The 62,431-nt window shown below is 30.5% G+C and overlaps 5 protein-coding genes across 5 annotated transcripts; 2 read left to right on the forward strand and 3 right to left on the reverse strand.

Moving 5' to 3' along the window:
• The first annotated feature begins 3,881 nt into the window (after nt 1-3,881).
• LOC107434085 (protein CROWDED NUCLEI 2) lies at nt 3,882-10,165 on the forward strand. The gene is made up of 16 exons (XM_060813273.1): nt 3,882-4,152; nt 4,240-4,284; nt 4,435-4,533; nt 4,657-4,767; nt 5,109-5,283; nt 5,412-5,468; nt 5,805-5,941; nt 6,058-6,117; nt 6,202-6,279; nt 6,643-6,716; nt 7,281-7,357; nt 7,827-7,922; nt 8,011-8,069; nt 8,234-8,309; nt 8,586-9,087; nt 9,964-10,165. The coding sequence occupies exons 1-15, from the start codon at nt 4,054-4,056 to the stop codon at nt 8,621-8,623; spliced, it is 1,281 nt and encodes a 426-aa protein (XP_060669256.1). The 5' UTR covers nt 3,882-4,053; the 3' UTR covers nt 8,624-9,087; nt 9,964-10,165.
• A 3,937-nt stretch (nt 10,166-14,102) lies between these two features.
• On the forward strand, nt 14,103-20,901 carry LOC107434086 (uncharacterized). The gene is made up of 9 exons (XM_048462996.2): nt 14,103-14,519; nt 16,788-16,871; nt 16,983-17,480; nt 18,380-18,515; nt 18,834-18,996; nt 19,186-19,314; nt 19,681-19,875; nt 20,455-20,577; nt 20,710-20,901. Exons 1-9 carry the CDS (start codon nt 14,315-14,317, stop codon nt 20,815-20,817), a joined length of 1,641 nt encoding a protein of 546 aa, XP_048318953.2. The 5' UTR covers nt 14,103-14,314; the 3' UTR covers nt 20,818-20,901.
• A 150-nt stretch (nt 20,902-21,051) lies between these two features.
• On the reverse strand, nt 21,052-23,549 carry LOC107434087 (LRR receptor-like serine/threonine-protein kinase FLS2). The gene has a single exon (XM_016045505.4). It carries the CDS (start codon nt 23,268-23,270, stop codon nt 21,339-21,341), a length of 1,932 nt encoding a protein of 643 aa, XP_015900991.3. The 5' UTR covers nt 23,271-23,549; the 3' UTR covers nt 21,052-21,338.
• A 1,644-nt stretch (nt 23,550-25,193) lies between these two features.
• LOC107434088 (exocyst complex component EXO84A) lies at nt 25,194-29,208 on the reverse strand. The gene is made up of 7 exons (XM_048463005.2): nt 28,790-29,208; nt 28,477-28,574; nt 27,363-28,392; nt 26,408-26,914; nt 25,891-26,079; nt 25,648-25,784; nt 25,194-25,433 (listed from the first exon to the last, which is right to left on the reverse strand). The coding sequence occupies exons 1-7, from the start codon at nt 28,958-28,960 to the stop codon at nt 25,304-25,306; spliced, it is 2,262 nt and encodes a 753-aa protein (XP_048318962.2). The 5' UTR covers nt 28,961-29,208; the 3' UTR covers nt 25,194-25,303.
• A 1,962-nt stretch (nt 29,209-31,170) lies between these two features.
• On the reverse strand, nt 31,171-33,643 carry LOC125418414 (glycerol-3-phosphate acyltransferase RAM2). The gene is made up of 2 exons (XM_048461927.2): nt 33,029-33,643; nt 31,171-32,073 (listed from the first exon to the last, which is right to left on the reverse strand). The coding sequence occupies exons 1-2, from the start codon at nt 33,641-33,643 to the stop codon at nt 31,171-31,173; spliced, it is 1,518 nt and encodes a 505-aa protein (XP_048317884.1).
• Nucleotides 33,644-62,431: the final 28,788 nt, after the last annotated feature.

Consider the following 62,431-nt stretch of genomic DNA (forward strand, 5'->3'; position numbering starts at 1 on the left):
AAATATTATTTTAGTGAACATGTTAATGCTTTTAAATTGTAAGAGAATTGATTTTAGTACTCCCAAAAGCAATCCCAAACTATTTCAGAGAGTGACTTTCTTAAGAGATACTTATGAAAAAGCTAAAAAGTAGCAGAAACAAAAGTATAAAATATGTCAAACAAGGCTTTAATATTGGCAAATACTAATTAAAATTATATAAAATTAATTTTCATACAATTAAAAACAAGAAGAAGAGGTTATATTTGAATGGTTAAAGTTTCTCTTACACTTTTTTTATTTTTTATTTTTAACATAATTGGTTCAAGCTCAATGTGGGCAGAAAATATAACTCAAACTATATATATCTATATATATATATATATATATATATATGCCCTTTTCCTTGAGTGGGATAGTTATGGTAAACGAAATGGATATGATTTTTGTTTTGCTAAAAATGTCCGTTAATAGTGGTTATGTTGTAACAGATTTATGACATTTCTTCTTTTTGTTCTTAAGGCAAAATTTCAAACAAAGATTCCAAATTTAGATCCCATCTTCAATATCAAAAAGAAAAAATTATAGTGGACTAGTCTATATTAATTAACTCATTGATATGGCATAAGGTAAGTGGAAATTTAGCACTCACTCTTCAATCTTTAAGTCTAACAAATGTAGTGATAAATTTATGAGCACTTACTACATTTGCAAAGTAGGACAAATTTCATATAATACACGAAATTCATCAAAGGAAAAAAAAAAAAAATATATATATATATATATATATATATATATATATATATAACTAACCACAAGGTTCAAAACATCAAGCATGGTAAGGCATTAAGATAAAGCCTTTTAAGTCTTATGAATTAGTCATGCTTAAGCAAAGCCTAGGCATAATAAAGTTTTCACTATATTTTTATAATTATAAGACCATTAAATGCATAAAATAATTCTTATATTTTGAAAGTCCAAATATATATATGACTATATCACTACAATAAATTTGCAAACATCTATTTATAATAAATTCATAGAAACTTAAACTTAGTTTGGTATTACTTGGATTTTAAAAGAATTTGCTATAATTGTGTAGTTGTACTGAAGAAATAATTAGTTAAGTATTTGGTAGCTTATATTAATAAAGATGCTGTAATATGTAAAAGTTACCTATAAATGTTTGATAACTTATTAAATTGAATTGTTGCCAAAATTACAATTACTGAAATGGACATAATATATAAATTATTGTTTTAATTAATAATTTATATGTAGTTATGTTATGATGTTTTTGTACTAAAATTGAATCGAAAAATATTGTTAAGAATATATAATAAATTATCAATAATTATATTAAAGTTTTTATTTGAGTTTATATTTATAAGAGAGTTATAATTAAATATAATTGTTTGATAAAATAATAAATAAATATAATGTGGTATTGTATTGATTAAGGTTTTTTTAGAAATTTAAATTTATTTGTTTTAATTATAAAAGAATCAGATTTCCAAAATCATCCTTTCATCTGATTCTATAAGCAGTTGTGCAACTATCAAATATTAAAAAATAATTACGAAAATATTATTTTACTATGCATGTTAATGCTTCTAAATTCTAGGAGAATTGATTTTAGCTCTGTAAGAAGCAAATCGTGACCCAAGCCTTAATACTTTCCAAGCGATAAAAAAATTAACAAATATCTATTCATAATAAATTTATGGACATGGCATGCTTTCTAAATTATCAATAAAAACATTAGTTTTAAATCATTTATACTGCAAAGTCTACAATTACTTAATTCATACAACATAAAAGTTAGATATAGTTATAATCTAACTCACTTTTGTCTTACTCTTTATAGGACATGAATTCAATCTTTTCTTCTTCATCCCATTCAAACTTAAGGTGCCTAAGGATTTTGACAATTATTTTTGTTTTCCCTTTCGTAAGACTATTTTTTGTTATTTATTTATTTATTTATTTTGTTACTTATAAATTATTTTTTAACTCATTTTTTCTTTAAAAAAAGAAAAAAACTCAATCTTAAAAAAAAAAAAAATTGTGATGTGATGAAAAAGATTCGCATTTTATTAGTGTCGTAGGATTCATTTAGTATAGCTGATAAAAGTAGAGCTTTAGTCTGTAAAGCTTTGTATAATAGATTTTTTTGAAAAAAAAATTTTTATTAAAAAACTAATAAATATTTGGTTGTAAATAAAAAAAATTGTATTAAATGCTCATTAAATTGTATTAAATGCTTATTAAATTTTTATATAAGATAAAAAAAAGAGTTTTTTTAGAAAAATTTAAAATTTGGATTTTTCTAAAACAATTTAAAAAAGTTCATTTTTTAATCAATAACTACTTATTAACTTTTATCAAATATTTTTATTTTTTGATAAAAAAAATTTTGACATTCCAATAGAATTTTTAAATAAAAAAAAAAAAATCCTGTCAAACATAGCTTTATGTTGTTGACGACCTTTTTTAAAGCCTTATCCATAAATAAGGCATCAACTCCATGTCTTAAGACTCTTGGCTTACCAGAAATATATATAACCTTCGGCGTGTTCGGCAGAGCTAAAAATAATGTGTATTCTGTATTTGACAAGAACTACGAACAAGATTAACAAATTCAAAACTGCAAAAAGTCCATTTGCTATCAGAATATATAATCTCACATGATGCTAGTGAATTATTTGGTCCTGCCAACATGATATGCTCAACGTACTTTGAAAAGTGGAAAACGATATTTATTTTTTTTACTTGTTTAATTTCTTCTTTTATTATTTATCATTTTTTTTAATTTGACTTGTTATTGTAATTTTTTTAGTTCCATTTATTTATTTTTTTAATTTAATTTTTTTCTTTTCTTTTTTCATTTCATTCTTTATTTTTTTTTTAAAATTTCATTCCTATTTTCCTTTTTTTTTCTTTTATTGTTATTTTTTATTTTTATTTGGCTTTAACAGCTTAAAATACACTGTATTTGTGGTTTTTATTTTATTTTATTATTATCTTATAAATGAAGAGTTTATATAAAAAATTGTAAAGAAAATAAATTAATTAGATAACCTTTTAAAAAATTATTAAATAATTTATATATAAACTTATATTTATTTTAATAATTATTATATATAAAAAATAATTCTGTTATATTGATATTAAATAGAAGATTAGATTATTTACTATCTCATCTAATTTTCAATTTCAATTCAACTAGATCCGGCATATCAAAAGAACATCTTAATGCTTTGCCTTGTCATGGATAAAAAGGAAAGAAAGGACTGTGGCAAAACCCTACAAGAAATGGATTTGAAATAAATTCAATGGTCTTTAAACCACTTACTTTTATATTATCTTTTTATAAATTTTTTGACATGTGATAAAAATATAATAAAAAAATTAAAATTTTAAATCATATCCATCATTTTCAAATTATATTAATCATTTTTTACCACATGTCAACAATTTATAAGAAAGACCTTATAGAATAAGGTAGATTAAGGACCATCGGAATTTTTATTTTTTTAATGAATTAGGAACGTGAAGTGATTTTCTATTTTAATTTTAATTTTTTTTAAAAATCAAATATATAGTAAAAAATTATATATAAAAAAATCATAGTTGTATGAGTATTTTAATAATTCAAAATATTATTTATTTATTTTTTACTGGGATTTCGAATTTAGTCGTGTGGTAGTCTGATGGTATTTCTAACCATAGACTACCACACGACTTCTTAAAAATTCAAATATTTATGGAACGTATTATCTTGTCATAATATTTATTAAGCTCCTAAATTACTTTATTTATTAAAAATAAAAATTAATTGCTCACATTTTATTACATCACATTCGAATTAATTTTCATATTTCTCTCAATTCTTATTTATTTTAAAAAATAAACAAAAAGAAAAGACTTTCGCTTTCTGAACATGGCGGGAAAATTAACAAAAAAATTCTACCAAAATTTTGCGGGTGAACGGGGAATAAAAAGGTGGATGTTGAAGAAAGGCCAAAAAGGCTAAATTATCAAAAATTTTTGGGAAGAAGATTAGGAGGAGATATGCAAATGGGGAATTTCGGTGAGAATATGGAGTTGCTTAAGCTTTCCAAATTCAAGCTCCAGCTCCGAACTCTCGTCGCCCAAGTCCGGCAACTCAGAGTAAGATTTCTTCATCCTCATCACCTTCATCGACTCACACAGCAATTGTCTCTCTCTCATCGTTTCTTTTTTGGGAAAACACTTCAGGAACGAGATCTCTCTGCTGCCGAACAACTTCATCATAGTGTTCAGGTTTTCCTTTTTTTTTTTTTTTTTTTTTTAAATCGCTTTGAATTTTCTTTAATTTTCGTTTTTTGATTTTCTAATGTGCATTTACTTTCTCGAATTATTATTATTATTATTATTATCATTGTTATTTTGATTCCTGATGTTTGGATGTAGAAACAGAAGCAAACCGAGGAAGAATACGGTAGAAAGTTACAGGAATTGCAGGAGGAATTGGCTTCGTCACATGAAATGCGGCAAAAACTAGAAAGAAAGGTTCGTGAAACTTAAAAACGTATTATATTGCAGCTTACGTGTTTGTGCAAAGTCTTGTTAGATCTCAAAGTGAAGGCGATATTAGTTATGGTGGTTGTTTGTAATTCAAATTTGGTATTGCAGGTCAGTCACCTCGAGAATGATAATGCTTTGCTCGAAAACAAGCAAAAAGAGTTGAAGGCAACAATACAGAACCTGCTTCAGTCAAGGGAATATTTCGTGAATGCTTATGAGGTTTGTTCATGTGGTTGTTAATAATTTTAATGGATATCCATTTTATTTTATTTTTCATTATTTATTTATTTATTTATTTATCTTCTCCTGGTTCGATTAGTACATTATAAGTGAGCTAGAAAAGAGAGCCCAAATTGAAAATCTGAAAATTTGAAAAGAAATTATTTAGTTGCTCATCGAGTTGTTTCATGATGTGCAATTTTGAGAAGATTGTAAAGACTAAAACGCCAACTTAGAACGAATGCAACAAATATTTTATGAATTTCTTAGCTTGGACTTTGTTGGAAGTCCTATGATCAAACCAATGTATCATCATTCATCAATGCCATTTGCGTGCGCAGGAATCCACTTCTGATATGAAACGCTCAATCGAAACCGGAAATAGAAAGCTAAGTTTTCTATCTGAGAAGATAAAATCTCATTTGTTGTTATTTGATTCAATAGAAAAGGAGGCCCTTTCCATCAAGCAACTTGTGGATAACATACAACACCTTGTGAGTGAAAAAGACGAAGTAGGCGAGTGCTAAGTTGCTTTCAACTCTTACGTATTCTGGTTGTTTATGATAATTTTAACTCCGCAAAAATATGATGTTTATTGAAGTCGTACTAGCTGATTATGTTTTAACTTACTTCGCTGGATGTAGTGGCTGGCTTAAAGGGCAAACTGGACGTTGTCACTGAATTTGAAAAGATTTTTATTGGTAATTCAAGTTCTTAATCACCTGCATATATTTATACTCTCAGACTTCTAGATGTATATCTATTTCTTGTGATTTGTCTCTGTAATTCATCAAATATATATGTATCGCAAAGTGTTAAGTTTATCTTGGGTTGGGATTTAGAGAATCCTTAATTCATTAACTTGTTTTTAATTAATTAATACTACAAGAATGATTATATATATTCTTTTTGTATGCTGCAACAATAATTTGTTTCTTTAACCATTGAATAAAAGGCGTTTGTGCAGCTTTGCTATGAAGTAATTAGCATTTTGTTGTCAGTTCGAGATTAAATAGATCTTCAACAAATTTATGCAGAAAAGATTTGTGACCTGGAGAAAAAGCTGGAATTAGAGGAAGAGGAGACGCAGAGAAAGAATAAAGTCATTTCGGAGCTAGAAGCCCAGCTGGAAGGAGCAAAACTTAGTAGCATCTGCCAGACTCAAATTGATGAGATATCCCTGTCAATACCTAAGATTTATACATTTTTTTTTTAATTAAAATGAAATAAAATTGCATTCTCAGCTGGAGCAATGTTTTCTTTTAGGTGTCTTTCTTTAACCATTCTCACCTTCAGAAAATTCTCTCAGTAAAAGATGAGGTCATACAGAATTTAATATCAGAAAAGGAGGTCTGAGCCACAGATAATTGGCTACTATGCTCTGCATCTTTCCCTCTTGCTTTCTTTTCTTCATTTGACGTACTTCTTGATCAGGCATTGCACAGTGAAGTTGGTAGCATGGGGATCATCTTAGAGAAGATTCAGAGAATTGTTACATGTATGAATGAAGAGGTAAAACTGTTAAGAGAGAGTTTGATTTTTCACTTAAAAAGCATCAGAGATGTCATTAATTTATGTTCTTGTGAAACTTTTTGATGCCAGAATATGTCATTTTCAATAGCATAGAGATAGAATCAACAGTACCTATTTGGACTGTGGACTAAAACCTCAATACATGCTTGCACGTGTTTGAAGGTTATTCCACAATTTATGGTTCCACATAGGCTTCCACTTTAGCCTTTTTGTATAAAGAGTTTTGGCTTTAGAATGAAAATACTTCTAGAAGACTCTTGCATGGGACATTTATTATTGAATCTAGTTTATAGATGTTACATTTAACATTTGGTTTTGCTACTTTGTGTGAAATATTGCCAGGATAAAGGGAGGTTCTCCTTGTTACTGGAACACCAAAAAGGGCGCAATACTGTTGTGACAAAGGGAGACAATAGGCAGGGCAAATTTACTTATCATTTTCATCTGTGTCAAGTTGAATATTTTCCATGTTTGAATTTATTAGCTAGTTAATTTTATGGAAACCACTTTGGTTGAGTAGGAAACTCTCTCTCTCTCTCTCTTTAGAATTGAAAAGATAAGTTTTCTTTATCTAGCTGGATAAAGACATTGCCAGCTGGTTGTCTTATACAAATTTTAGCCATGGATATGCAGTATGAAAATGGCAGCTAATAGGTTCAGAAAGATAACATCTTTGATATCAGATATATGATTTCATAGTCTGCACATGATCATTCATATGGAGCATGCAATTCGGTTCACTATCCTTTCCTAAAGACCTTACGTATACCGTAAGGCAATAAGCCAATATCAATGCTCATAATATAATTTCTCTTGATCGTGACATTGGTTGTCATGCTTGCTCTGGGATGGGGATTAAACTGGAATGAAGTAATATTCTTATCAGTCAGCATAAATTTATGCCATAGTACGTTAATTTTTTCATTAGTTGGACAGATTGCCATATTGATGTTAATATTCATTCTAATTGGCTTGTTCAGGATTAGAGATGCAGCTCAAAATAGCACAGAAAAATTTTCAAGTAAGGCTTATGGGACAGGCAGGACAGAATTTACAGGTTTTGTTGTCTACACTTGTGGTTTTACCTCAGTTGAGGTTGGCTAATAAATTCTAGTTCGTCATATCCTTAATCATAGATTTTTAAAACAAATGATACGTGTATTCTCAAAAAGAAATTGACATGAAGCTTGCCGATACTACAATGAAGAATCATTGATTTTGCTCCCTGATCATCATGGGATATCAGCAATGTGCTCTTCCACTGTGGTATTAGCAAGTCTAGTAGTCATCCTAAATGAAGAAATTTCTAAAAGAAATAGCTTGTGCAAGTGTAACACAACTTAGTACTTGAATTTCCAACTGATTACTGATGGGCTTACATATTCATTTTATTAGCGATCACTGCATTCTAATGCAATTTACGTTGAGAAGTTTGAGAATACATATGCACTCTCGTTTGTATGATTCTCTCTAGCATGTTTACGAGAAGCATAACTCAATCCTGCATTTTTCTTATTCCGTTTCAGTTTCTGAAGGAAATGCATCTTCACCTTTATCTCGAAAATCTGTAGGCAACCACATACTGGAGAACAATAACACAGATTCCTATGTTTCAGAGGCAAGTGGACTTGTTTATTGACATTCTTTAGTTGGTCTTATGTGATGAAAATAAAATGTCCCTTCTGTTGGATATTTTATACCTGCAGTCAGCTTCCTCAGAACCTCAATCAGGAGCTGGTGCTCCAAGTATCTCTATGAAGGATTACAAGGTATGAGATGTCTTCGTCTTTAATCTAGAATCTGTTTCTCCATGCTGGCTATTAGTTTAGTAGCAGAAAATTTGTCTTGCACTGACAAACTGCTCAACAAAAGCCTGCAAAGATAGGTTCTGGGTGCATTTAGACTAATGCCTAATTATAAATTCTACGCAAAGGATAAGAGCTCGACAACAATACACCCTCTAGCTTCCGAGTGTTCAACCACCCAAGTTGAAGCCTCCAAAGATCCAGGTTAGCTTCCAAAATGATCATCACTTTTGTTTCTTAAGGTGACGTTATTCCGGGAGTACTTTTTCGTAAGTGCATATAGTCTCCATGAGTTTTGGGGCCTATTATACGGCTTATTGGTTGGCCCATATGGCAACTTCAGCCCATCCTACTTGATTCTTGGGCTAACGCCTCATTTCTAAATCCGGCTCACAAAGCTTTCTTTGAACTCTGTTTTTACATACAAAGATTTATATCCATCTATCTTTTATTTTTACTACTGTTATTATTTTTATTTAGCATTTGGAGGGAGTAGTTATCAATATGGTCAGCCATAGGAGTTCAAGGAAAGCTGCCGAGGCAGTCAAACCAATCAATCTTGGAGAAATCCAGCGTGTTACATTTGGAGATATATATATATATATATATGTGGAGTTCAAGGAAAGCTGCCGAGGCAGTCAAACCAATAAATCTTAGAGAATCCAGCGTCGTTTACATTTGTGTGTATATATATATATATATATATATATATATTGTGTGCGTGCGTGTGTGTGTGTGTGTGACAAATTCGGGAGAGAATTGAAAAAAAAGTCAAACAGATGGATTGAAATTTATTAGTTAAAAACGGCCTAGGCAGTTAAACTAATAAAATTATCAAGGAATCCAACGTCTGTTTGAAAATGCTTTACACATTGTGTTCCAGTCAAAGACGACGTACAAAGAACTGCCCAGCCAGCTTTGTGGCCTAGTATTTGGATGCCCCTTGGAAAAAGAATCACTCAAAACGAATTTTGGTGCATAGGTAATAACCCTAGGTCCTGAGTTGAAGGCCTAGGGATGAAATTTCCATTATTTATTTAAAAAAAAAAAAAAACTTTTACCTGTGTTTGTGTTTAAGGTGTTTAGTTTTCAGCTTAGGTCTTTGTTATTTATTTATTTTTAAACTAAATGTATGTAATTTGCTTTAAGTATTAGTAGTAATTTAATTTGTTAGGCATATAACTAATTATAAAATTAAATAAGAAAAAATATATATACATAAATGATATATGGTAAGGAGAGAAGTGATTTTAAAGAACAGTATTTATAACTATATTATTTTCTTGATTTGATGATCGTTGATGAATGTTTTTCTATATAAATCTTTGTTATATCAAAATCGTATAATTAAATATTATTTCAAATTGTATTATTATTTTTTTAAAATTTATAATTATTTAAAATGTTTAACAAACTATAATTATTATACATAATTAAATAGAAAAAATTAAATAATAAAAATTCCAAAACAAAAAACTAATCTCGTTATCAAAAACAACTTACTTTTCATTTTAATAATTGAAAATGTAAAAGTTTGAATTTTGGATCATTGTTTCCAAAACAATGACAAAGGTGGCCGAGGGGACCAGATGAGCTTCTGTTTTTTTTTTTTTTTTTTTTAATAGGACCAGATGAGCTCCTTATTGACATTAAAAGTCGTAATTCCATTTTCATACGTCTCCTAAAAAATCACGGCGACTTTCTGTCCGTTGATTTTTTCAATCCTCAATTATGTGCCATGCGTTTTTAGCTCGGACCTTTCAGTATTTTCCTTCATTTTCTCATCCTCAATTATGTGCCATGCGTTGTTAGCTCTGACCTTTCAGTGTTTTCCTTCATTTTCTCTCAACTTTTCCAGGAAAATGTTGAAATCGAAAGATTTCGAAGGATTTAAGACTGGGCCAAGTCTAAGCTAGGTTAGTATGTGGCTTTACCTGGACGGCACTCGAATCTACCGCTTCGCATGCTGACATTTTGATGGTTTTCTAGCTCGGGAAATGCCCGTGACCACAATATAAAACAAAACGGTTTTAGAAACATGGCCAACCATGATTTATTCACCGATGGAAATTTGATTTTCTTATCTGTTTGGGCGCAGAGAAAGAAACACATTAAAGATCAAGTAGGTGGAACCAAACACGAAAAACCTGCTGCTCACGAAACTAATAAAATGGTTGAAAAGCAAAACATCAAAATCTACTACTAGGAGCCCTACTATATCAAAATTCTAATTGTTACTGCCGGTAGGTGATGAAATTGTTGTTTGCTTATGGAAGAAGGTATTAAGGTTAGGTTAGGGTTAATTATATTTTATCATCCTCAACTATTAACCTTTGGCATTATGGCTTCCAAACTAGGAAAAAAAAATAAAATAAAAATCAAATTGACCTTGAACTATGATTTTTTTTTTTTTGTCACACTAATTCAATCATGCAAGTTTGTCTAATGAATTTGACAAAATTAGGCATGCAAAGTGGCCAAAAATAAAATAAAGCAGAATAAGAACAGCTTTTCAATAAAGTTAAAAGAGTTGCATGTTGTTTATGATTAATTTTATTAAATTTATTTGTTGAAAATGCATAATTAAGTTAAAATAATATAAAAAACATAATAGTTCTGGAGGAAATATGGGATTTTTTTTTTTTTTGTTTTGGTAATTTGAAAAGTAAAGTTCAAAACATATAATAGTCAAGTTTATTTAATCTTTTAAAATAAATAAAAAATCTACACTTTACATTAAAATTTATAGTTCATGATAAAACTATTCAAAATACACTATTAAAATTCCCTCTTCTCCAATTGTAATGTTGACAAAAAAAAAAAAAGTACTAAAATTCGATGTGGTTTGGTGAAAAGAAAGAAAAGAAATAGCACCATTTTTCGTAGCCCCCTTATATCTATAATGGTAGACCAACTTTTTTGTTTTGTATTTATTTTATTTTTTAAAGAAAAAAAGAAAGAAATTATTGGTCGACCCACTTAAAGCTATAGAGTAACAGGCACTCCAATAATAAAGTCTTGAAGTAAATAATATAGCTTGATATCCAATCGGCTAATTTTTTTTTGGTAACTTCAAATCAACTTCACATTGGGTGTGGTGCAGGAGAAGTAATTATGATTAGTTGATTAAGGCAAATAAATAAAATCACATAAAAACGAAGGAAATGAAAGAACCTGAAAGTGAAAATATTTTGCAGGACGGAGGAAGCAGAAGGACCCCGGGTGAAGTAATTAAGGATTTCCCGTAGGTAGATATTTCCCCTCCATAACTGGGGGACAGAGCTGTTTCCTCCTCAGGCAGGTACACCGTACACCTAAAATTGTTATTCTGCATTTTTTTTTTTAAATTTTGTTTATTTTAAATTCTTTACATCAATGGGAATTGGCCTTTTTGGTGTTGTTTTCAATTAAATCAATTTAATTGATTGGTTGATGAATTGCAAGAACGATCTATTTGATCTGGACTCTGCCTGTATAATTCATGGAATTGAATTGAATTTGAGGGGTTTATGCAAAAATTCCTTGAAATTATACGATTTTTGCTTTAAATCTGACAGAGAGTTTAAAGCTTAATTTAAGAAAATTTTAGTTTTCAAGTTAAAAATGTAACAATTTATGTTTTCAAGTCTTAATCTGTTATATTTTGATATAATTGAATTTTTTTAGCTAATAGTGGTTAACAATGTTGCCTCACATAATAGATATTAACATACAATTTTTTGGAATTTAGACTCCCTAATTTAAAAAAAAAAAAATTGCATTTAAATATTATCAAACCATTAAACCACCAGTTGACAACTACATCATACTAAAATACAATAAATTAAAACTTAAATACTTAAATTGCAAGCCAAAAAGTGGTACTTTTCTTTAATTAATATCACTTTTTTGTTTTATCTTTATTGTTGCATTGATGTTATTATTATTATTATTATTATTATTATTATTCATTTATGTACTTATTTATTTTTTGCTAAGCCTGTTGTATTGATGTTATTATTTTTTTTAATCATTATTTACTTCCACATGGTCAGCAGCTCAACCAGTTCTAGATCTAGCATGGGAGGACTGAACGAGAAGCATTGATTGAGCAATTAATGAATTGGGATCTAACCAATATATATATTTTTGGGATATGGATAGATAAGAGTAGAATGATATGGTATGTAGAACAAAAATACTAATTAATGACTTAAACAAGGGCATTCTTGGTATTTCACATAAAGAATTAATGGATGATATCAGTCTTAATATGGAAATTCCCAAAAGTGGTCCTAATCTAAACATGAAACCAAAATTAAAAGGTGATATTTATTGAAATAGTTGATATTGCATTTAATGGGTCCAGTTTCCAATTTGGGTCCCATCTCAATAATATATATATATATATATCCTAGACCGTTGGATAATTTTCTGCTAGCTGTTTACTTTCCATACGCCAGATGTCAAATTTTCTTCATGGAAGCTTTCCTTTGTCAATGTTTTAATCCTATCAAAGTGATAGATTTTATTTCTGCCTCATGTGTAAGAGAAGTATCCCAATTTTGTACTCCACATATCTGTAAAATGGGTCCATTCCAATTCACATGCACTGAGTACATTGCTTTTTGTGCCTGTCAACATTTGTAGCTTTTACCTATATTTAAAATTTACGTGTATATAGAAATTAAAATTATACACCATATTTATGAGATTAGACAATTTTCATTTCAACTAAATATCAAGCTTGCCCATGTTTTATCATTTTAATATTTTTTTTAAAATTTTAATTGATACTAGTTCTATAAAGTAAAGGGTCAATTATTAATCATTATTTTCTCTCTAAATTACAATATGTTTTGCGTTTTGTTCAGATTTATAAAAATTTCAATATTGTTCTGAACTATTACATTTTTTTGTTGTTGATCTATTAGGTTAATAATGGAACTTTAATATAAGGAAAAGTGATAATTTAAGAAACAATGGTAAAAAAATTTCTAATATGGAAGACAAAATGGAAAACGTTTTGTGTTTTTTTTTTTTTTTTTTTTTTGAACAACAAATATTTGTTTATTAATTACTATATTGCATAGGTGACATTGTTTTCATTATCGGCACGATTTAGGATACACATCCTTTTGTTTTTGGGTAAATAATTTACGTTGTATGTCCAGTTTAGGTAAAAGTTTGGTAAAAAAAAAAAAAAAAACCTCACGTAAGCCTCATGTACCTCCTCTATATCCACCGTCACCCGAAAAAAAAAAAAAAAAACACTGTTTTCCATTTTTGTTTTATTTTACGCTTTTTTCTTTTTCTTTTTCCTTTTTTCTTCACTTTTGCTTTTCTTTTTTTAAAATATTTTTAATAATATATATATATAACTATATGTATATTTTTTGATGAATTAGTAAAATATCTTGTTTCCTATATCTATACATATATGTATATATATAAAAAGAGTTAGCCGACGTTATTGTAATTAACGAAGCAGCTGCACAAACTTTGTTGTTGTTCAAGGACAAAATCAAAATTTGGTACCTGACTATAAAAATCTGAGACGAATAGGTACAAGAAAAAAAAAAAAAAAAAAAAAAAAAGGAAAAGAAAAAAGAAAAGTGTGAAACAACGTCAGCAAAACGCCAATTCTCAACTACATCGATCACTGGCATTACCGATTTTAACATTTAAAAAAAATAATTAAAAAAAAAAACAAAACTGTACCCGGAAAAAGTGGGTCCACGAAACTCAGTGACAGAAAGAAAAGAAAACTCACCACACGTTCGCTGTACTAGGTTATGCCACGTGGCAAACAGTTGTACATTTATGTGGGTCCCATTTATGGACCCCCCGATCCCAGGGACTAACCCACCTACGGATGCCTTTTTCTCTGCCACAACAACAACACCACCACCAACTGCCGTGCCGTCACTGTTTTTTTCTTTCTTTTACATTTTTGACTGAGAATTTGGAATATATGTGAAAAAATGTCTCTTTTTCTTTTTTTCATAAATGTAACAAACAAACAGAGACACGGACGGTAGTTTAAACGCTATGCCTTATTACTCTCTCTAAAAAGCTTAAAATATTTATTATTTATTATTATTATTATTATTATTATTCTCTTTGTATAATTATCTTCGAAGATGGTGGTGGTTGCAGAAGAATGATCGATTTCTTAGAGAGAGATATAGAGAGAGAGAGAGAGAGAGAGAGGTAAAGAGGGAGAGAAGATGGGGGCGTGTGTATCCACGCCCGAGGGATGCGTAGGGGTAAGATTGAGTTCGTCAAAGAAAGTCCTCCGGAAAAGAAGGAGAGGAGGTCTAAAGAGAAGAGTGTCATCTCGCTTGTCTAAAGCATCATCGGATAAAGCTGTTGCTGCTGCTGATAGACCTTTCTCTGCTGATCGCTCCACCTTCTCCAACCCCACTTTTCAAGGTCTGGTTTTTCTTCTCTCTCTCTCTTTCTTTGCTTTACATGCACGCATACACTCTCTCTGTATCTCACTCTGTTTCTGTCTCGTTTTTCTCTTCTAATGGTGTTTTAAGTTGAGGGTAATGCTGAAGCTTTTGGATTTTAGTTTTGGGTTTCTGGGTATGTGTTTGTTGTTTTTGGTTTATTTATTTATCTATTTTTTCTAATCTTGTTTTTGGAGTGTTTTCTTTTGCTGGTTAAAGTATTTTGTTTGGATTGAAGGAGACAGATAGGTTTTGGAAATTTTGATGATGGGTGTTTTTTAATTTTTTTAGATTGTTTTATCATTTGGGGTTGTAATCATTGGTAATATTGTGCTTTTGTAATTCTCTTTTCAGGTGGTTGGAATTTCTTAGCTTAAAAATGTATTCTTGTTGAATTGGAAAATGATTTGTCTTAGAAATGCCATATATTTTTTTGTGAACTTTGTTTATGCCAATTTGGGTCTGTTACTGCGTTTTTGTGATACAGGTAATAGTGGGGTTTGAACACATGTGTCTTTATTGGTATCTTCTGCTGGGATTTTTATAGAAAAGGGAGGTAATTGGTGTGGGGTCGTTGGTTTGTGCCTTTCAAAAACTATCTTAGTCTATCGGTTATCAATATTTCCTTTATTCCTTCACCTTGTAACTTTTTGCTTTTGTTCCTTTTTTTTTTTTTTTTTTTTTTTAATTTTTTTTTTTAAAGTTTTTTTGTTTTTTTTTTCAAGGAAAGAATGTCGGTAGCCCAATCACATTGAGAATGAGAGTTGCTTAAACTTTCCGTTTTCCTCTTATTTAGTTTTTGTTTGGCTTGACAATTAAAAGAATATTGTCCTTGAGAGAAGTTTTGACCTTATTTTAAAATTTGAAGTGATGCTTACTGAATTTGTTGTTTGACGCTTGGAGGAGTCAATACGTGGATCTGAGCTTGTAAATTGTTTGTTTCTGTACTTATCTCTCATTGATGACTATCAAGCTGAGTACACTCTGTAAGGACTTTTGAAATGTTTTTCAAGGGCTAATTGATTTTCCAGGAAGAAATTTAGGTTATAATTATGATTTCAATGTGCTTCAGAAGTTACAATGGGGGATGGCATTGGAAAATGTAATTTTTTCAAGTTCAATATGATTGAATGTGCAATATGCTAGTAGTATATGAACATTTATGCTTTGTTATAGGATTATCTCCGGGCACAATGGTTATGGTCTCTGATGCTATTGTTGCCATGACTTGCTTCATCCTGCATTGTTTGGTTCAATGGAGATCTGTAGGAGTGAACCTTGTGTACTACATATTATGTATAATTAAGTACTTAGCAGGTAACAAAAGTGTGTAATGTGGTGTTTATCAACAGCTAATGGCACATTTACTCAGTTGTAAGGATGTAACATGGTGTAAGAATTTGGAGCAAAGGGATCTTCGCAAGGACCTGACGAGGGGTGTTCATTGCAGTGTTTAGGATTTCAAGATATGACTGATTCCAAAAGTATATTTATAGTTGCAAGAGCAGAATTTTACAATGTTACATGGATTTTGCTATCTCACTTAGTTCAGCGACTAGAGAAACAAAGACCTTACAAAGTGGATAGAAAAATATGAAACACATGGTTCAGAATCTGGACCTTTGGTTCCACCATAGGTTTTTTGCATAACTGTCAATCTCTTCTCATTAGTTTTCTGTAGGAAGCATGCTCCATTGTTCATCAGAGGCCCATAAACATATATCATACTCTATAGTATGCTTGTCTGATTGTGGTTTGGTTGTAGGGAAATTGTGACAAGCGACTTTTCGTGCTTCCACTGTTTCCTTTTTTTTTTTTTTTTTTTTTTTTTTTTTTTCCCTTCCTTCAGTTGGCGTCATCTCAATGTGCTTCTTTAGAACGTTTATATGCAGCTATAGATTAGTCTATATTCTGAAATACAAGAATGCTCTACTGGACATATGCATTCCTTATGAAACTAAGGGATGTTCGATATGCAGTTCCTCTTCTAATTATATGTTCATGCATTTAAGTTTATTACTTTGTTTATTGTTCTTCTACAATATTTTTCTTGTATGCTTTTATTGGAGTATGATAGGTTGAAATGAAATTCTTGAGAAACTAGTTTGGTTTTGCATCTTTTTTATTTTTATTTTTATTTATTTTTATTTTTTTTATTTTACCAAACATTTGCACCTTCAGAATCTATGTGACTCTAACTTTTCTTATGATCATACCACTGATATTTCTTATAATCTAATTGCATCAGTCGGAAGCAATGATGATGCCTGGTTTGATTCAGTTGCCGTATTTGAATCTGACTGTGATGAAGATTACCAAAGTGTTCAGTCAGGTATCCTTTTTGAGATATCTAATTCAGTCTATACGTATTCATTTATTTCCCATTCTTCTAGTTAATTAGAAGATTTTGCATCTGTGGTATTGATAATTTTGGTATGTACAGATGTGTTATCGCTTAGTGGCTTTGAAGGTGTATCAGCATCAAGTAACATGTCTCACAGAGATGCCAATCATGGAGACTGTAGTGTCAGAAACCAACACAACTCTTTTGTAGATCAGATGCATAAACCAGGGGATTTTTCACCACGATATTCTGCACATGACTCTGTCAATGAGGTATCTCAGAATTCAAGTTGTCAGGTCATGAATTCAGATGACAATGGTTCTAAACCTAAATGTGATGGACATTCAACGGGTGAAGCAAATCAACCTGTGTTCTTAGATGAAATCTCCTCCTCTGTCGATGAAAATAGTGGCAAGGAGGAAGGAATTCTGGATAATTGTGGGATTCTTCCGAGTACCTGTCTGCCTTGTCTTGCTTCTACTGTTCCTTCTGTTGAAAAGAGAAGATCATTAAGTTCTAGTCCACCAAGTGCAAGGAAAAAGGCTGCCTTAAAGCTTCCTTTCAAATGGAAAGAAGGACATGCTATTGCCACCCTACGTAAGTTCTACTTTTTATGTTTTTATGTGATTTCAAAATGAATTTTGATCACAACATTTATGATATTTTTGCTATCATTATTAACATCAGTATTTTTATATTAGACAATTACAGTCTTAATATCACTATTGTAGATATTGTTCTGCTGCACATATTCAAATAACGTGCACAACCACAGTAGGACCTCATAATGTTTCAATTTAGATATCATTGTTTCATTTTTCTTGCTGTAAACATTAAGCTTGAATATGTCAGATACGTTTTAGCCTTGTCAACCTTAGTAGGCAGTTCTAGTGACTGACACACATCATGATTCGATGCAACATCCTAGAAGAATGTTTAGATACTGGAAAATGTTCCTGATTGTTTTTCTGTTCACAAATTAAAGAATGTTCAATTTCTTGGTGCTACTACATATGGAATGTGGCGAATTCGTATATTCAATTTTTGAGCTTGCTTTGTAGTTGTAGTGTTAGTGGCTAGGTGTGGAGATATATTTTGTAATTGTTCTTCTTTTTTCAAAGGAACTGAATTCACAAGGTGATGCCTTGTGCTATCTTAGAGCATCAGGGCTGATGCATCTTAAGTATGCTATACCAATAGGGTACTCTAGAAGGCTAATGTGTTCCATGACAGTTAACAGTCATGTGAAAGATTATCTATTGGATGATGTGTCATGTGATCTATCAATGAGCCTATGTGGATGAATTGCATTCTACTCTATCTAACTCGGACTCCCCATCTTGACTTGTATGAAAATGGCTTTTATTTAGCAGAAAAAGGAAAAAAATGGTAATCCTTACAACTGAGATATGGTGTTGGATTCGCTAACTATAGTTGATAGTTCTTGGTGGCAATATTTGCAAATTTAACTTTAATTTCTTTATGTGTAATTTCAGTTTCCTCGAAGATGCTTCTGCAAAGGCCAATAGCTGGTTCCCAAGTACCTTTTTGCCCTATTGAAAAGAAAATGCTAGATAGTTGGTCACAGATTGAGCCATGTACATTTAAAGTTCGAGGTGTGAATTACCTTAGGTAAGTCTAAGGGGACAGCATTCAATTGGTTTGTATATGCATGGCTGTGCACATATTCATGCAATAGAACATATACATATTTGACAGATGCGTATGTACATATGTATGGGCATATACACCTACATAAGTACATGCATATATCTTCTCTGTTAAGCTAATTTATTCAACACCGATGTCATTTGTAGAATGGCGACCATATGCAATGGCATGCTTTTATGTGAAAAGTTGACAAAGAACATAATCAAAGTTTGCAAGGTTGATCTTTTATTATCATAGTTGTTTTTCCATTAACCATTTCACTTAAAAATTCATCTGCAGGGACAAGAAGAAAGAATTTGCTCCCAATTATGCTGCATATTATCCTATTGGTGTTGATGTATTCTTATCTCCGCAAAAAATAGATCATATAGCTCGCTTTGTGAAGCTCCCTGTTATTAATTCTCATGGGAAACTTCCTTCTATCCTTGTTGTAAATGTACAGGTATCTCTCTCTCTCTCTCTCTCTCTCTCTCTCTCTTTCTACTTATAGTATTGAAAATTTTTCTTATTTGGGTTGATTTATTTATTCTGGATCTCCATTTCCCTTACATGTCCTTGATTTGAGCTTTCTCTCTCTAGTATCTTGATTTGCTTTTCAGACATTTGATATCATCCTTTCCATGGTTTCCAGATTCCATTGTATCCCACCACAATTTTTCAGGGCGAAACTGATGGTGAAGGCATGAATTTTGTTTTGTACTTCAAGCTTTCTGACAGCTATGCCAAGGAACTTCCTCCTCATTTTCAAGAAAGTATCAGGGTAAGATGGAGCCTTTTAAACTGTGTCAGTTTTATTGCTTCCCAATAAGCAGCTTTTCAAATGTTATAATTCCTAACCATGATGCATATAAAGTTATTCCAGTAACAATTCAATAATAAATGGTGTATGATTTTCTAAATCAGGCACTCTTCTCATGAATAAAATATTTCAATGTTCTTATGGATAAAATATTTTCAATCTTCATGTCATAAAATATTTTTCTTAGGAACATTGCAGAATTTTATGGTGTCTTCTATAGTTTTTAGCTGTGAAATTTTTAAGATCCTTCCATGCTTACATTTATTCACTACTTGCTAACAATATATACTTTTATTGTTTCTTTCTTCCTTGCCGTTTTGAAAGCAGAAGTTAATTGATGATGAAGTTGAAAAGGTCAAAGGTTTTCCTGTGGATTCTATTGCCCCCTTTAGGGAAAGACTGAAAATATTGGGACGTGTCGTAAATGTGGAAGAACTTCATTTGAGTGCAGCAGAGCGGAAGCTTATGCAGGCGTACAATGAAAAACCTGTTCTTTCACGTCCTCAACATGAGTTCTACTTGGTAAGTTAGAAATTATATTGGTTAGTATTTTAATTTCTCTTTCATGTTTCTATTTTAGAATAATGGACTCCATCATGTGATAGAAGTCATCTTTAGAATCAGAAATCATAGTTCATGTCTTTAAATTAATGATCTGTCTACAAAATCCTTTACTCTTGATACTTGCCTACTTAATATTTAGTAACTTCACAACTTGAATGTCAAGCATGCCATTTTCAGTGGTGGACTTTTTGGTGGGATATGAGGTGTTTGGTGGTCGTTTTATTGTTTTTCGCAATACTTTCTTCTATCCATGATAACAAATAGAAAGCGTTAGACGTCATGTACATTTAAACAGTTAAATACATATGTCAAACTGACTAGATACATGTTATAGTAGGTATTTCCTTGATTAGCAAAAAACAAGCTTTTCAATCTTGCCTGGATCATTTCTGTGTTTGCATTATTCACCCCATTGTTATTTATGTATTGAAAAGATTCCCCCTGTTAGCAAGTCCAAGAAACATTTTAGATTAATGAATTAATATGCTGTTAAATTTATTTTTTATCATTTTAGCTGACCACAACGGACTCTTGCAGGGGGAAAATTACTTTGAGATTGATCTGGATATGCATAGATTCAGTTACATCTCTAGGAAAGGATTCGAAGCATTCTTAGACAGACTAAAGCACTGCGTCTTGGATGTTGGCCTTACAATTCAGGCAAGTCTTTTTTCTTTTTGATTGCCTGTCAAAATTGAAAATATATATGTACATATATATATATATATATATATATCAAAACAAAAGAAGTTGAAATTATAATCTCAATTACTTTTGTTTCATTTCAAACAGGGGAACAAAGCTGAAGAATTGCCAGAGCAGATCTTATGTTGTATACGGTTAAATGGAATTGACTACATGAATTACCACCAATTAGGGTCGACTCTAGAACCCCTCTGAAATTTATAGCGCTAAAGTAATGTAAGACTTCAAATTCAAAACTAATAAAGGTTAATTTCAAGAAAAAAAAGTTCTTTAACATCATTTGCAGTTGTATAATAGTAGTGATGGTAGCTATGTCTCTAACAAAATATCAAAAAAGAAGTCTTATCATATCATTTCCAAATGATATGGAGATAAGTCTTGAGTTAACTAAGCTTGCATTTCGAAATGGTAAGTTCAACATAATATGAAGGGCTTAACGTTGAAGGCAAAGAAAACACTCATTCATATCCTCGATTTGTTATATTGTCATTTTTTGATTCAATGATAGCAGTGTGTTGAGTAGGAAGTATTCTTCACACACTGAAAATGGAGGTGGAGATCAATTATTATTTTTAATCTACGCTCGAGTTGGTCATGTATGAAAGTACTATTAATTTCCTATAAAAATTTTCAGACTTTGAGGAAACCAGATTCATTTCTGAGAGGCAGCTACATGTTTTTTCTTGTTTAAAATTGAAAAACATCAACCAAAAATCTCAAAGCTTACAAGGTGTGAGAGGCTTCCCACATAATCCTTTGTTACCTGAATAACATCTGACAGGAAAGTCACTCAGAGGTTTACCCACAGGAATTTCCCCAACCAGAAGATTATCTGACAGATCCATTTCCTTCAGTTTTGTCAACTTCAAAAACCCACTTGGAATTTTCCCTGTAAACTGGTTTTTCTGCAGCTTCAGTATCTGTAAGGAGCTTAGATTTGCTAGATTGTCTGGCAAATCAAAACCCAACTTGTTGGAGTTCATATCTAAACTCTGCAATGATTTCAATCTCCCAATGGATGTTGGTATTCTACCTTGAAGAATGTTGTTGGACAAGTTGAGAAACCGAATCCCAGTCTGTGCATCTGCACCTATTTGCTCAATTCCAGTTGAGAAGCTGTTATCAGAAAGGTCGATATATGTTAAAGATCCATCAGGAAACCTGTGTCCTATTTTGAAAACCCGGCTTATAGAACCAGTTAGCTTATTCGTATGGAGATCAAGGACACCCAACTCGTGCAAGTTTGTAATTGAATCAGGAATGCTTGAAGCAAGTGAATTCCTTGACAGGTTCAAAAAGTAGAGCTGAGTGAGACTTCCAAGCCATGTTGGAATACTTCCAGTGAGATAGTTGTCTGATAAATCCAGTTCCTGTATAGGACTTGGAGTTATCTTCAAGAACTGTGGAATTCTTCCTTGGATTCTGCATCCAGCTAAGTATATCCGGGTAAGCGATGGCAATTCTGCTATCCATTTGGGGATGGAAGAGAGGTTGAAACGATTGAATGATAGATCAAGCGTTTGAATATTTCGAAGGGATGACATCTCACGAGGCAACGGTCCTCGAATCAAATTGTTCGAAACATTCAAGAGAATTAGCTGACAGAGTAGACCAACTGATTTTGGTATCCGGCCTGATAATCTGTTTCCATGAAGATATAGTTCTGATAAAGCTGATAAGTTACCAAAGCTTGAAGGAATTGGTCCCTCAAGTTTGTTGTTTGCTAAGGAAACTCTCTTGAGTGAGACCAGATTTCCAAACATGAATGGTATTTTCCCAGTAAGAAGATTACCATGCAGTCTTAGAAAGCTAAGGGATGGCATTTGATCAGAACTTGATGGAAATGGAATTGGTCCCTCAAGAGAATTGGTGTCCAAGTACAAAACAGAAATGGCTTTCAGGTTGGACAATGAGGTTGGAATACTACCAACTAACAGATTGTTTGAAAGATCAAGCTCTTCCAAAACTTGCAACTCTCCTATTCTCTGTGGTATATGACCAGACAGAGAATTGCTATGAAGATCCAACTGTACCAAATTCGTCAAATTCGTAATCGAATCAGGTATCATACCGGAAAATCTATTTGAATAAAGAAGTACCTTGTTAAGATTTTTGAGGCTTCCAAGGCTTGAAGGAAATGACCCGGATAATTGATTCTCATACAAAACAAGTTCTTCAAGATTAGACAACTTACCAATGCTTTCAGGTACAGGACCAGTGAAATTGTTGGTGTAGAGTATGAGCTTTCGGAGTTTTGGAAGACGAAAACCGATGGATGTTGGGATTGTTCCAGCAAGACCAATCAGACCACCAAGATCAATGACTTCAAGGGAAGCTAGAAGTGTTATTGAAGGAGACAACAAGCCATTCATCTGGGACTGGTAGAAGAAATCATCTGTCGAAATGAATCCGGGTAGATGAATTTCTGTCACTCTTCCAGTTGTGTTATCACAGGAAATTCCTTCCCAGCTGCAACAATTGAGACCAACCCACTTTGCTAACCGACCAGAGGAATCAACAAAGATGCCAGACTTGAAACTGGTTAGACCTTTCAGGTCACTGGAATTGCATACTTCACTACCATTTCTCATTCCCTCACCAAATGTTAACATGGTAAAGGCTACAACCCAAAGCAATTCAAATGCCATTTTTTTTTGGGTGAAATTGGTAATGACCCTATTGATATTTCAGCACCAAGTATGTGAAACTAAGTGGAAAATTTTTTCTGAGAAAGACAGTGAATAGTTTTTGTGGGTTTTAATTGAACTAGACTACTCATTGGTTCATAGCTAGCCAATCAGTTGTCAAGAAATAAACAAAGAAGAACAGAAACGGACAGGGTGTGGTCAATAATTATCAAAGTTTGCTTTCTCTTTTTCCTGTTTTTCTTTTTTTTTTTTTATCCTTTACAGTATAAAATGCTGAAAAGAGTATTTGTGTCTGAATCATGATTGCCTTGGTTATAGTTAAAGAAAGGAGTTTAAATTACGGATTTGTACATGACACTAATCTCAAAAAATGGCATAAATTGCGTTCCTCATCAGTGTCTCTGAATGATTAAAATAATCCATGGTTTTCAAAAATCCAAACCACCCCCATTAAGTAGCAACAATAATCCATTGATTACAAACTATTTTTTTTTTCCTTTTTTCTTTTTCTTTTTATTTTTTTACACATGCAGATCAGTTTTTCTGACACATGACAGTTCATGAAATGAACAAAGAAAACTATAAAAATTGGCAAAATATTATATATGTTCCTACTTCCGAAGCAAGTTTAACAAATTCCATGTACTTGAAATACAGCAGGCTTATTATTATTTTTAGTTTTTATTTTACTTTTTCATTTAAAAAACCTCCATTTTCAGGAACACCAGAGGAAGAGAGCTCTGAGAGGTTCTTTCCTCTCTTTCTTTGTGTACTCCGAGGACTGACTGTTAATTTGTTTTCGAATTTCTAGAAGGATCTTAGCATTGTTGAATGGTCATTTTATAGAATACCCATTTCCAATGTTCATCGAGAAAAATACTTTGGATTAAAAATGAAAAAATTAAAGTTGACCTTGCTTGAAAAACGAGGAAAAGAAAGAACCAAATTTGAATCCTACATAAAAAAACATAAAAAAGAGAGAGAGAGAGAGAGAGAGAGAAGAAACAATCTTAAATTTTCATATGAGTGAGTGTTCTTTTGTTCAATTTGTCTGCAAATATCATGTAATAAGTACTAAATTCCAACACCACCTTATTAAGGTCCACTTTTTTAGTTTTTACTCATAAATAGTAAGCAGGTGAGAGACAAAAAACTCAGAATAACTGGATGATTGATGAAATTAGACAAAATGATGAGGAACGTGACTGGTTTTGTTTGAAAAAAAATCCATCATGTCTTTTTAACGCGTAAAAACAGTAATCATAGATACTTATAGATGATTGTATATTAATCAGAGTTTCAAAAAAGAGACCACACTCAATAATAGCTAAAAGAATAAAATAATAGTTTATCTTAAATGAGAAGCAGAGCACTCTAAATTGTAGCTTTTGGGGATTACCGTTATAAATATATATATCATATTATATGGGACTATACACCCACAATTCAAAATGTAAACTTATCATGGTTTAGAATCACGACTTGACCAACCTTACCCGTCCAGCTATTCGAACTTGAACAAAAAGATTTTTAATAGTCATATGAATAATCAAAGGATTGTTTCCAATGATGCCCTCTAGATTTTCTTCATCTTGCACTTTAGTCTAATATTTTTATTTGTTTATTTATTTTACATCAAAACTCTTTAAAATCTGATAAACAAATATGGAAACAAATTCCCAAACCTGAACACAGTTTATTTTTTACTATCCAGAGTTGAATTTTTTTTTTTTTCCTTTTTTGTACTTGCAAATGATTCAAATTTTAATTTATCTAAAACGTGCTTCTGAATAGAAAGGTAAACAATTTTTAAAGTGTTATTTATGAAGTTCATGAGTTTTGACAAAAAAAATTATATATATATATATATATATATAATTCAAAGACTAATAAAAAGATTCAATTGATAATAGAATTATATAACCGTCTCAAATAAAAAGATGGCAAGTGCATATGATGTTACAGTTCGGAGGCAATTGGGCTATATGTTAAAGATTATGGATAAGGAATTGGCCAACTGGATGAGTCTGTGATTACTGAGAATAGACAGATGCAGTGGGGCTAGTAACATCTCCTTCTACATTGCCAAAGTTAGCTTTCCCTGTTAACATCTTTATTGCTATTTGTGCCACTTCTGCAAACCAGTCATCCTCTGGCAATACCCTGCCATACCCACAGAAACTTGTAAAGGTTTTAGCTCTCAATAAGAAAGATTACAAAAGCTTTTTGTCTCATTTGCAAAAAGCTTTTTGTCCCATTTGTTGTATTTTATGCCAAAATAAAGACCAAGATAATCGCAATTTCTTTCTCTGTGTTCATTCTCTGTCACAAACACATAAGATGGAAAAAGCTGAGTTGTTGTATTTGTATTTTGTACCTGAAAGGATCTAATCCAGTAGCAGAAACTGCGTCAATAGCTCTTGCAATTATATTCTTTATAACTTGATTTAGATGCCTGGAAAGGTATCTTCCTTGTGATGAAAATAGCATCACAAACTCCATATCCAAATAGAACTGCATTAAAAATATAAAAAATATGAATAAAAAAAACCAAGTATATATAAAAATAGTAATTGCATAGAAACAAAGAAATCAAGATTTGATTGATTTAATAATTTACCTGTTGAAGGCCAAAAGGACCTAACGGCCTTGGTCCTTCTTCTATTTCTCCCCAGAAGTTTTGGTCATCAGAAAGCCAAAGGATCACAGTCTCTGTGAGTCTCATCAATAGAACAGTTGCAAATCTTTCTCTACCCACAAACATATCTGTTGCAATGCTTGCAATCTGGGACAGTTTCGCAAATAGTTCCTGATATACAACATACATTTTTCATCATAATCTTCCATAGGATCTCTATATAAAGATTAAGGTGTTAACAAATATGAGTTTCTGATACCATATTAAATTATCAATATTCTCAAAGACAAGAATAACCATTCATGCATTTGTACTATATTTAAATGGAAACGTGGGCTACAAGATTACAAAAAACAGTAGGCAAAACATGTTAATTGTATGTTGTTTTTGCTATTTTTGACACCTTATAAATGAGGTAGAGCAAACCAAGACAAAAAAATAGAATTGAGACCAAAAAAAAAAAAAAAAAAAAAAAAAAAAAAAAAAAAAAAGAAAAAACCTGATAAATTGGAGAAGGAAACCACTCAGGCTCTTCAACATTTCCATCCATACCAATATACATTTGCGGATGGAGACGTGTTTCGCCTTCTTCAGTGAAGATGAGATCAAGGGCATGCTGCCTGCAGAAGCTGTCACGCAGACGATCAACAGAACGCTGCAGGCGTTTCTTCCATTCCCTTTGCTCCGGCGCACGGCCTGGAGCTATTTTAGGAGTTTCCATTTTGTTAGTCTGCTGCATCAATGGAAAAAGCTTCAAAGCTGCGCGAGGGAGTAGCTCATCTGCTAACAATGATGCATTGGCTAGCAGAGCTAATTGTTGTGCTTCAGTCTCTGCCATCCTCACAATTTTAATACCAGAACCATCAAGGTTCTCTTCATTTTCCATTGAACCAGGTACACCATTTATCAGCAAACTCACGTACGAGTTGAACACTTGTAAAATACCTTCCAGAGCTGCACCATCCAACTGCAGGCTCTCTAGTGGGCCTACATCCTCAACAAGTTCCTTAAATTCCATCCATATAAAGCAACATTAGTGAATCTTAAAATTCGCAAAAAAGCTGACACCAACATAAATCATTGGATTCCTAAACATAGTTTGTTTCCTTTGCATATGAAGTAAGAGTGTACTTGCTTAAGCTATTAAGAGGTTGGTTATCGTTACCGTTATACATGTCCCCTCATGAGTAGGCTTAGTTATTAATTTTTAGGAATTTTCAGGTCTTGAGTACAGAACCTTTTTGGTATTTGGCTCAAATAGTATATTGAATTAAAATTCTTCCCAAAAGTTTTAAAACTAGTAATTCAACATGTGTCCCTTTTTTCAATAATTTAGGCTTTTGGAATCGATAACAACCTAAAATAGGTGAGACGCTAGAGGAAAAACATTAAGGTTTGAAATATACATAGGTAATGGGGAAAAATGGATTAATCCTCAATGCAATAACAATCACCTGAACCATTGAATTGAATCTATGAGCACTGCTTGAAAGTTTTGGACTAGAAAGAGACATTGCAGAACCCATTGATCTTAAACCAACAGGAGAATAAACCAATGACCAATCATCATCAGCAGCGAATGCAGCACTGCTCTGTTCAATCCTTTTCAAATTAGCACTCAAAGCCTGTTCAACATAGGGCTTAAAGATTCTCAAAAGAACAGGAGAAAGAGCCAAACCCCGAGCTTCTAACAGATAACAATGTCCTAAACATATTTGAACACACTCGGCAGCAAGTCTTAGACTCCCTGAAGCTGCTGATGGAGCAAGGATTTGCCTTTTCAGAAGATTAGCAAAAATCTGTGTCTGCTTCACGGCCCAAGTTACAAGCTCAGATGCATAAGCAGATTCCTCACTGAAAACTGCCAATGAATCTGTTGCTGCTTGAGCAATCGTACCGAAAACAATATGAGAAAGTGCTGCTGTATGAGCTCCCCCAGTGGAAGTGCAAGACGTGTTAAAGCTCTGCATGTTGCTCTGCAATTTCTGCTCATGAGACTTGAGAAGCAGCTGGTGTGCACGAGGCCCGTCTCCGAGCTTCTTGAGAGCTTGAACGGTGGAACGAAGCTCGGCGCCACGAGCAGAAGGCTGCCCCATTGTCTCGGCGAGTTGATCAGCAAGTTTCTGTCTTTGTTCTGTGATTGCAGACTGCAATGATAATAATGCCGCCGGGCTTAAAGTTCGTCTGTCGTTTGCTTCTTCTACTATAAGATCTCCTTCATCCAAAGCTGCTAAAGCTTCATCCACTCTTCTTTCAGCTAGAAGAACTTCAATGGTGTCCATGAATTCTACCAACCATTTTTCAGTCTTTGAAAGTTCTTTGCTTTCATTGGACATTTCTTCTTCTGTTGAATCTTCATCACCGCTTGTTAACGAACCAATTCGAACTCCTTCTGCTAGACTTTGAACCAATGTTGCTTGAGTGGATAGCAGATTTCTCATTGAAAGTAGCTCTCCTTCAAGATCAGAAATCTCCTTGGAGGTTCTGCAAATGTGAAAAGACAATATTATTTGAAATTAACAATCCAGAAATTTCTACATTTTCATAGAATTTATGTATCAAGCTCACCGAATAAAAGCAGAGTAATTAGCATAAACACTTATACGCATTTCCTCTGCAGAAGCTTTCTTTAGATCAACAAGGTATGCAACAAGGTGCTTTATTTCCTGAATCAAAAAAAAAAAAAAAAAAAAAAAAAAAAAAAAAGAAGAAGAAGAAACTTTTAAATTTTGTTTAAAGAATTGAACTACGACCCATTAATTTAATCTCAATTATGGTCAAGTTTTGATGATGAATTTTTAAACATATGAATGAAAAACAAAAAGGGTCTTAAAGAATAATCGAGAGAGAGAGAGAGAGAGAGAGAGAGAGAGAGATAGACCTTCTCGTTCATGTTTTGGCATTTGGAGGTGACATAGTTGTCGGGATTGAACTGTGAAGATTTGAAAACCTTAATTCTGTCGCTGAGTGTTAGATTTTGTTCAAGTTCTGCGGAATCTCCAAGACTTGAAGAAAATGATCCTTTGGAAAAAGATGAAAATGCTGAGTCCATTCTTCTTCTCCTTCACTAAGCAGAGAACAAGTTTGATAATTAATTTTCCAATTTCAATATTGGAAAAAGCCTAACAATGAAAAACCCAGAAAATTTTTTAATCCCAGGAATGAAGCTAAATCGATCTGCATGCTTTTGCTGCCATGATAAACACGTATAGAGGTTTTCAGGGTTTATCATATGCTACAATGGGTTAACTAGATTCACCTTTTTCTAATTTCTAATATGTTTTTTTTTTCTTTTTTTCTTTTTTTTTTTCTTTCCTTCTTCGTCTTCTTGATCAAATCGGAGTGACTAATTAATTCTTAATCTTACGAATATTCATTAATTAAATGGTAGGATGTTCCATAACTTTAGGATCCAAAAATTGCAGATTTTTTTTTTCTTTTTTTAAATCAGAATCGGCTTAACCTCATATTGACTTTTTCCTATGTCGATTGTGTGCCCTTTTTATTTTATTTTATTTTATTTTAATTTCTCTTTTCGGTTAGAAAAAGTGAGCAGTTTTTGTCATCCAAATTATATGCTAATCCAAGAGTACTGACTCTTTTACATCTAATATAATCCAATTATGTTACAAATCCAATAGGATCAATATTATAGTACTCTCTGAGCGTGTTATGGAAAAATTTGTTAGCACGCATTAGATTATATATATTTTCAAGAAAAATTCAACTTATTAAAGTTATAAATTTCAATATATTTTTTCGTTTGTCAAAAAATCTTCTATTTGTTTATAGCACCATTGCACATATATGTGGCCCTAAATCTAGTTTGCTCTTAATCCTAACCACATAAAAATTTCTAATGCCTAAATTTTCCAATCTAATAATTAAAGTATGGGACCCAATATTAACTATTATCCCTGATTGGCTCAACTTTTTTAAGGTTGATTAAAAAAACTTTTTCTTACATGCCAGCTAATATAACATTATGTATCTTTTCAGAAATCTTTGAGGAGGTCCTTACCATATTAAAACTAGTTATATCTAGGATTTTATATAGTAAGATCTTGTAAGTGGCTTGTGGAGAGAGACTTGAGAGACTCAGACTCTTATGTGGCTCATATGTGTCAATCTACATCATTTAACCAATGAAACATTATTTAAATATTTTTTGATTAATTCAAAAATAAAAACAAAAGAGCAACCCATAAAAATATGTGTGGGGTCTAATATTATCTACTATCGCCACTGATTCAACTTATGTAAGGTTGATTAAAAACCTTTTTTTTCTATGTGGCAGCTGAGGTGACACATCTCTCTCCATAAATCTCAAAAATGGTAAAGGAAATTGCCTACCACATGGAGAGAAACAATGATTCACACCTTTGGATTATATATATTATACAGATTTGATGACTATAGATAACTATCGCATATTGTATAATGGATGATTTCACCTACAGTAGCAGTATGTTTATATATATATATATATATTGGAATAAATGTAGTACCAAGTATATATTCATATATAAAAATGTTATGGCACGGATAATCTATATGTAGATCTGTAATATTGACGACAGTTTTTAAAAAAATCATCGTTAATATTATTTCTGTATAATTATATTGATGATAATTTTTTAAAAAATTATCAATACTGGTTCGCATATAGACAGCTTTTATATATATATATATATATATATATATATATATATATATATATATATAATATGTGATTAATTTTTAAAGTTATAAAATTTGATAACAAATTAATGATAAGATTCTCATATTGAAATAAATGAATCCACTGGCATCCAAAATAGATATTTTATTAATATAAATCGGGAATTCTAATTTACTTGCTCAGTTTAGGTTGGAGTATTCAAAAAGTACTATATACCAATTTTCTCTTTCCTAGTGATTATCTCCCCCCAAAAAAAAGAAATAAAATAAAAAAACACGATAAGAACTAGAATCCCATGTCCAACCACATAAAATATCTAATATATAATAATTCGCACAAAAGAATCTAGTATAGTAAATTTAATTTCTTTGAAAACTTTTTTGATATTAATTGAAAGCTCCATTATAATTTTCTTTTTCCAGTTTTGGTAAACACTGTGATATTTCTTTTTGAAACTAACAGCAAGATCAAAATTTAGAAGAAACAATCATCACATCTATATTATTCATAGTGTTAAAGATATAATATAGTCAAATTACATTATTGGGTAAAAAGGAGTAGATCATGATCAAAATTCAAAATCAGCATCCCATTACTTTGTTGGCTTTGATCACAGCTGGTTTCTGGACCACAGATCCATCATTCCCTGCAAGAGCCAAATACTTATCTTTCCTTGTAAAACTTGTGCATTCATAAGAAAGTGTAGCAGCAATAACCCTCTGTATATAATTAGCAACTTCATGGCTGGTTTTCCCTGAACTGCAAGTAAGCTCCATTGGCAACTTGTTCAAGAAATTTACTTCATAAGCAGGACTAGGGTTCATGAAGAAGTAAAACGGGTCCATCCCTTTCCATCCTCTTGCCGTTGTTCCGTGAAACATGCTCATCCTGTTCACCATCGCCACCGGAACCAGCTGGTCTGTCAGCTCGGCGAACAGAGCTGAAAACCTTAACAAAAACGGCTCACGGCAAGTTGTTCCCTCCGGACATATGGCCAGGTCTCCTTCTTCTAAGAGCTTCTTGATCATGGATGCGTCGGTGGCTCGGTCGCGGCTTAAACGCACTGTTTTGATTGGGGAAATGATTTCGGAGAGGCGGGAAACCGAGTAAGTGACGGCGGGGATGGGGCGGCCTAATGCGGTTGAGAGGAAGATTGGGTCTAGGAGGCTTCTGTGAGAGCAGACAAAGAGGACGCCGGACTGACCGGTGGATTTTTTGGCCGGAGGCGGTGGTGTTCCTTTGATGGTGACACGAACACCGAGAGCCCAAAAGGCATAGTAGACGATGGGCATGGGGAGGAGAGAGCCGGCGGCGACTCTTAAGCAGGCCAGAAGGAAGCCTATGGGGATCCAGAGAATGGTTAGGAGAGCCATGAGAGGTGTTGGCTTGTGGACGAGACGACCATCGTGGAAGATAATGGGTTTCGGGAGCTTGTCACTTTTCACTGCTTTTACTTCTGGTGTGGGTGCTACCATGTATCCCTCCTGCAATTTCATCACAGTAGATATGGTGAATATATGCATATTCTCAGCGTATGTATGGTAGAGTCTTGTCTCATTCAAGCATTATTATACCCCTATACGTGCATGAATGCGGCCTAATCAAACGTACGATGCCAATGGTAGAACAAATTCATATAGAGTTAATTTCATTTATTACTTTTCAATTTATTATAAACATTCTTTTAGTTTTTTATACATCAAAAGGCTCATTTATTAATTTTTACCCATTAAGTTAATTTTAATAGTTAAAGCTACAAAGGAAATTAAAAATCTATATTTTATAATTAAATAACTTTGTAGAAATATAATTTTAAACTTTACTAACTTAAAATTGATACATTAATTTTTTTATATAATTTTAAAATATTAAAAGGAGGTAAATGATAATTTTTCAAAAATACAAAGTTTAAATAAAATAATAACAAAATTAAAAGGATGTAAATAAAATTTTTCTTTTTAAATATAGTGTATATACATAGAATAGAAATAATATAGTGACGAAAACTATAAAATAATTTTGTGGACAAATGCAGTTTGTGACCTTGTTGCAAGTGAAGAAGTTTTTGGTACCAAAAAGTACCTTTGATAGTAAGACTTCTAGCTACTTTTTCTAACGAAAGTGCATAACAATGACATAATGAAAACATTTTTTTTTTTTTTATGTGATTCAAATTTATTTTTTATCATGAAATTGTGTCAAATTTTTTTTTATATTATATATTAGGTGAGAAGATTTTAACTTGAATCATTGTGTGAGGTGAGGAAATAGAAAAAAACAGTATCTTTGTTACAAGACAGGTGGTTGGGAGGAAATGGCGAACTTTCCCACAAAAAAAAAAAAAAATGCATATAGTTTGTAACGTTAATATATGTATATAATATTTTGAACCAACCAAAAGAGATAATAATAAATTATATATGGTGTGCAAATATTCACCTTGCATAATGCCATGAAAGGAATATCCGTGTGTCTATCACCAAGACCAATATCAGGCTGTGCCTCTTTGAAAGTATTCTTCATAGCATCTGCCTTGTTCTTCCCAACAAGTACTCCCGGATGTCGAACAAAACCCGTTGCTCGACCTTTAAACGTCGAAATCTCAGTCCCCAACACCATATCAGCTCCAAGAAAATCCTTCAAAAAAGGTTCCACCATAATCCTAGGGTTGGCAGTGAGAACACACCTCTTTCCACACGAAGAAAACACCCGCCACGACTCCGGATGCAGATCGGCGCAGTAAAACTTCGGCAGCACAGCACGTGCCACCGACTTGATATCGGAGACCCTCATGCCGGAAAAAGTGGCGAAGATAAGGACTTTTATTCCGGCAGACTCCGAGATGAAGTAATATAGGATACCAGCAAGTGGGGAAGCCAAAAGCAAGAAAAGGAGCCTTATAATCCCACCCACTTCAAAAGCTATGAGAGCAAAGTAAGGGAAAGAGCTACGACCTCTTAGCAAGGTTCCGTCCATGTCGGTAACCACCGTGTGTTTATCCCTGCCGGTGGATGAACATTTGTCCACAGTTGGAAATGGTGTTTTGTTAGCCATTTTTGGTGGGGTTAATGTGTAATTAAGAAAGAAAAGGGAAAAAGATAAGAAAAGAGGCTAACTTTTTCCGGGAAAAGTTTGTAGATTTGAAGTTTATATAGGGAGTGATATTTGAAAGGCTTATAGAGAAATGAAAGAAAGGTACGTAGAAAACTAATGGGGTAGGTTTGAAAGGGACAAAAATACAAGTGTTATGGTTTATGAGAACAATGACAATGTCGAGGCCGAGATTTCCAAAAAGGAGGGCTTCGACATGTACAGCTGCTTTTGGAATATGCATATAATGGTAGTTAAAATCAATTGTTTTTAGTGGAGAGCAATGAGTATAAGCTACTTTTTTGTGTCTTGGTATGTATCGATCCAATCGCCCCTCCTTTTGTCTTTTTGTTTGAAGACTATTTTATCGAACCTCATGCAATGCAATTTCACACAACTTGTGGTCGCTAAATGTTTCCTTTCTAATTAATCCAAGTTTGAATACTAACATTTCTCCTCTTTTTTTACTTTTAATTTTTGGTAATATTTATGATTTTAGCAACATTTTAAAAAGCGAAAGCATAAAATAAGACATTCGACGTGAAGCCTGGTGTAAACCTTAAAACATTGAGACTTATTAATGTTCTTTGGATTTTTAAAATTTAATATTGAAAATTATAATAATATTAAAATTATTAAAAATAAATATAACGTCAATAAATTATAAATATTTAAATTAATATACAGCACAACATATTTTTTCTAATTTGTAAATAATAATCTAAAGTTTTAAATGAAAGAAATATAGGTTTTTTTTTTTTTAAAAAAATAATAATTAGATTTAATTATACTTATAAAGCGTACGCTTTATCCTTTGAAATGCAAATAAAGATATTTTTATGCTTAAGGCGTATGCCCTAAACTTTAAACCTCAAAACAGCGAGGTCTAGGCATAGATTTTTAAAACAATGATTTTTAGTTTCTTGCTTTTTATTTTCATCAAAGACATGAAGTATACATTAATGATAAATAGCTACAATTATTGATATTCGCCATGATAAAAGGAAAAACATTGTCACGGTGTGAATTAATGGTATTTAATTTAGTCTTTTTGTTTTTGTTTTTTCTTTTTCTTTTGATCTTGTAGCTAGTTTTGAAATTTTTTATTCAATGAGAACCTTAACTATCATTTTAAACTTATGCCAATTATACACAATTGGAATAAAACCTTTCAAAAAAAATTGAAAACCAAAAATCAAAAACATAAACGTTACCAAATTAGCATATATTTAGCTATATAGTATCATATGCATTATTTTGTTACCAAATTATTTATCAACTAATATGGCAACTAATATATCAATATAATATATTAATGATTGAAAAAAAAATGATATAAACTAAATATGAAAAAGTGAATTTATAAATAAATAACTGAAACCAACTATACATCAATACAAAATTATCATATCATTTTTTTTTTTCATTTTAAACAAATAGTATTGGCTCGTTGTTAACCACCACCATCAAAAACTATATTGTTAATGTTTCCATCAACAATCATGTTTTTCAATGAGCAATAACTGTTACTTAATATGACATAGAAAATATGTTATTACGAGAACAAGTTTTAAATCTAACACATGCATATCTACGCTCCATTAGAAGTCAAAATAAATAAATATATAAATAAAAGACAGCAAAAATAAAAAAAGAAACACATGTTACCCTTTGGCGCATAAAATAAAAAAGAAAGGCGTGCATGTTGCAAAGCTATGCTTGAATTTTGGGCATGAAAGCAATATAAACTAAAAAGACAAGCTCCAAATCGATAAAAAGCTACAGAACGTTTAAAATAAATTTAGATCAAATGCATTCGATGGAAACAGAAATTGGGATTTGGATCCTCACTTTGGTGGGTTTGACAAGTCAGAGCTTTCCTCTTTAAGTTAATAATAATTGTACTTGTCCAATCTTGTAACACTGTACTTGTCCAATAAAAAGAATGTTGCTAATTATGGAATACTCAAATATATTCTTTTCCCACATGGACCTAATAGCTTAATAGCAACTTCTATTTTCTCTTACTCCATTGGTTACCATGTAGCTTCTTCTCCTTTATTTTGTGTAGAAGTTGTTTTCTTCCACTTGCATTTGAGATCGAACTTAAACAAAAAGGATTTTAAAAAATTAAAAAAAAAAAAAAACCTCATTTATATGTGTTGCAAATGAGGTTTCAATATGTCATTTACTATATTAGATGACATATTATACGTTTTAGGCAAATTAGATAATTTTTAAATGAATAGTTATGATAAAAAAAATTAAACATAAACAAGCATTGAAAAAAACTAACAGAGGATCTCGGTCCTAGAAAATGATCTTTCGAGGGGTCAAAAATTTTTTAACAAATATAATTTCATTAAATAAAATTATCCGAATTCGTACGTACAATCATACATAAACATGAATGGTTTTGATGTGGCATATATATGCATGAATAGTTTTGATATGCTAAAGATTTTATAAGAGATTATCGAAAAAGATTTTTAATCAACCTTAAAAAAAAAAAAAAGTTGAATATAATAAATATTGGGTCTTAGACACATTTTATGGATTTTTTTTTCCTTATTTAGATTTTTCTTTTAAAAAGGTCAATAAATATTTAAATATAACATTAAAAAAAAATGATTGCAGCAAAACTGAATTTTTCAAAAAATAAAAATAAAAATTGCATGGTCTATTTTTTTAATAAAAAAATAAGAAATTACGTTTACATTTATTTTGCTTTTAAATAGCTGTTTTAATCATAAAGTACTTTGCATAATTGATAATTAAAATAATTTCAAAAATCCACAAAACTATATATTGAAAATCAAAAGCATAAGGCAAAAACATAATCACTTCAATTTACTAACTTTTTTTTTTAATAAAACTTCAATTCAATACTTAATCATAGTATAAATGTAGATTACTATTAAAATTTTCCCCAAAACAATCAATTATCATTTTTTTTTAAAGAAAAATACTCAATTATCTAAACCAAAAGAATAACTACCTTATTAGACAAAATACTAACCATTAAGTGGGGACAAAATATCATTTAAAATATATATATATATATATAAACAAAAAAGCCTTGGGGTCATTGAACCGCAAGCCTCAACATCGTTCCGTCATTGATTCTTAGAACAAAAATAAATAAATAAATAAATAAATGTTGTTTGGTAGTTTAAGTTAGTTTTTAGTTCTCTCTTTTTTTTTTCTTTTTTTTTTTCATTTTTCTACTTGATTGTGTATAATTTATTTATATTAAGTATTAGCTAGTGGTAATTATAGGTTATTAGACATCTTAAATAATTAAAAACTTGAAGGAAATTAAAAACACAAAAACTAAAACTAAAAACCAACACATTTGAAATTTTATTCTATTTTATGTTTATGTTTTTTTTTTTTTTCTTTTTCCTCTTTAGATTTATAACTAACTTAGACACCTAATAAATTATAACTATCACTAATTAATAATTGAAAGAAAAATAAAAACATAAATTAAAAATCCATGTTACGAATGACCCCTACATCAATCCAGATCATATGGGTAAAACCTAATTTTTATTCTCGATTGGACACGTACAATTATTACTAACGTCGAAATAATTTTTTCATTTTTATTAAAACCTATCACCAATTTAGGTGGTAGAATTTTGAGCTCAATTTTACTTAATTTGATAATTTGATTGATGACATTCAATAGTCTATTTAATTCCTAGAGATTAATAAACAGTTAGCCCCTATTATCATAATTAATTTATATTAATCATGTCAAAATTGATCATATTTCAAAGTTCATTTAAAACATCCAGGTAAGTGAGATATACATGGATCTTACATTAAAAAAAAAAAAAAATGCTTCAAATTTCAATATACTTATAAAAAAAAAATTATAGGGCTCTGAGTATAATATTTTATTGTATCTTCTAGGTTTATTTATTATTTACTAAATTTGAGAAACTTTTCGTAATTATTTAATATATAGCTTAAGAAATTTTAGATGAAAAGATGTTTATAAATTGGATCATATATGTATGTTGCAACAATGCTAAAATTACTAAAATATTTATATTATATCTATTTACCAAATAATATGATTTTGATTTATATTTTTTATTTATTTATCCATTTAAGATCGGTTTATTCATACTTAAATTATATATATATATATATATATATATCCATTACTTATACTTTAATGTCTTATTTGATAAATATTTTATTTGATATTGTAGTTTTGATATAAGCAGAGACAGCACCAATACCATTGTTAAAGTTATTAGATACATTGCATATTATCTCACTTCTCTCTCTATCTCTCTCCCTATGAGTTTTTATTTTAAGGAAAAATTTTAACTAAAATTTCTGAGCTTTATCATAATTCAATTTTGGTTTTTCAACTTTTTGATATTTCAACTGTAGTCCCTCCTGTTTATTTTATTTGGCTAAAGTTAATGGTTAAAGGGTAAACGAGTTATTTTATATTTTTAAAACAAAAATATAAGTTTTGGAAAACATTCATATAATAACATGTTTAAAAATATATTTTTTTCTGATAATTGCAAGATTATTTAAAAAATATATATATGTTTTTTCTTTATTTCTAATCTTAAAGAGAAAAAAAAAAAACCACGTTAAAAATTAAAAAAAAAAAACTAAAACAATAGATAACCATATATAAAATATATATAAAAAAAATCTATGAAGAAGATTGAAAATATTTAATTCCACATTTAAATATATATATATATATATATATATTTATATACACATATTATAAATTTTGTTAGATAAAGCTTTTTAGTTGTTTATCTTTTTTATTAATTTTATTTATAAATTTATAAAACAGGCATAAATTTTATTAATTTTCTTATAAAATTCATATTTAAAATTTTAATTTTGTTGATTTGTATTTGGTTTTATTAATTTTATCTTTGGTTTTATTAATTTAATTATATAAAATAAATATTTAATAAGGTGAAAAGTGAATTTTTTTAAAAATTAATATTTAAATCGAGGGGTATATATGTAATTGTAGTTGCCTTTTTTAAGAGTGAATAAACATCTATTTAAAATAGGGACTGCAGTTGAAATATCGAAAAATTGAGAAACTGAAATTGAATTATAATAAATCTTTGTAGTTGAAATTTTCTGGTTTTTTCTATCTCTCTTTCCTCTCTATTGTGGTCCCCTTCTCTCTTATTTTGTCTCTTTTCTCTCCCTCACCTCTTATAACATTCTGTTACAATCTTTCTTCTCTCTTTATAGCTCTCTTTCTTCTCTATCTCCTTTGTAACTTTCTTTTTGTGCTCTGAAAGTCTCTCTCTCTCCTCTCTCTCATGTCTATGAAAGACTGCATGTAGATTTGTTTTCCCTCTTTTGCAAATTTGCTCAATGAAATATAAGAAAAAATTCTAATTTTTTTCTTTAATTTTTTTTTACCATCTGTCTTTCCAATATCCAAATAAAGTCGAAAGGTATCAAGGAAAATTATGGGTTGTAGTGCATGTAGGTTTAATTTTAAATTATTAAAGATAAAATAGGTATAAATTATTAGCTTAGCTAGCAAATGTTAGATATATATAAATATTGTGTGGATTTGACAAAATCAATAATTCACAAGATTCATTTGTGCGATTAATGGGACTGACTTATTTACTAAATCATGCAGTAGGGCTTTTGGATGCACATTCTTTGTAATACTCCAGTTGGCCTATCAGAATGAAGGACTAGCTCTCTTTAGATGTCCATTTGACTTATAATTATTATTATATTTATATTAAATTATTATTTTGGAACAAGTTAAAAAATTGATGGGTAAGTCATGTAACTTGCATGTGACTTCAGTCTTTAAAAAGACTGAGGTTTTATTATTAGTGCAATTGAGAAAAATACATGCCATATTTGTGTTAGGGTTTATTGAGAGATCACTCAGATTAGTCAAGAGGGGTTAGAGAGCAGCGTGTCCATTATAGGCACAACTATTACGTATTTTCTGTTTTGTAGAATTACAAATTAAGTTTATTAATGGTTGCTTTTGGAGGTTAGTAAATTACTGTTAATCCTAAATGGAATTATTACGTAATTTTTTTATCATTGTGTTTATTTATTCTAACAATTGGTATTAGAGCTTCATACATAATAAATTACGAATTGTATGATGTTTTACTGTGTAATATATGCATTGTCCATTGATCTATTGTTTATTTTTACTTTTCCTTCTCTAAATTATATATACATATATATATATATATATATATATATATATATATTGGATATTAGAAATTCTACTGGATCTTTGTGAGGTTGTATGTTTTGTTAAATATATGTATATATATGTTTTTTTTTTTTGTGAAATAATTCAGTTGTGATTTCCATTAAAAAAATTTATTTATGATAAATTCATGACCTGGGTATTGTGGAATGGTATTTTTGTGTGGATGGAATATTTTAAGTCCTAATTTTGAACTGAAATACAAACCTATAAAACCCATTAAAACCTGTGACACGTTCAAGTTGATTATTTATTGTTTTGGGTTGAAATTGTTCAAAATTGGACCTGGATTATGCTTGCCCATCACCAGACAATTGGACCGCCGCTATAATGGCCAGAAATGATGATCGAGAAGGCTCTAGTTTTGAAAGGTCACCCAAATGACAAATGACATGTCATTTGGCAATACTGACGTCATCATGATGTCTGACGATGTGCCGATGGTGCTAAAATCAACATGACGACAGCTTGACGTTAGATGACACGTTATGTGTGAGCATGGTTGACATTAGCAACCTGTTTACAAAAAAAAAAATAAAAAAAAAATAATAATAATAATAAATAAATAAATAAATAAATTCTTTATTAATTATTACATCCTTATTTATTTATTCATTTTACTTCTTATTTTTGTTGCTTTATAAAATAAAATAAAATTTCATTTCCATTTTTGAATTAAAATACTTATGGTCAGAATTAAACAGCATTAGATTTTCCTAAAAAGGCTTTGTACTTAGGTGGTATAGTAGTGTATAATTTTAGGTACTCATCTATTATTGGATTTATTTTGCCTATATTATGTGTACCAATGTAATTTTTGTTTATTAATATATATAATTTTAGGTTCTTGCCTGTTGTAAGACTTAATTCTCTCCCACTAGTTAATTAGGGTCTATACAGGTAATTAGGCTACTGTATCAGTGGTTTAAGTTACTTCGCAAAACACTTAAAATGGCAATGGAAGTTGATTGAATACCATGAATCGTAGGTTCTAAATTACCCTATCAGTGATTCAGTTCAATGCATTTAATTGTTGTTACTTGGTTGACTATCCCTAGCCTATGTAAGAGTATTTTTAATGTTACAAAAACCCTAGCGATATTTATATTTTGTGCTTTATGTTGATGGGTTGAAAAATAGTAATTGCATTATTTTATGTTTTGAATGCCTCGTTGTGTTTGCTATTTTTACAGCTAGTAGCATCCTAAATGTTCTGTCAATGACTGCATGATAAAGTTGGATGGGATAAATTACCAAAAGTGGAAAAAAAACTCTGGTTATGAGCCTAACTTTTATGAAGTTGGATATGGCTTTGGAGACGGATCCACAGGAGATACCGACCGATGATAGTAATGTTGTAGCTAAGAAATTGTATGAGAATTGGAAGCATTCTAACAAGTATTGTACGATGATGATGGAGAGCTATATGGATGAATCCATATATGCAAGTATTCCAAAGGTAAACATTGCAAAGAAACTTCTTGAAGAAATAGGAAAGAAGTTTATTAAGTTTGATATAAATGAAAAGTATTATTACTTGAATCTTCTGAATAATACTAAGTAAGACGAAGTTAAAGGAGTGTGAGAGCATATTATATTATTATCTTTTTATTATAACAAGCTTAAGGACCTTAAAATGGACATTGAAGATGAGTTCTTGACTTATTTTATAATGAGGAGCCTTCTATCTTAATTTGATAGTATAAAGTTAAGTTTGAATACTAAGAAGGAACGATGTACTTTGGAGGAATTCACTACCATTCTTGTCAAGGAAGAGGATGATGTCAAATTAAAAAAGTTGAGGTCTATTGCTATGATATCGCATCAAGTGGACAAGTTTAACAAGTTTTTTCAAAAGAAAGGACAAGGGTTTAAACTCAACAAGAAGAAGTTTTCTTATGTAAAGTCCAAAGGACATAAGGATTATTGGATGATTCTTATCCCTTGGGAGAGAAGAAAGAGTACTTCAGTGGAAATTGCAACTACTCCAACAAGATTAGACACAAGAAGGTAGACTGTTGGAAACTGAAAGGAAAGCAAGAGAAGAAAAGTAATCATAATTGAGACCAATATTGTTGATGTGCATATGAATAATTGGTGGTTGGATGCTAGAGTAACAATTCATGTTATTAATTCATTGCAGGGGATGATAAGTCGAAGGGGACCAACCAATCTTGAATAGCATATTTACATGAGAGATAGCTCAAGAGTGAAGTTGGATATCAACGGAACAATCAAGTTGAAGCTTGCCATAAGGTATGTTTTAAAGTTACAAGAAGTTTCTCATATATCCTCAATAAGAAGGATCTTGTTATCTATTTCTCTTTTGGATAGTCAGAGTTATAGTGTTTTGTTTGGAAATAACAAAGTTGAATTATATAAAGATAGTAAAGTTGTTGGTTTTGGATCTTTATGTGGATATTTATATCAACTTGATTGATTTAGTAATGGTCTCAATTATTCCATTAATTTTTTTATTGCTTTTGTTTTTGCTTCCAAACACCCAAGAGTTAATGATAATTCCTCGATATTATGGCATAAGTATTTGGGACATATTGTTAGGCACAGAATGGGAAAGTTGATGAAGAATGGAATGCTTTCTAATCTTGACTTCTTTGACCTGTCAACTTATATAGAATGTGTGAAAGGGAAGCTAACTTCCAAAGTTAGAAATGATAAGATAGCTAAGTGTGGAGATGTTTTGGAATTAATCCACATTGATATATGTGAACCTTTCACACCAACTGCTTTGGTGGTTCTAGGTATTTTATTACATTCATTGATAACTTTTTTCATTATGGACATGTCAGATTCTTTGGTTGCCTTTAAAGAGTTCAAGGTAAAGGTAGAGCTTCAAAAGAATAAGAAGCTTAAAACTGTAGGTCTGACAGAGGTGGTGAATTTTACAACAGATATGATGAGATTGGATGGAACTCAAGGCCATTCACAATTTATTTGTATGAGTGCGGCATTGATGCACAATATACAATGCCTAATACTCCTCAATATAATGGTATAGCTAAGAGTAGAAATCGTACCTTATTGGATATAGTGAGATGTATGTTAACAAATTCTAGTTTGCCAGATTATTTGTGGGGAGGAAATTTAAGGATAGCAACTTATCTTTTGAATTAGGTGCCAAGTAAATTTATTCCTAAAATCCCTTTTGAGTTGTGGTCAGGAAGAAAGCCTAATCTGCACAATTTTCGAGTATGGGGTTGTAACGTTGAGGTTTAAGTTTATAATCTTTAAATTAAGAAGTTGGATCCTAAAATCATTAGTGGTTATTTTGTTGGCTATTGTATAGGATTTAGGGGTTCTAGATTATTTTGTCCTTCTCATAACACCAGGATGGTTGAATTAGACAAGGTCATTTATTTTGATTTGATGACAATAAGGGTCTCAAGGAAATCCAATTTAGAGAAGAAAATATTTTCATTCCCAATATTATTGTTCCTGACAGAAATGTTGTTGATCTAGTCATTCATGAACCAGTAGTCGATCAGGGTGAACCCATTATTAAAGAGCAGGATATTCTAGCTATTGCAAATGTTGATGTGCCTTTAAGAAGGTCATAGAGGACTAGGAGATCAACTATTCCTGATGACTATAGGGTTAACCTATAGGAGCATGAGTTTGATGTAAGTGCTTAGTATGAGGAGGCCATAAGCAGTTCGCATTTAAATTTTTGGTTGGATGCAACGGAAGATAAAATGAAATCCATGGCATTGAATAGAGTATAGGACTCGGTTGAGTTACCGAAGGGTAGCAAACTTATTTGGTGCAAATAGGTCTTTAAGACTAAGAGAGACTTTAATGGTCAAGTGAAGAGGTATAAAGTTAGACTTGTTGCTAAATGGTTTAGCCAAAAGGAAGGAATTGACTACAAAAAGCATTCTCTAATGTATCCACAAAAGATTCTTTTAGAATCATTATGGCAATTATGCCTCATTATGACCTAGAGTTGTATCATATGGACGTTAGAACTGCTTTTGTAAATGGTGATTTATATAAGGATGTGTACATGGTTCAACCAGTTGGCTTCCAACAAACGGGGAATGGTAATTTAGTTTGCAAGTTAAAGAAGTCTATATATGGTCTTAAGTAGGCTTCAAGACAGTGGTATCTCAAATTTGTGAGGTTGTCACAAAAAATGGTTTTAAGGAGAATGTTATTGATAGGTGCATATGTATAAAGGTTAGTGGGAGTAGTTTCATATTCCTGGTATTGTATGTTAATAACATACTCTTGGCTACAAATAATACTGACTTGTTGGCTGAGATAAAGCAAATGTTGTGCAACCATTTTGACATGAAAGATCATGGTGAGACTTCTTTACTTTGGGCATCAAAATTATTTGAGATATGACTAATTATGTGTTGCAGTTATCTTAGAGAGCTTATATTGATAGGATCCTTAAAAGGTTCGATATGCATAATTGTTCTCCTGGAGGTTTGATATGCAAAGTTGCACATAAGAAATCTAAAACTAGATATATATTTATCATGGCAGGAGGAGTTGTGTTTTGGTGGAGTGCCAAGCAATCTGTGACAACATCCTTGACTATGGAAACATAGTATGTGGCATGTTATGAGGCAACTCGTCATGCAGTTTGACTTCATAATTTTATTTGTGATTTGGGAGTGATTGACTTCATTAAGAAACCTATTATGATGTACTGTGATAATACTGTAGTATGTTTCTCTAATAATTTAAAAGGTACTTCTGGTGTGGGGTACATTGATGTAAAATATTTGGTAGTGAAAGAGAAAGTTGAGGAGAGCGTTATTACTATTGTTCACATACCGACTTACAGCATGGTGGCAAATTCACTTATCAAGGTCTTACTGGTAGGCATATTTAAGGAGCATGTATCCCGTATGGGATTGTTGGACAGTTAAGACTGTTATGAGTTATTGGGAATTTATTATATATTCTGCAATAATATCCATGCTGAGTATTGTTTATTTTCTTTGAGTATTGAATTGATTCATTGATATATGAGGATCATTATTTATTTGTGATATTTTTATTACACATATTATTGCTCTTTCTATTCACAGACTTGTTTGAGACTTTCAGTCTATGTATATATGTATATGTTAATCCACAAGTGCTATGGTGAGTTCCTATTGTCTAGATTGGGTATATTGTTGTATCTTATCGGTACATAATGTGCTCAGATAAAATGATATTGTATGTTGGAGGATTGGACGTGGTAAGATAAATTTTTGCTGCCTAGACTGAGTTTAATGTATGTAAAGTGCTCAATTAAAATTGTATCTAGTTTTGGGAGATTTACTGATAGAATCTCTACAATAGTCTACTATATTGTCGTGCCCTGTCGGCATAGTGTATATTTATATGAAATAGTGTTTTGTTTTGGGAGATTCTGTAGTAAATGAATTTGGATAATACATATGTGATAATGATTATGCAGTTCAAGTGGGAGAATGTTAGATATATACAAATATTATATGAACTTGACATAATCAATAACTCATTTACAAGACTCATTTATGCCATTAATGGGATTGGCTTATTTAATGAATTACGTAATAGTGCCATTGGGTACACATTCTTTGTAATATTTTAGTTGACTTATTGGATTAGATGATCAACTCTCTTTACGGACCATTTAACTTACCCATTTATTATTATTATTATTATATTTAATACCAAATTATTATTTTGGTATAAGTTAAAAAATTGATGGTAAGTTAAGTAACTTGCACGTGACTTTAGTCTTTAAAAAAAGGTTGAGGTTTTGTTGTTAGTACAAGTGAGAAAAATACACCACATATTTGTGTTAGAATTTATTGAGAGATCAGTTGGAGAGGGATTAGAGAGCAGTGTGTACATTATAAGCACTACCATTACATGTTTTCTGTTTTGCAGAATTATAGATCAAGTTTATCAATGACTGCATTTGGAGGTTAGTCAATTACTATTAATCTTAAATGGAATTATTATGTATGTTTTCAATCATCATGTTTATTTACTCCAACAGTAAAAACAAATTTTCGAATAGATGGATATAGATTGTAGTGAAGCTAGCATATTTTGTGGACAGAATAACCCTCAAATTTTTGCCTTTGTCAGCTTTTTCTTAAACACATTATCTTCGACTTTAGATTAGATTCCGTTCTATTTCTCTCTTCTCTAATAACTAAACCATACTAAAAGAAACACCTTTTGTTGCTTTTTCTCCTCTGATAAATAAACCATCAAAGACTACCCAAAAAAAAAAAAAAAAAGTCATGGCAGATTTTCTCTCTTTTATTTTTCATAAAAAAAAAAAAATCTCTTTCTTCTTTCCATAGGAAAAAAAATCATCCAAGTCATGGAGACTATAAATTTGAGTCCTATTATTTGTCACTATTGATGATAATCACCATCCTATATGATATATTCTAATTGGAATATTTAATTTGATTATTTTTTATTCTACAACCCTAAAAATAAACTCTTTAATGATAAAATTTAAATTGTCGTTTAGCATGTAGGTTTCACTGATGGTCATTACCATGGTGACAAATAGCATTTTTCTATCAATTTTAATGTTTTTTTTTCCTACGTATACATGGAACGTAATCTATATATATTCTCTATGTTTTAGATCTTCTCTGCAATATTTCTCTCTTTTAGATATAGAAATTTGGAAAAATAAAGTTTACATCAAAGTCATTGTTTATGGGTTTAATGTAAAATAAGGAAGAAGTTTTTTTGTACCTGGGTTTTCTTGTTGCTTCAGCATCTACAGTCATCTCCATCTTCATCTACATTATCAGAATTTCTCACCTTTATATGTAAAGTCTCTAACCTAATTTTTTGAGATATGTAAAAGAAGAAAAAGTAAGCTTGATCCCAATATAGAAAAAGAAGGAAAAAGAAAAAAGCAAAGAATGACAAAGTGAAAATCTCGATCTTAAATAGAGAATTTCTACTATAGAGATTAGAGGTGGCAATTTAGGTCATGACACATTGACACAACTTGAAAATGACATAAAATTAACGGGTTTGGGTTTATTACAAATGGATTCGAATCAAATTTGGGTCAACCCATTTAACATGGTTAATAAAAATATCAGTTTCGGATTGACCTGTTTAACTCGAACTTGATTCAAATTGATCCGTTTAATTAAACATGCCAATTCAATCTGACACGATTATAAGCCGTTTAAATTATAACTTTAATATATTAAATTTACCATTAATAAAATTTTAAACAATACTTTTTTATTACTAAATATCAAACTTATTTAAGATTATAATACAATTAACACATGTACGGATTTATGGATATTGAAAAAATAAAAATTAATATACCTAAGAGTATTGGAAATGTAGAAAAATAAAAACAGAATTGTTAATAAAGTTTTTTTATATTATTTTTAGAGAAGTAGTATTAGGTTTATTATGAATATATGTGTATCTATATTTAACTAGTATATAGGATTGTTATATTATCATATCATATGTTATGTTATTGTAAATTTGTAATTATAATTATATGGTTATATATATATATATATTAATTTTGAATTAATTAATGACTAAATTATTTTTATTTTATATGAAATAATTAATTTAAATAAGGCAATTTATTTAATTGGATAAATTTCATGTAAACGGTTAATTTCATGTAAACGGGTCAATTTCGTATAAACAGATTAATTTTGTGTAAACAGATCGTGTTAACTAAATTAACTCATTTAATAAAAGGATTATATAGGTCATATCAGGTTATCTATTTATTAAACGAGTCATGTTTGAGTTAAAAATTTCTAATAGGATTAATAAACGGATTAGGTTCGGGCTGAGCAATTTCGATATGATTAATAAATGCATTGACACGAACACATGATAACATGAATTGCCACCTCTAATAGAGATTGTGATTTTCTAAAAAGAGTATTTTATTTCTTTCAAAAGTCCAACTCCCTAAACTAGGGATTCACTACTTAAAATTGAGATTCTTGTAAAAAATGATTCAATCATACAATTAAAATCCCCACTAAAATGGGGATCTGAACTATTAGAAGTAAGATTTATGCTTGCATATATTATTTAGAAAATATATCCCAACTTATGGAAGTTGAGAATCCCAATTTTGAATTGGGCAATTTTTTTTTTCTAGGTTTAAACTAAACTTTAAAAAAAAAAAAAAAGAACGTCAATTAAAATAAATTAAAAAAATCTGTTTGCCTAAAAATAAAATGTGTATTGCATATTTTTGGTAGTATAGGGATACCAACAAAAAAAAAAAAAAGTGCATCCACCCAAAAAAAATAAAAAACAAAGAGATAAGAATAACTTCACTTTTCCGTATTATAGTGATAAATATCTTATTATCAATAGTGATAAATGATGAAGGAAAAGATTTAGGATATAAATTAGTGGACTAGCTAATATTGATTAGTCTTAAGATCAAGTACATGGCCCGCGTTGACGGTGTACAATATGTGTAGCCGCAGAGGCCGTGTGGTAGTCCTGATGGTCAAAGGTACCAACATCCCAACCTATGAGCTGGATTCGAGCCTCACCCACACAAAAAAAATAATAATAATAAAATAATAAAAAAAATGTGTGCAGCTGCAGAGGGCCCCATAATCAATGGGCCACCATAGTCATAGGTACATAATAGGTTGTATATATATATATATATGTATTTTTTTATTTAGAAGGAATTTATTTTTGCCAAAATTAATTGACACAAAATTTAGAAATAAAAGGAGTGAAAAAATATATAAATATTAGATGAATATATATTTTTTTGAAAAAAAAAAAAAAGCATATTAATCAACAAGATTTTTTTTATTATTTTTGAAACCTATATCACAGTTAAGTAACCTATATAAATAAATATTACCATAAGTAAAACTAATTAATAAAAATATATTTATATCTTAGTTTATGAAAAGTTATTGGTTGAAAATAGAAAATAGATTTCTTGTTTAGATTTAACTAGCCTAAGACCAAGATTAATAGATTTTTGGAAAAAAATTTCTTATTAAAAGAAATATAAAAAGAAAAGCCATTCATTTTCTCCATAATTATGTGATTTAAATTTTTTAATAATAGTTCTTTTTCAAAAATATATATTATAAAATACTCTACAAATAAAACTCTATTTCGATAAGCTATTTGACACGGATCCTTACAATTCTGTGGATATGCTTTTACGCTTCTCCATAAACAACATAGTTATAAAACTTTTGTTATTGTGCTTCTCTGTCTTTGTTTTACTATAAATCATATTCTATTATTCTGATATTCTTTATTTACTATTGTTTTTGTTTTGTTTTGTTTTGCCATTGTTTCTTTTTTTTTTTTTTTCTTCTGCCATAAAAAGATTAAAATGCATCATAAAAAATAACTATTTGTTTATGAAAAACAAAAGAAAAAAAGAAAAACTGAAGAGTCTACGTAATCTCAAAAAGATGCTTTCAAGCATAAATTAAGTGCTTTACTTGTACTTTTTTTTCTTTCAAATTATATGAAAAGAATAATTGAAATGCTATATGTTTGTTATGTAATAGTTTTATATTCAATGATTATTGTACTAGTTTTATTATTATTTGTTTTAAATGAAAAAAAAGGGAGCTTTTTTGAATTTTGTACGGACACTTCAAATAGCAAGATCAACATAAATTAAGTAGTTGATTATCACCCAATTAACAAGAAAGGTAAAAAAAAAAAAAAAATCATATCTTAAAAAAAAAAAATCTTTTTTTTTGGGTCAAAATGGAAAAACAAATCTCTCCGATTAGCAAGAATTGTTTCTGATTAGTTGATTGTTATATCTTTATTATAATGTCCTACAATTGTGGATTAAGACAAAAAAAAAAATGTGTGTATAATAAATCTATATAATAACCTTCATTTATTGTTTTTCCTTACTCATTGAAATTCTTATTGTCCCTATAGTTTTCTTATTGTCCCTATAGTTGCAAAGTTATGGTAATAATTTATATATATAGGCATATATATATATATATATATATATATATATATATATAATTTTACTATAAATATAAATTAACTAAAATTTAATCTACACATCTTGTAATACGTTACGGGACATTAAGCATACACAAATGCTCTTTATAGTAAAACTGTATATATATATATATATATATATTGAAACAAAAAGGGATAGTTTTATTCAGGCACAAAGCCATATGAATTAAAAGGCAAAGACTTGGAAAGCCACAAAGGGCCTTCTAACAGCTAAATTTGCTTGTCTAAATCAACGAAGCTCAACGAGCAAGTACATAAGCTACTTTGTTACACTCTCTAAGATAAAAATTAAAAAGTTTTTTAGAGAAACATCTTCCAATTTCTTAATATGCTCCACAACATCTCCAACGTTTGCCAAGCACCTATAATAAGTTTGTACCAAACGAATAACATTTAGAGTATCTGACTCCATTAAGCATATCTTTCCATGTACTTCTCATGATAGAAAACTAAATCATGATAGATGACCAACAGTTCAATTGCTGAAGGTGACTAGCTACTGGAACAAGGAATTGAAACTACTGCCAGACAAAACCACAAGCATCCTGCTCCAGTGGCACCACAAACCCGATGCCCATCTTCCTACTATTCATATCAATTGATCCATCAATATTAAGCTTTATGAAACCATCGTTGATGCAGTGCAAAAGCATCAAAAGATGATGAAATCTCACAAATACATACAACAATAATCTAAATCAGTTGATTCGCTCACATATAACCTAGATTTGGAAATTAAAAACTTGTTAATTTTGCAAAATAACAAGAATTTGATAACTAGGGTCAACATTGTAGCTAAAACTCCATTTCCAACTTCAAAATCCATTTTTAAGATGAAAATATTGTTCCAAACCCCAAAAAATAAGCTCTGTGCTCAACATAAAAATTGCCTTTCAACACCCAAAAATAAGTGTAACACCCCATCCAGATAAATGCTTGAATTTTAAAACTTTAATCGAGTTTGATTTTTTATATAGTTAAGTTTTGGGTTTGATTGGTATATCATTATGTAAAACACGTTGATTGGAGTTCATAGACAGGCGGCATGCCCAATTTCTAGTTACAATTAGGAAGTTAATGTTTTGAGAAATTTCGAGCATCAATATTATATCAATATCCCAATTAGCCCTGGATTTTTATCTGTTAGTAATCCAAAGTCCTATATATATGCATTGGGGGAGAGTGTTTTCGTTAAACAATTGCAAAAATACCCAAAAAGTCTCCAAAATCCTTACAAAACCCGTGTAACCTATGGACTAACTTACAACCCATTTCCTCTATAAACTGCCGGCCTTTTTTGTAGCCTACTTGCCACGCACGCCATACACCAGTGTTGCCTACACCTCTACGAGCTCGGCCACCGAATTTGACAGTCACCCACTGTCGGACGCACCTAGATAGAGCCACCGACACTGCCAATAGTAGTCCATAGAAATCTGGCTAGTTGGCCACTTTTTGGCCAACCCAGCACAACCCATGCTCCTTACTCACCATTTTTGGAACCTTTGAGCTCGAATGTGGCCTTCATTTGTCGAAATTCTTCATGATTTAATAAATCCATCAACATCAAATTTGGCCCAAAATTTCAATGTGTTTTTCAACACAATGATATTTTTCATCCAAGATGAGTATACCAATGTATTCCTTGTCTCATAAGCTTTTCGTAGTTATAAGTTTATAAATTTTGGACATTGTTTGATAATATTTCCATTTTTTGATCAATTGGTTAAATACTGAATAAAATTAGACTTTGTTTAGACAATTTAGAACTGAATTGAAGTTGGATTTATGTAATTAGATGTTAGTAGGACCCATTGGAAAGCTCACTTTTATAAAATTGGCTTTCGGATTAAAAACCTTAATTTTGGGTGCTGGATCCTAAAGGTTCATAATATAATTGAACTATTCAATGTCCAATTTATGCAATTTTATAGTTGTGTAAATTATTTTAAGATTTGGTGTACACTAGTGTCTTAGATTTATTTTTGGAACTTAAGTAATATTTATTATGTTATAGGCATATGTATTACGCTTGGAGGTGACCCTACAAAAGAACAAAAGTGATTGTCGGCAGTATCTATGAGTAGTTTATATTTTTAAATGTTTTGGGCATATTAGTAAAATATATAAATGGTTTGAATATTTATATATTTGAATATTCAAATAATTATTTATGTACATTTGAAAATCTAATGTTACACATATGTGTTATCATTTTATTAGATTTTTATGAAGATTTTAATAGTTTTGAAATTCTAATGAGTTTATAGTAAACTTATGAATCTTAGTATTTAAATATCTTGATATTTGGATGGATATTTTAATCCTTTTGGAAAATATATGATTTTAAAAAATTGGATTGATAATTGTATATTTTCAAACATGTTTCTATGGTTTGTATTTTAAAGTACTTAAAATGGTTTATGGTGATATATATTTCACTGCTAGTATTTATGTTTTGATATGAAATGATGATTTGGAATTTTTTAAATATTTAAATAAATAGTTGAGTTTGAATATTAAATTATGTTTTATGGTACAATATTGTTGGAAAAGTGGAAAAGTATGATTTTGAAAAAATTGATTTATGAATATTGTATTATTGTTTGTAATTGATGTACCATATAGCATCGGTAGCTCGATTATGTTATTATATTATTAGTACACTGGGTTGCTCCGATGCCTTTAGGATGTAAAGGTCGTGAGATCGGTTTTTCCCATTATTTCTCTATTATTACATTGCCTTTGAGAGGTTAAGGGTCGTGAATGGATTTTTCCTATAATTTATAGTGTCATGATGTCTTCGAGATATTAAAGGGTAATGAGGTGGGTTCAGTCCATGATTTCTATTTTTGTTTCTCTTTTGTTATTGTCAGTGGTGGTCCGAGATGCCATATGCCACTTGGCAGTACTAGGTTTATCATATAATATGTTGTTTATTTTTCTAGTACATTAGATTTATCATATGGTCCGTTGTTTATTTTTCTAGTACATTATTAGTTTTTTGATATATTTGTGAATTTTTATGGATTTTTCATTATTATTTATGAAGGATATTATTTTATGCTAGTATTTAATCATGATTGATTTGATTTATAGTGTTTTAATGGTTATTGAGTTATTATATTTAAGCACTGTTTTTATGATATTGAGTTGAGATTTAAGATGGGGTTTTGTGAAATGATTTTAAAAAGAAAATTTTTCAAGAGAGTGAACTAAGAGGTCTTGAGAGAAAGGTTTACATAAATAAAATATTATTTTTTATTATACTATGCCATTCACTGATATATCTTTATCTCATACTTTATTTGTTTTAAATTTGTTCTCCAAAATTTAGACAGTTAATGGACAGTTTATTTAACGCATTACTTTTCACTTCCGCAATTTTCCACAGTAGATACAATATTTATCTTTTCTTGTTTTGTCTTTATCTTTCTCTACTCATTCATATCATCTATATAACTAATATAAATATTTACTCTTGTAATACTTTGATATAAAAGATGAATATAATAACGACCTAGTATGTATATGTAAGATGGTTTATAGTATGGTGGATTGTAATTGTTGGCTATAGTTGGCACTTGCATGCTGTTGTGGCTTTATCTTTATATAATAAAATGTTATTTCATATTATATGTATTGGCTATCCGTGGTTTAAGTGAAGTTCTATTGGATTTTCTCTATGGATTACCAAGTAAGACTTACTAAGCTAGACTATCAGCGAGATTTTAGAATGGTTCTCGAGGCAAGTCCTATCAATAAGCTTTTAAGCTTAACAATAAAATGTTGTCCTTAGACTCAATAATAAGCTTTTAGGCCCAACACTTTTGTCTCAAGATTTTTTTCCTCTAGAATTTTCTTCTCACATATCAAAAATCTTATTTAGGTCTAACAATTTTACATGGGCCAAATAGTTTGTTATAACTATTTATTATTATTATTATTCCTTCATTGGTTTGTATATGTGCCTTGTGCCTTGTCCACATACTAAAGAGATTCTTTGTGATGTTTTAATGGATTGCATATTGATTGGAATTTAGATGGTAAGCTTTCTACTTTGACCGTAGACAATTATATCACAACTAATGCTTTGGTCAATCTACGTTTAGATAAGCTTCATAGTTATTCACTTTTATTGAATACTCAATTTTTCACATGTCGTGTGGTGCACATATATTGAATTTGATTATGAATGATAGTTTGGAAATAATGAGTGGAAGTGTTGATGAAATTCATGAAAGTATTCATTTTTGGACATAAACAAAAAAAAAAAAAAGGAGAAAAATTTTCTAGAATGTATTCGTCAATTGAAAATTTCTTGTAACAAGAAGTTAATAGTTGACTACAAAACTAGATGGAATTCTACATATTTGATATTTTCTATTGTTTTGAACATAAGATTGTGATTCCTTATTTAAAACAATGAGAGTCAATATATAAATATTTGCCTATTGATCAAGATTTAGATTTAGCCAAAGAGATTTATGAAAGTCTAGAGATGCTTTATGAAGTAACTAAAATATTTTCAAGAATGAAGAATCCTAGAGCTAATCGTTATTTTTCAAAAATTTGTGAAAGTAGGTTGTACATTTGTGATTGGCTCATCTTTTTGTAAACAAATTAAATTGATGGGCTCAAGTATGATATCTTAGTTTGAGAAATATTGGAGTGAGACATAAGGAATAATGGTTGTAGCAACTATTTTAGATCCAATGTATAAAATAAAAATAATAGAGTACTATATTTCTTTGATTTATGGGGATAAATGTGCATATGAGGTAGCAAAAGTACGTTAAATTTGCTATGACTTGGTGAAAGAGGATCATTTAAAGAGCAATTTGAGTACAAATGTTCCAAATATTTTATCTTTCAAACCCAGCGTGCTTCCATTTGGGAAAAGGGATTATTTGGCAAAGTTTTAATTTATTTATTTCTAGTTTTACTAATTGATACGAAACTAGGTCGACTTACTCCTAAATCCGTATTAAAATAGTCCAGATCGAAATTAAGTCCAGATTCTAATGGCCACCGTGACCCTTAATCAACCTGTGATCAGGAACCTTGGTATAGATCGAAGACGCCACAATAGGTTATGGAATGTCCCATTGATAAGTCAAGCTAGAACATCCGTTCTCTATTTGGTGCTCTAGGTGTTCTAAAAGAACGAAGATAAATATTTCTCATAAGTATTTTTCTAAATGAATAATGATCTGTCTATTATTAAGAAATAAAGTCTTTAAATAGACTAGAGTTACAAAATTCAAATCCTTAGAACATTAGGTAAAAACCGGCTAATAAGACTAAACAATGTAGTTGCCGATTTTCCTAGGACTTTCCTAATCTAATTTGCAAAGCTAGTCAACTACTTTTCAAATCTGGAATTTGACTTTTTTATATTAGGAAATAACCTTTTTGTTTTTAGTTTTGTTTAATTATTTGCTGGACAAATTGATGTAGGAAGGTTGAATTTAAATATTTCTAATTGTAAATTAATTAATTCCTTAATTTTGAAAGAGGAATTAATTAATTTACAATCAGAAATATTTTAATTCAACCTTTCTAAATTAATTTGTCCAGCAAATAATTAAATAAAACTAAAAACAAAAGGTTATTTCCTAATATAAAAAGTCAAATTCCAAATTTGGAAAGTAGTTGAATAGCTTTCCAAATAAACTGTCCTTATCTAATCTCAAACTAATTTATACTCCAAATCTGATCCAATATGCCATGTAAAATGCCTAATATGATTAAAATTGGTTCCCACACGTTGCCATTGATTGGAATGATCAAATTTGCTTGGAATATAAGAAAGATCACTTCCCAGCGCCAATTATGCAAAACCAACCAATGTTGGAAGCTTGGACGCCATGAGGCATGCTTGGGCTCCATTACTTCTATCTTGACACGATTTTGTGACCTTTTGGTAAGCCCAAACATATTGACAAGCAAACAAACTCACCTCTTTCTACTTGAAGTCCTCAAATGTATCGAAACAGCTTCTCGAGTCCATTTCTGCCTTCAAAACTTGAATGCTCAGTACGAACTTAGAATCTTCTAGTATTGCCATGCTTTCTTAAGAATTAATTACTCCTTGTATGAAACTAATAAGATTGTCTTTAAACCTCTTAGCTTGTGCCATAGTAATTGGTCCCGTTTTCAGCTATACAGGATCAGTATCCCAGCAAGTAGGTGTTTATGCTAGTGGAATCTCATCACTAATGTTGATCATCTTAAATCTCAGCTAGATCATTACTTGGAGGAGCAAGTTTTGCCTTAATCTAATGACTTTGTTCTGTTAGCATGGTGGAAAATAAATGCAAAGAAGCATCCTATTTTATATAATTTTGCTAGAGATATTTTAACCATTCTAGTATCTATAGTTGCATTTGAATTTGCATTCAGTACTAGTGGTAGATTTCATCCTTAAACTTTGGAAGATCTGATTTGTGCACAGATTGGTTACAAGCTGAAGTTAATGATATGAAAAATAAAATTTTATATCTTTTACCTTAAATATTTTTTGTATTTATTGTTATCTTAACTATTTTTATTTTTGTTAGCTTCATCTTTTTTACCATATATTGGAGTTTGCTCTTTTATTATTGATGTCATTAAGATGAAAATTGATGGGGAGGTAAATTGAATTATACATTTATTTGTTATAAAAGGAATGTGAGTATTAAGTTGTTAAAAAAAAATTATTGATATTATTTGATACTTTCGTTTATTTTTTAGTAATAAACTTGTATAGAAATTTCTATGGAGACTTGAAGAGATGATAAATGAAACTTAATCATGTGTGTTTTGCTTTTGAGGGCAATGCCCAAAGGACATGTTGAATAGTTTATTTTATATTTATGTCTTTGAACTATATTACATGTAATTTTTGAAGGATGCATTTTATTGTAATTATATATTTAGATCATGTTATATTTTATTATGATTTTTTTTTTATACATTTTGGACACTTCATTTACACTTTATTCACATATAATTTTTTTATATATATTTTTCAAAAACCAAACGTAAACAAATATATAAAATAATCACAAGCGGGTTCAAGTTCAGGGAATCCTTATGGCGATTCACCATCCTCGCCCCAACTATTAGAGAGGGGGAAAAAAAAAAAAAAAAAAAGGTAGATAGTGTGGGGAATGGGGAACCTCATCCCCACCCGCCTCCTTATAAGTGGGGATTACTGTGGGGACAGAATGGGAAATTCTCAACAAGAATAGGAATGAGATTTTAAAAACAACCTTAGCCCACTCTGTTGGCATTCCTAGAACCACTCTTTGTAGAGGAAGATGTCCCTTAAGAAGGAGAAAACAAAAAGCCTACTCTCAACCAAGGTCCAAAACGATCAGGCTTGCCTTTGCTCAGCTTATATTAACACACACACACACACACACACACACACACACGCACACACACACACACACACACACACACATATATATATATATATAGTTTTGATATGATAAGTGACTTATAGAGAAAGAGCAAGGGACAACATCCACAACTGTCAAATCTGCATGATCCAAGTGATTTGATAGTTGTGGATGACTATTTCTCATAATCCCTCATCATAAATTCCTCATTATATCAAATGCGTATATGTTTATGTTGTATAAATAAATATAATAAATATAAAACAGGCATATATAATGTATGAAAAATTATAAAATGGGTATATATTTAAAACAAATATAAACATATATTATATATATAGTTGGTTTTTCATCAAGACCTCCCTTATCAAACTTTATATCTTTTCAAAGATTGAGATTTGAAAATGTATAGGGATTTATATAAGTCTTGACAAGGTTTATTTTGCCTTTTAGGATTTTAGTATTTTACTAGACTCATATAAAATTTTAAATTTGTCTTTAAATCTCATTTCTTAAAGAGATCCAAAGGTTAATAAGAAAGGTCATGATGAAAAATCTATAAAGATGTCGTAATAATAGACTAAATATGTATATATATATACCTATATAAAGGTATATTGTATGAAAAATTCTAAACGGGTATGTATATATATATATATATAGAGAGAGAGAGTTCTGCTGCCGAGTGAGAAAGTCCGCAGCTTATGGAGTGAGATTCATGAGATTCAACGATTCTCATTAACTTTACCTGCAGAGCCTTCCTTTTACAGTTTAATGAAACAGTGCGCACCCATTTACAAAAAAAAAAAAAAAAAAAAAAAAGAAAAAAAAAATTGCAGAGACTTCCTTTTACTGTTTAATGAAATGGTGCATGGCACCCATTGTCATAAATAAATAAATAAATAAAAAGAAAAAAAGAAAAGAAAAAACAGCAGAGAAGAACTAATCCAGCAGCTCCAGCTCCAGCTCCATAATCACCTTTCCTAAATCTCTAAATCAGCTCCAGCTCCAGCAGCTCAAGCTCACCCTCGTTCTTCCCTGCCACTAATGTGTTCCTCTCTACCGCCCAGCACCTTCAGCAACACAGCCACTTTCAGGTTCCTTCTCGTCCTCTCTCACTTTGCATTTTTGAATCTGAATGCTTAGATATATATATATATATATATATATATTTTCGTGCTGAATGCTTAGATATGAACACAGAAAGGAAATAATGCTTAGATATGAATGCAAAAAGGATTAATTTCGTAGGATCTGACTGGTGTGATTAATTTGGTGTGTTTTTTTTCTACTTTGATGCTGAATTTCCATCCTTTCAATTTTCAAATTATTATTATTATTTTTGGGTATCACCAAAAGAATTAAATGCTGATGATATACCACAAGAAAGAATGCTTAGCAGATAAACAAACAATTAATTGGTTTTGATTGGTTGGCACTTATATAGAAATTGCAATAAAATTACCTATACATGTTCCTTAAAGTGCTACAACATTGGAAAAGATGCTAAAGCCTTGACTTAGGAGTCAATAATCTAACTTTGCTACCGTTAATTATGACTCAGGTAAAACTTATACTTGAATAAAAGAAAATATTTGTGTAGCACATTGTTTTGAGCATATGTTGTTGGTGTTCATTTTAAATTTCCATTATTAATAATTTAAGTCAAAGTATTGGTTTAGGAAGAAAAATAGCCTGTTGAACATGAACTGGAACTCTTTATCTGTGAGTAAACATTTTCCAAACAGATCATTTTGCAACATCTGATGGGATAAATTGTGGGCTTGGTTGATTGTTTTCCGTCTCATCTGTGAGGAGAAAATTACTTTCAAGATCCTTTTAACTATTTTCCCATTGTGACATTCAAGACAATTTGTGGAATTTTGTACTTTTTTTATCTTTCAATCATAAGCATTATTGTACAATTGTTATTGCTTCACTGGTATTTATGGTTGAAATTTGACGTTCATCCTTTTTCTCGTTCAGTAATTCTACCTAAGCAATTTACGAGTTAATTATGCCTCTCTGTTAGCTGCCAATGTGATACTATCCTTGTGCTTTAGGACTATGTGACATCCATAAATCTGGTTGGACTGTTATTGTATTGTAGTTACTTAATTTTTTTTTTTTTACACCTTTTCTATCTATCCTTTCCTCGTTTAATGACTTTGAGGCTTCCTTTTTCCGATAAAGTGGCAGGTAACCTGAGTTTCATTTCCCTTTATCAGCAATAAACTAGCTATCTTGCCTAATGAGATTAATTTTTCCGATAAAAACTTGTTTCTTGTGAATTTAGTCATATACATATATAGAAATGCAGCTGGATTTTGATGAAATGGGGGTTAGCTCCAATTTACCAAACATGATCAAAACCATTAATCAGGGACAACACATTTGAGAGAAGTGAGATCGATCATATATATGCTTCATAAATATTTTGTCACCGATTGAATTGTTAGCAATTTAGATCTTCTGCATTGCACTTTTTCCTGGAGTTTTCACTTGGTCCTTGCTTGTGATTTCATGAAATAGTGGTGGTTTGACTCTTCAAAATGATTTTATATGCTTATTATTTATATATATATCATCTTGAAAAGTGGACAACGTGTTCATATGTGACTTTGCTCTTTGTATTAGTATGTTTGCTTTTTCTAGTTATTTCTATAAATTATGACAGTGTTTTGCACAGCCTGGTTTGTGATTGTCATTTGCATAGCTCCAATATCAACATCTAGTATAAATGAAAGTGCTTGGCAACAAAAGTGTCCTTGTGGTGGTTATATGAAACTACAGATATTTCATTCGGAAAAAAATCCATATAGAAAATTTTGGAATTGCTATAATAATAAAGTAAATATAAAAAATTATATATGATATTGTCTTACGAAATTAATGGATCAATTATTTATTAACTATATAAATGTTATGCAGGATGGTAAATATTTTGAAAAGTTTGTATGGGATGATGAAATATATCGTACACATGGAAACATGAATAAAATGGAAACAGAAATGTTGATTAATGAAATGGTTAGTCTAAATAATAATGTAAGGGAGTTGAATTATAACGTCAAGGGTCTACTTAAAATCTTGATAGAAAAGCAGCAGTATCAAAGGAAAAGCGACTATGACTGGAGATTTCTAATTGTCATTGTTATAGCTACAATATTAATTTGTTATTTATAAGAATATATAGATTTATTAGAAATGATATGCAATGATTTGCACTTGAAAGTATGTTTGACAATTATTAGAGGAATTTGAAGCAATATTTTCTCTTTTTTTTTTCTTTTTTTCTTTTTTCTTTTTTGCTTATTAGACAAAGTTTGATTATTATAAATATATAATCTGTTCAGTGACTAAAACCAACACTTTTCTTTTTTGGTACTTTCGTACATTATAAATATATTTGTTAATGATAGAAAATGAGAATAAAGATCGTTTGATTAAAGAAAATAAATAAATAAATAACAAATAGTGCAAAAAAGAAATTAACCAGTTTGTCAAAAAACAAATAAAAAGAAAAATAGGACAAAAAGTAAATGTAATCTACAAGGCAAAGGCAAGGCCTAACAAGAATGAAAAGTGTCATAAAGTTTTGTATTCAGGTTGCTACACATTTGCGGGAGCGAAATAGAGAGTGAGAGGAAAGAGATCATAATATGTTTAAAAAACTACAAAAGGGGACAAGTTCAGCATATTTTTAAATAATCAAAGTGACCAAAAACCATAAACAAAAAGAAACGAAAAATTATAATCGGCCACACATTACACATAATTCTTATACATTACACATAGTTTTCATACAACCAGCTTCCAAATTCAGATTGATATTCATAATCTCCTATCAATCTCCATGGTCACACAGCCTTAATAATATGATAATTATGATCTTTTAGCACTATGTAAATTTGATCCTACAAAAAAATAACATTACAAGGATTCAAATTACCAGCATAATAAAATGCTTATGTCTAGTTATATATAAGAAATTACCAGCATGAGAAGTTAAATCATCATCTTCATTCACCGAATTGGAATTGATGTCTTGATTATACATTGTGGATCTATGTGAAAAAAAATAAAATATATATTACAAAGCTAAAAAATTATATGAATAAAATTATATTAAAAATTATATGAATCTTATATATATAAAATTAATACTAATAAATATGATCTTTTTTGCTTAATATATGTTTCTAAGAGAGAATCTCATATATTTACCTTTCTTGCAACCGAGGACAATTCCTTTTATCGTGTTGTTGTCCACAAAGTCTACATCCTCAACAATGTTGTGATTTTGAAACTGATATCTCTTTTGGAGTTTTATATCTTTTCCCATATCCTTTTGATTTTACATATGATGGATTAATAATACTTGGAAGCTCTTTCGTACTTCTTTTGCTATTTGTTTCTAGCACTAACATTCCATCACCATTCATTTCTTTAATTTTACCACGTAGCAACTCAATCTCATTCAAAAGGAATTTGGTACCCTCAACTGTGAGAGATGCATCATCAATTAAATTAGAACAAGTTTGAGATAAACTTGCATGCTTAGTCATCAATGACATATCGTCTTGATCATTCATTTCTTGACCATTGTTATCCCACACTTCATCAATTTTTGCATTGTTTGTCTATCTACTATGAATGTATTTGCTTGGCAAAAACATGACTTGTTTAACTCGAAAGTAGGCTAATATATGTCTACATGGAATTTCATTAAAGTTAAATAGCCTACAATTGCATGACACAAAATCAGGAAGTTGATTATATTTACGCTGTCTACTTCTTGATGAACAACTTCCACTAGCCTTCTACACACTATAAAGCATTGACTCATTATCCTTAAATGTTTAACTTAAGAAATACACAGAACTTTCAAATAACTCATCTTGAAAAATTATAAAATTTCTCTTTGTGAATATTTTCACCATTTGTGTCTCCATTGGGCACATAGTTTTCAATTTTGGTTGCTTATTCACATCAATATGATCTGCAACTAACTCATCATGTCTTTGACAATTAATAGCTCTATTAAAGTGTACAATAAAGTCCATTAATGAA

Source organism: Ziziphus jujuba, chromosome 12 (assembly GCF_031755915.1).
Source record: "Ziziphus jujuba cultivar Dongzao chromosome 12, ASM3175591v1".
NCBI lineage: Eukaryota > Viridiplantae > Streptophyta > Magnoliopsida > Rosales > Rhamnaceae > Ziziphus > Ziziphus jujuba.

Bases quoted from the DNA above. Each gene is read 5' to 3' on its own strand.
- LOC107434088 (XM_048463005.2), bottom strand. From the start codon at position 28,960: ATGGACTCAGCATTTTCATCTTTTTCCAAAGGATCATTTTCTTCAAGT. The intron at 28,575-28,789 runs GTCTATCTCTCT...TTTTTGATTCAG, and splicing joins GCCAAAACATGAACGAGAAG to GAAATAAAGCACCTTGTTGC. The intron at 28,393-28,476 runs GTGAGCTTGATA...TCACATTTGCAG, and splicing joins AATTACTCTGCTTTTATTCG to AACCTCCAAGGAGATTTCTG.
- LOC107434086 (XM_048462996.2), top strand. From the start codon at position 14,315: ATGGGGGCGTGTGTATCCACGCCCGAGGGATGCGTAGGGGTAAGATTG. The intron at 17,481-18,379 runs GTAAGTTCTACT...GTGTAATTTCAG, and splicing joins ACATGCTATTGCCACCCTAC to TTTCCTCGAAGATGCTTCTG. The intron at 20,578-20,709 runs GCAAGTCTTTTT...CATTTCAAACAG, and splicing joins ATGTTGGCCTTACAATTCAG to GGGAACAAAGCTGAAGAATT.
- LOC125418414 (XM_048461927.2), bottom strand. From the start codon at position 33,643: ATGGCTAACAAAACACCATTTCCAACTGTGGACAAATGTTCATCCACC. The intron at 32,074-33,028 runs GTGAATATTTGC...ATGAAATTGCAG, and splicing joins CTTTCATGGCATTATGCAAG to GAGGGATACATGGTAGCACC.
- LOC107434087 (XM_016045505.4), bottom strand. From the start codon at position 23,270: ATGGCATTTGAATTGCTTTGGGTTGTAGCCTTTACCATGTTAACATTT.
- LOC107434085 (XM_060813273.1), top strand. From the start codon at position 4,054: ATGCAAATGGGGAATTTCGGTGAGAATATGGAGTTGCTTAAGCTTTCC. The intron at 5,284-5,411 runs GCGAGTGCTAAG...CGCTGGATGTAG, and splicing joins GAGTGAAAAAGACGAAGTAG to TGGCTGGCTTAAAGGGCAAA. The intron at 6,118-6,201 runs GTCTGAGCCACA...CTTCTTGATCAG, and splicing joins ATTTAATATCAGAAAAGGAG to GCATTGCACAGTGAAGTTGG.